The 60,948-nt window shown below is 43.9% G+C and overlaps 1 protein-coding gene across 1 annotated transcript; it reads right to left on the bottom strand.

Moving 5' to 3' along the window:
• Positions 1-2,465: 2,465 nt before the first annotated feature.
• SLC22A15 (solute carrier family 22 member 15) lies at positions 2,466-34,618 on the bottom strand (the record flags this gene model as incomplete). Its single annotated transcript, XM_082334781.1, has 12 exons — positions 2,466-2,989; positions 6,036-6,224; positions 9,609-9,681; positions 10,642-10,762; positions 13,603-13,688; positions 14,502-14,642; positions 15,883-16,098; positions 17,839-17,968; positions 19,654-19,818; positions 20,822-20,954; positions 23,980-24,192; positions 34,532-34,618. The coding sequence occupies 12 exons, from the start codon at positions 34,616-34,618 to the stop codon at positions 2,903-2,905; spliced, it is 1,641 nt and encodes a 546-aa protein (XP_082190907.1). The 3' UTR covers positions 2,466-2,902.
• Between the last annotated feature and the right edge of the window lie 26,330 nt (positions 34,619-60,948).

Genomic DNA, 60,948 nt, shown 5'->3' with positions numbered 1-60,948 from the left:
AGTGCAAGTACCTCAGTATCGTAAAGCATTACACTCTATGGGTAAAACAAAAAAATGATCCAACAGGTTTCTGTACCAGAAAGTCAGTTCTTACAAAACAAACCTCTCTGAAAAGAAACTTAATGCACATAACAGATTTGGACTTCAGAACACAAAGGGGGAGAGCAAGTACCTGTAAGCAGCCTGATACTATATTGCTGGGCTCCTGCTGGAAGGATTCTCTCCTATAAAACTTCTGAATTAACTGGCCAGGGAAGGTAACAATAGGGAGTTCCTATGGTTGACACAAAAAAAGATGCTGCCCTTTAAAATTCTGAAGGTGCAAACATGGAACAGATTTAAGGTTAAAAAAAGAGCAGCAACTTCCATGGAAAAAAATTGCTGATGTTTTCTTCGCTCTTGTTTTTGCAGTTTTACATATTTATACTTATGATATAAAAGTGCATGAGTGGAGAGGCAAGTTTAATAAGTTGAGGACTGTCACAAAATCCAGCTCAGGTCCTGCAAAGAGTGATCTCCTCCACCTGAACCATTACAGCATCCTACTATTCTAATGAAAAATTATGTTGAGGTGTCCCATGGCATGACCAGGGTTGCCAGCAGCAGATAACGACAGTAAAACTAGAGAGGGAGGAAGGCTAACAGTTCCTGTCTGCCTCTCAGGTGACTTACTCCACCTACCGTCCAAAGAGGGACAGAGGCAGCAAACACCTAAAAAAACCCTGTTGGGTCTTGGCAGCATGGTAATACCACCAGGCTTACCACTGTTTGCTTCTAAGTAGGTAGGTTTTATTTATTTAGAAGCCATCAGCAACAAAACAAAGTCGTTTTTCCAGCTGTCCATAATTTAAAATGTGAACACAAAACTAAAAAAGATATTTGAACAAATAGATTCCACACTTCCAAGTATTTCTGAGTACCTTATTTGGAGCAATTTTCTTGCATACAAAAGGGCCAAATAAGGCAGAAAGACTATCCAGCTGGGTTTAAAAGTGCCCTGCCACATCTACAACAACTATTCAACAGCCTGGAAAAAAATAAAGTGAAGACTGCAGGCTGGAATTCTTCTAGCAAAGCTCATAACACAGGCAAAAATCCCAACAATACCGACACATTGTCCATACGGACTGAAGTTCTCCACTTTGTTCACAGTCAAGTTCAGGCCAAGGCGGAGTACCGCCCGCGTGAGTCTCCAGTCTCTGGGCTGCCCTCTGCACCAGCCAGTGTAGTCGCACTTTGCTCAGCAGTACCGTTCCCAGTGAACGAAATACAAGCAGCTAGCCGCAAACTACAGATGCTGGCTACTTTCACTTCCTTTCAGAGTAAAGGAGCTTCCCAATTTAACCTGGAAATATTCAGCAGCTTTGAGTATTTTTTTTTTAATTTTTTTTTTAGTTTAACATCCACAAAAATGCTAGCAAGCCTGACAATATACTTGCTGCCTTTGTGTGGCACTTTGCTAGGAACTCCAAGCACAAAGACTAACTAGCATTTTATGGAAGTCAATCTTAAATAGAAAGCCACAGGTTAGAGGATGAAGACGACAATATAATCAAGAAAACTGAATCTTTGTAAGGCCTCATCTTTGTAGTTGGAACATTTCATATGTTCACGTTTCATATTTCAAGATTCCATATCCCTCTAGTGAAGCACTTACAGAAGTTCAGTGTAAACAGGAGAGTGAAGTTGTCCTCCTCAGCAAGGTCAAGTAACCAAGTGCTCGAGCAAGCACCTAGTTAAGAAACAATGTCAAGTAACCAAATGTTGTCTCAAAGAGGTTTGCTATTTTTTTTAAATGAGAACTTTATCTACACAAGAATTTTAAATAAATACTAGCAGCTTCCTGACAATAATCGCCAAAATGTAACAGCAACCCATAGTTCCTCTTGCCACTTCAGAGTTAAGTTTCTTCCAGAAATAAAGACAGACAGGTCCACAAAAATGAGCTATATATTCTAACACATACCTCACACACATAGTATGTGATAAATACCTCACCTATGTCCCACCCATGAAATTATATCCTTCACAGAATTATTTCACTGCACAGAAGTTGCTGAGCTTCAATATTTATGGCAAAGTGAGGACAAAGTAAAAGTAGGCAAAGCTATAAACAGCAGTGCTGAGATGTGGGGAACATGTGGCAAATGTATGCATAAGACAGCCCAAGAAAGTGCTCGGTGGATGAAAATCAGGGGAAAAAAAAAATCTGTAAAATCTGTAGTGTCCTTTATGTCCGCAAGCTTTATGGTTGCTCTTTTCTGTAGTCCTTCCTCCTGGCCTTCCATCATCACTAAGTTAATGCACAGCTCATGACTAACCAGCTGCACCCTGTAACTCTATACAGGTGTCTGTGTGAAGAGAGAGAAACCTTATGTTCATAGTTGCCTCTCCCCTATTCAATATGCAGAAGCCATTTTAACATACAGTTTCAGGAATTTGTTCCTATTGGAGTAGCACAGAGCACATTCTGTGACTACTTTCATGCTACAGAAAAAAACAGTGGATGTTTTCAAGTTTATCAATTTATACTGAATCAAAATCAACCACCTTGAGAATAAACGACAGACATGTGCATTAATGATCTGTCCAAATTTGTCTAAGCCTAGGTAATTTCCTAGGCTTCAGAAATACATGATCCCATCCTCGCTGTCTCACCTAGCTTCAAATGCGGTCCATGTACTGTTGTTCTGAACCACAACAATTTGAACAGCTGTCTCGTATGGAGAGCATCAGTAGTGTAATTAGTCTGAACAGTACTCAAACCCCTCTCCTAGTCAGGAAAAACACAGGCACTTGCCCAATTACATTGGGCAAAGTCCCCAGGCAAGGTCCCCAATACTCATCTTACAGCTGGACAAGTAAGAAAAGGCATAAAATAGGCCAGTGTTTCTTCTTTTCATTACTTGATCATATGAGTCTCTTCATCAGCATCATAAAACTCCTCATCTTCACTTCCACTCCCTGCAGAACTGTCTTTGTCTCCAGACTAGAAACAAAAATGAAGTCATTGGTTAGCGCACAAGCCATTAAATCAAATCTCAAAATACGTAGGCATGAACCATTATACCTCTGTTGGAATGCTGATAGAGAAAAAGTAAGAAGAAACAGGTCAAATCACTGTATTCAAACTTTGTGAAAGACATTATGTGAATTAAGATTTCTTTGTGTCCTTGGTGGTTCTTCAAAAATCTTTGAGAGATGGGCTTCTAGCGGATGGACTTTCTTTGCTCCATCAGTACACTAGAGCATACACGCAGGAGAGAAACCGGCTAGAATGGTTCTGAAGTGATAATCTACTCAGCTTTCTTAAATTAAGTCTAAGGTCCCTACTCTGCAGTGAGCTACTGGAAACAGAGGCTCAGAACACACAGATTACTTGATTAGGTAAAAGCTTCTCCATCCTGAATTATTACTTCTCCAGGTACAGCATGGGCATTTTCCTATGCAAGTTTAATTAAAAAGATCCCCCTGCAATAGTAACTAAAGGTGTTATGGAAAAGGGAAAAAACATTGCCAATTCCTATGTTCAGAAAGTAAACTCCCTATTACAGGTACACCTACTTCAGCCAGAGTCCTTTTAACAACAAAATTTATATCATATACCCAAACCAGAGTCAGCTCTTACAGCTAATTGATTTTTATTTGGCCAGTGTAGCATTCTTCCATGGAACTGATACAAATTATTCCAGTTAAAAAGATTCGCTTGCTAGCATAAACTCCATCTAGTTTGAGTATTTAGGATTTTTTTTCCTTGCTTGCATCCACCCTAAGACTTCTGCCTGCCTAGTCATATGCGAAGAAGGGCGAGAGAGAGGGTGAAAAATAGATAAATGGAAATTGCATTCCTGACTGACAGTACCATACAAGCAAAATCTGTAGCTTTATATCTGTCTTCAGAGGAGTTTTGCTACAGCAATGTGCGCTAACTGCAAAGGAATTTCAAATAGTTTTAGCACTAAGACCTGTCAGAAGATATAAAGGGAATCATGTTATGCTTTTTTTCTGGATTTCTAAAATGATTTGAGGAAAGTCAGGCTACCACTGGATGCTGTCCAACTTGAATATCACATTCATGTATGTTAACAGGGACAAAACCTCCGTTCTGGCAACCAGAACGCATGTTATCCTGAAAGTGGTACAAAAGGACAATGGATTCCACAGGGGGAATTCCGGGTATGCCAAATAAATTCTACATCTTTCTTACAGCAGCTTCATAAGACCTTTCCATGGCCTTGTCAAATAGGGTTCATGTTTAACAGCTTTCCGTTTTATCAGCACTTTGAGAGCTTTACAATAAACCCCTAATGTGACATTCCAGATATAACTTCACTGAAGTTACAGGATTACTTCAGGCCTGAACCAACGACTTTTTTCATTTGGAGTCAATAATTTTAATCCATCTGGGGAAAAGTGTTCCTGAAGAACATTCTCAATTTTTTTTCCTTTGTGGATCCTGTTCAGATGGGGATTTTTAAGCCTGCAGAAGTGCAAGCAGGGAAGATTTAAACCTGAGAAGACTGCTTGACATAAGTGAACCAAGTTGTGCAAATACTGATAGACAGACAATACTTACCACCCCAAAGGGCAATACTGACATTACTTGGATAGAAAGGAAAATAAAAATGTGACTTCTCCCCCTCTAAGTTGTAATCCCTGCACTGTTTGCTAAAATTGTTTTTTGTTAGTAAGCCATCTGCACAGGTAAGATGTAATAATGATGTAATTACCAAAATAACATGATGGATTTGTGTAGCCAGCAAGGATGTCGTGCCATAACACATTCTCCAGTATGGTTAAAAATATTTATAAAAGGTGCATGTAAAATAGCTAAAGTATTAAATTAGTTGTTACAGGGCTGCCTCTTTCAAGCTTTCTTCAAGGGTGCTTTTGTCACTAAACTGTGCTGTCCTGTCAAGAATTATTACAGCTAAAACTGGTAAACAAGGCAACATGTTGAAGCCTTTGAAAGGAAGCAACTGTTCTTGTTCTAGAAATAAATTACTCTGCGTCCTAATTCCTGTGAAAATAATTTTATGACTACCTGTGAATCTCAGACTGCTTGACCAAAAATTAATCAAAGGAAAGTAAAAGGTGTTATAAGGATCCTCTCTCATCTCAGCCTAATGGGACAGCTAACAGTTTGGTTTTTTTATGAGTTGCCCTTCAAGTCTTCTGAGCACTTATTCAATTTTTATTAGTCCATCGATACTTAAAAGTTTGGGACCAGGATTTAAGCATTAAAACCTTACCCAAATTCAAATACTCACTTCGAGCTCTCTAGCTACTTCTCTACTCCATTCACAGAGCAGCAGCCATGTAAAAAACCCTCCACACGACTGAAAGATGTACACACCTCAAGAGGTGTCCAGGAGTTTGACAAAATGAAGTATAAAGTGATATGAAAAACAACATTGAAGGAAACCTCACTGTAAAACATCCTTCTGCCACATTTATTTATGCTTATGCCTGGGAGTTTTGTAGTTTCAGCGTTTTCAACAAATCTCATTTCCCAGAATCAACAGTGGGACAGATCTCAGAGGTTAGTCTAGCTTTAACCCATTTAAAGACTCTCTAGGGTAGACCTAACAATTGACATTGCAGAACAGGCAGTGCAGGTCAGGGCAGAAGTACAGTGTGCTGCCTTTGAGAACAGCCCTTCACAAACAGGCTTCTGTTTTCTTTAACATCTAAGGCTTCTCAACCTTCAATGCATAAAGCAACTTTGCATGAAGCATACTGCAGCAATCCATCTTAGAGATCAGAGAGGCACAGACACCGAGTCCTTTATCCCAAAGGAAAAGATTGGAAGTTTTTGGCCTTGAAGGGATGAATTAACCCAGCCATGTTTCAGCCTGCATTTCCAGACAACATTTCAGACGTGATGGTAAGGTTACTAAACTATCTTCTGTATCTCTTGGGGCCTATCTTCCACAGGCCAAGAATCACCATCCTAATCTATTTAGAGTGGCATATTCAAGCTGACAGCTGAAATAAACACAACAGAAAAGTACTAGGAGAAAAAATGAATATACCTGTGAGCCATCTAGGGCTTGCAATGACATGGCTTCATCACCCAGCCTCCAGTACGAGCATACCTGCAGGTCTGAAATAGTTTCTAGCAAAGGGCTGTTTAAGGTCTCCGGCAACAATAAACTTAAGAGCCCAGACAAAAGACCAGTCGCTCCAAACACAATGTAAGGCAGAGACCACTGTACAGATTTCTGGAAAAAAGAAGAGAGATAGTTAGGTTGAGATTGGTTTCTTCTAGTTCATACGCATATTAAAGCACTTAACCTTTACAACCATACCATATGGCAAGTGTTAATATTTAGCATAAAAATTACCAATCTTACTGTTTTGGGTTTTGTTTGTTTGTTTGTTTTTTAGCCAATATTGTCAATTGCATCTTAGCAATACTAAGAGATCCACGCAGATCTTGGGATGGACTTTAAGAAAAATGCCTGCTGTATTTATACTCAATTCTTGTCCATAACATATGTAGTTTTTAAACAAATGCAACATCACTTTGAAGTAGGGAAGAGATATCACAGAATCACAGACGTGCTGGTTGGAAGAGATCTCTTGAGGTCATCTAGGCCAACCACCTCCTCTAAGCACGACTACAGCCAACACCACACCAAGTCAATCACAGCTTTGTGTAACCAAGTATTGAAAGAACACCAAGGATGGAGATTCCCCCTCTGAGTAGACTGTTTCAGGGCTGCATTAAGCTTCTCAAAAAGAATATTTTCCGAGTTAACCCCCAAGCCAAAACTTGCGGCCATTGACCCCTGCTGAACTGTTCCACACTGCTGGGAAGATCAAAGGTGCAATATTCTCTCAAGCTTTCATCTGAAGCCTGTGCTCTAGGCCCCTGACCATCTCAGTTACCCTGCACTGGACCCTCCCCAGATTTTTCAACATCCCTCTAGAACTGGGAGAGAGCTTAATCTGTGGGCCACATACTGAATTTGGCCTGATGTAACTCACTGTGAAGTCTGCCTGTTTGTGATGAGAGGACGCTGCTAGCTCTCATTTAACTTGTCGTCCATTGTCATATGCAGGTCTCTTCCAGCAAGGCTGCTACTCAGCCAGTTGGTTCCCAGCCTGTACTGACCATGTAATTGGTCCACACCAGAAACAGATTTTTATTCTTGTTGGCCTTCACAGATTTCTGTTGGTCCAAAAGGTCCCACTGGACTCAAGATCTACCATTTGGTGTGTCAATCACTCCTTATTTTGCATCCGACTCAAGATCTACCATTTGGTGTGTCAATCACTCCTTATTTTGCATCCCGTAAAAATCAGATGAGGATGTATTCTGTCTTATCTTCCACTTGTCACCAGCCACCAAATACTGAGCCTGTCACTATCTCTTTGAGCCTGGTGGTCCATGCAACATTCAAATCTAATATTCCTTTCATCCAGGACACACTTCCTCAGCTTCCAAACAAGAACGCTGTGGGACAGTGTCAAAAGCCTTACAAAAGCCTTTCCTGCTCTCCTCCTTTTCCTCATGCATGTTACCTTCTGTAATGAAATGGCCGACTATCCAATCAAACTGGCTGAGAATGAATTGTCCTTAGTAAATCCATGTTCACTGATCCCGATTGCCTTCTTGGCTTTCACATGCTCAGAAACAGACTCAGAGGTCATGTCCCATGATCTTCCCAGAGACCGAGTTTGAGCTGCTCAGCCTCTAACTCCCTGGATCCACTTTCTGATCTTAAAGATGCAGATAGCATTAGCTTTTTTTTTTTTTTCCATAGTTATCAGTGACCTTTCTCTACAACAATGGTTTGTCACAGATGGACACTTGCCTCACTACCACAGCCAGCTCTTCCACCACCTCTTAGGGAATCCTATCCCATGGAATGGAAAGCTTTCAGCGTTCTTGAACCTATTGCTCCTCCACTGTTTGCTGGACCTCTGCTTCCTCAACTGTGCTGATATGCACAGAGTCTTAGCATCAGCCTTTGCCTATGAAGACTAAAGCAAAAGTGTTAAGTATTTCAACTTATTCCATCTCATCCCCCAACAGGATGTCCATCCCATTCAACAACAGGTTAAACACATTTTCTCTAAATTTCCTTTAGCTGATGGAATCCCTATTTATACTCCTTGCTAGTTTTAGCTTCAACTGAGCTTTTGCCTTCCTGTCATCACCCCTGACAGCCTAAGCAATCTTTATACTCCTCCTTTGAGGCCTGTCCCTGTTTTAACATGGTTTGTTACAAGCAAAAATACACTGGGGAAAGGTGTGTGCAAAAATATGAATCATCTAAAATATAGCTCCCAAATGCGTACATTCACTTTCAGACCAGTAAAGCACGCTCATTTAAAAAAAAAAAAAGGGAAGAGTTTAGCTGTTTCAAAAACTCACTTTGTATAGTAAAGAGCAATTCTAAATTGAGAAAATAACAGGCTGTGATCAAATACAACAGCAACATTTCATCTCTTATCGCAGCAATTAACTTTCCCATTCCCACTCTTTTTATAAGATCCCCAGACAAAAGATACTGAAAAATGCATAAAAACAGTTGACAAAATTCCAAACCACAAAAATACTTAATTCTTTCCTTAAATCAAATGTTCATTTGTTATTTAAACAGAGCTATTTTCACTTTCATGGGACCTTCTTAAACATGATGATCCAAGATTTGCGTCTCCTGCAATGCAAAATCTCTGCTAGATACAACATAATGGATGCCCCAACTGCCACATAGAAGCTGGCTATTAAATCCACCTGGGAGATCTGCACCAGCCTTGGCTTTGCCTGTTGTACCCCGGAGGTGCTTGCACTCTCACCTACCCAATGTTTCATTCTGCAGATTAAAAGGCCTACTGTGTTCATCTGCCCTTTTGCCAGCCCTCTGCTGACATAACAAGATGGCAAATGGCAGAGAGGACAGTTATGCCGGGTGAAATCTGTCACATTAAAGGAATTGTCACTTGACCTCAGTTTGTGTGAAAAATGGCACACACTTTTATCTGCATACACATAAGATTATGAACACAGAGGAAAAAATAACAGTATCATCCCCATGTTTCATTCTTCAGAATTTTTCTTTGCCTTGACGGACTGCTGTGAAGTTTGTGCTCAAAAGCCTTGCCAGTATATCAAGTCTCCACAACATCATCTTCATTCATTGAAAGATAAACCACTTTGCTGATAATTACAATCAATGGATATTCAATGAAGTGTACTGACAGTAAAACTAATTTATTCTCGGAAATATGAGTTATTGAGCCCATATGCTTTATCTTGATGCTGTACATCTTTTAAGTATGTGCGTTTTTTTTCTCTTACTTGCTTAGGGTTTAAAATTGGGTATCACCATCTTGGTATTTTGAAACTACTATATTGCTAAGTCCCAAAATTCTTACAGGGCTAAAACATCTTCTGAAATAAATAATGTTGAGTTTTTCACTAATCACACAGATTGTATCACGATGCCTTTGGCCTACTACAATACTGTAAGACATACAATTTACATATCTTAGTTCTTATGCATAATTTATCCAAAATATTCCCACCTCTAAGCCTCTGATACATCAGAAACACAAAACAAAAATATACATAACAGTGAGAAGTTCAGACAAACCAATGAAGGGACGAAAGGAGCAATGATTCCACCAACACGGGAAAACATGGAGCAGGCACCCATTCCAACATTCCTAAGAAAACAAAAATCATTAATCAGTGACATTTGCATGGAGAAGTTATGACTTTTGAAAAGTGCCATTGAGCAAGGAAAAAAGAAATCTCAGTCATGACCCTGACCACATCAACTGGCAAAGAAAAGTCAAATGCAACTGAAAGCATCCCAAGACAGGAATTAAAACATGCTTTGTGCTTCAGGAGAAGCAAAACCTCCCTGCACATTCAGAATTCTAACATACATGCACATATAGAGAGGCAAAAAAAAGTGCCATTTCAGTTAATGCACCTTGTCTCTGCCTGAAACTTTGGCTAAATTCCTTTACCCAAATCCTATTTATTAGCAGATTTGCCCACCCATGAAAAACACCACAGCATACTTTCACTGGCTGATCGTCGATAATAATACCTGGTTAAAATATCTATTAGAAATTGCACCCATACGATAGATGCTTTTGTCTCCTCTGTCAGCACAAGCACAGGGTACTTTTGCCTCTAGCGAGTGAAACCTTACTGTTGCTTACATAGGGCCTATGAAGCACCAAGTTACTTTTACAAAGCTTGACCCAACATCTTCAGTATTGCTGGTTAAGTAAGTATGAATGTTTAATAGAGTTGTCTGGTTTGTAAAGCACGGAAAAAGTTACAGAAATCACTCATTAAAGAAATATCTGCAATACTATTGTTCCCCTCATTGGTGGGGAGAGAGCTGTGAGCATACCAAGCAGCCAAAGGACTATTTTACTGTTATACAAAGAATAGGGTTAGTCTGAAGAGAACACTGCAAATTTGAGGGAAGAGGAAGTGAGATGAGGATAAAGGAAGAAATTCAGCATATAAAACTACAGATAATCATTATATGTAACTGAAAATCTCAAATGAAAAGGTATAGTTCATAGAAAAAGCCAATATAGAAGTAAAAGGTGATCAGGTAAGAGAACCAGAAAAATGAAGACCTTAAAATTAGCTTGTGTTACCTGATCACTGTGGGATAAAGTTCTGATGTGTAGATGTAGACAATGTTAAATGCAGCACTGATTGTCAGTTTCCCCAGCAAAGACAGAGAGCGACTATTCACCACAGCAAACACTCCAGTATCTGGTAGAGAAAATGTGACCCTTGTAAGGCTTTCAAGCACTCAAATACATCTCCGTAATCATTTCAGTCACACAACAGTATGGAGTGAAAAGGAATCTTATTAAGAGTCTGCTACAACAGCCAAGCATTTTTCTGTTAAAGGACAGTATTTGTCAGAGATGATCTGTACCTTCAGGAGAACTCTCAAAAACTCAAGAGAATCCAAGGAGCCTTCTTTTAGGCAGCAATGGCAGAAGTCATCTAACAATTTATATTCTGTGTCTACAGATTTATTACCTTTATCTGTGCAATCGAATTTGTACAAAGAGGAAAACTCTCCATGTAACACAAAAAATAACTAAAAAAAGGATTTTTAAATTCATGGCAGACTTGTTACTAGCCCAGAATTGTTTCCATTCTCTTTAATATAATCCAACAGAAAAAGACTGAGTTAAATGACTGAACAGTCACAGAGACTACAGAATGGAAGTATTGCTCAATATCAGAAAAAAGAAAACCTGAGTTTTCCTTTCCTTGCCCTCAGTGTTACAATAAGTGACATCCTTAAAGCATTAAAATCCTGCATTAAGGCTTCACTAGAACATCAAATTTTAGAAATGCAAGATAAAAATCCTATAAACATAGTAAAAGCTGAAACTAAAACTCAACATTTTCTGTGTCTACCACTAATAAAATACTAATCTAGTTCTGTCAGTAAGTTATTACTTCTTAAGTAACACATAAGAAAAGAATAATGGGTACATTTTTCAAAAGTGAGCAAGGTTTTTTTAGTAATGAGAATCCATTTCAGTGTCAATTTCCTAGTATAACATGCTTCTAACATTATTGCTTTGGAAGAAAAACAAAAGACAGGAAGGTGCTGTAAAGAACTACACCAAATATCCCATCCAGCTCAGTTCTGTCAGAACGGCCAGTGCTTATTCGTTTATACCAGGCACATCAGAACACGCGCTGAATGCCTACCAAGGAAGGCTACAGCATAAATCATTACTGCTTTGAACAAATGGCACTCAGTAGGGGCAGGTGCTTGCTTCGGGCCAGTTAACCATTTCACTTGCTAAGGTACTTTGCTCCTGGCTGACTTCGGCAGTTCAGCACACAGCTGATTTCCTGGGGTCTCGGTTCTATCCTCGGAAAAAAATCTTTTTCACATGTTATATTTGGACTGATATACAAACACTACTTGTTAGGCTGGTACCAGCCTAACCAGAATATCTGAGTGTCTGGGCTCTAGCATCTAGAATACTTCTGGAAATTTCAGTTGCACCCCGTTAGAAAAGTTTTACCTATTAGATTCATTGCCATCTAGAGCAACTTATGCATACTCTTATCATAAATGTTTAATCTTTTTGAATCATGCTTCAAATGTTTGAAGCATTTTCTCTCCTTATGACAGGTGTTATACATGCACAAATCTTACAAGCAGAGATGAATTTATGTACCTAGTTTTCAAGGCAAAAATTCCTCACTGTGCAATTTTCTTTCTATCATTTTTGAAAAAGATCTGAAAATGAAGAAATGAACATTAGTGTGTCTTTACAAAAAAACACACCTCATTTCCCATTTCTTAAAGACCCCTTACTTCAGAAGACTTTCAGAATGCTCTCTGAGCTCTAAGTTACATGGCCACATTACTATTATCAGTCACACCTGTCTTGAACATTACAGAGCAGTGAGGAAAAGATGGAAACTTGCCACAAGATTCGATTCTGAGGATCTTTTGACAATGGTCTTTAACTTTGAGAGATACACACAAGTTGCATGGGTACTACTTACACTGACCAATCATTTGGCTAATGGAGACACTCCAAGAAACATCATTCTTTGGTATTAACCCCACGCAGCGCTACAGGCTTGGGGAGGAGTGGCTGGAGAGCTGCGTGGCAGAAAAGGACCTGGGGGCATTGGTCAACAGCTGCCTGAACATGAGCCAGCAGTGCATCCAGGTGGCCAAGAAGGCCAACGGCATCCTGGCTTGTATCAGGATTAGTGTGGCCAGCAGGACCAGGGAGGTGATAGTGCCCCTGTACTCGGCACTGGTGAGGCCGCACCTTGAGTACTGTATTCAGTTTTGGGCCCCTCACTCCAAGAAGGACATGGAGGGGCTGGAGCGTGTCCAAAGAAGGGCAATGAAGTTGGTGAAGGGTCTGGAGCACAAGTCCTGTGAGGAGCGGCTGATGGAGCTGGGGTTGTTTAGCCTGGAGAAGAGGAGGCTGAGGGGAGCCCTCATTGCTCTCTACAACGGCCTGAAAGGAGGCTGGAGCCAGGTGGGGGTCGGTCTCTTCTCCCAAGTAACAAGCGATAGGATGAGAGGAAACAGCCTCAAGCTGTACCAGGGCAGGTTTAGGTTGGATATTAGGAAAAACTTCTTCACCAAAAGGGCTGTCAGGCCCTGGCCCAGGCTGCCCAGGGAGGTGGTTGAGTCCCCATTCCTGGAGGTATTTAAAAGCCAGGTAGACGTGGTGCTTGAGGACATGGTTTAGTGGTGGAGTTGGCAGTGCTAGGTTAATGGTTGGACTCAATGATCTGAAGGGTCTTTACCAACCTTATAGAATCATAGAATCGTTAAGTCAGAAACACTGGAAAGGAGTGACTGATGTGATCAGAAGGACAGAATCCAAAGACAACAGTTCAAATCCAAGCCTTTTTAACAAGCTTTCCTTAAGGTCTTAGGAAGGTTGCTGCTTATCCTTTTTGCAAGTTAGCTTCTCTGGCTTCAAAAATTGAGACTCACATGTGCTACAAGCCTCATCTACTGGCAACCATCAAATTCTTAGGCTGTAGGACGATGTGTTTACAACTTCTTATCACATACTCCAGAAATAAAAGGAAATATTTACCTTTCTTTTTAGGAAGAAACATGACAATAAGACAAGCCAATCCTCCCAGGAACAGAAATGCACTCAATGTTCGCTTCCGACCAAACCTGATGTGCAAGGATAACAAAGCTTTATTCTACATTAGATCTGTAGTTTGCAGAGCAACGAGTCCTCTAAATTCACATTGCCTCTTCATTTGCAGTTGGAAATTCTGAATGCCATCTCTCACAAACACTTCCTCTCACGTTGTTTTTAAACAAGCATCTACTGCACTCTTAACAAAATGAGCATCAAGACGTCTTTATGCAGGGGCTGACAATTTCTAGGATTTTGATTTGCTTCCCACTGTGTGTGCACGTTTGTAAAGCTCCTCAGGAGACATGCAGAGAAGAGATTGGGAAGTGAATTCTACAAAAAGTAAAAGACATTGTCCAGAATGTCATGGCTCAGAAAAAGGCTAGATATCTGAATCAACAGCTCTGCTCTCATACTAGTGCACGCAGCAGCTGTTACACAAAACCACATGACAGCTTCGGTTTAGTTCAATAGCTTTGACGTAACAGTGAGAATGGGGATTACAAGGCAGAGGTGGGAAGAATGCCATCTTGTGTTAGCACGGAGTCAGCACAGCTAGGTTCGACTGATGCACATCAGCCTCACCTCTGAGCCAGATTTAGACAGCTCATTAATAAGTGAGCTACTGAGAACAAGTTAAACTATTGTTATTTGAAATAAAGATATACTAACAGCACTTTCAAATAAAAATGCATTTCCCAGGAGAATACAATGAAATAGTAATGCTGACACAGGAAGCCCCACACAACAAATTAAGCAAGTAGATGCAATATACAGGAAACCTCTCTTTGAGAAAAATTATAACAAAACAAAACCCTGAAAAGGTTAATGAATTTCATACTTACCATTTTTGATTAATCAAGTAAATACAGATTGGGTATGCTGGGATTTCTATCAACCCTGAAAGGGCTAAATTGGCATAAATACTTCCACCTAAGTCACCCACATTAAGGGTAAGACCATAGTAAACCAAGCTGCACACAAACCTGCGAAAGACAGAAAAAGAGTAAAATCAGAGCTGCTGCTTTGCCTGCCAAGTCAAAGCACTGGTCTGGCACAATACACTATAAACTATATTTAGTGTTTCAGAAGATAGGCCTAAAATGTTTCTCTGCAACTGGGTGATGCTTTCTAGGTAAAGAAAGCATTTTGTCTCTGCACAAACCCAATTCCTGACTTACTACTCAGTTAAACTTAAGACTACACTTAAGGAGAATGTGCATAACCAGAATAAAGTTAAAATATGATCATAGTATTTGACTTGAGAAATGATGTCTTTGTCCTTTTTGTTTTTATCAGGTGTCACTTTAGTCCATACTTTTCCAATTGTGTGTAAACCCTTTCTCAAACAGTTCAGACGACTCTTCTGCCTTCTTTTAATTTCTATGCCCTAGTCCAGTTTTGTTCAGCCTCCAATTCAGATTTTTTACTTTTCTTTTGTAACCCTGACTGGCTGTCGTCTTTACAGAGAGGAAGGGAACAGGTCACTAATTCATTCTGCAGGAAATCAGCAACTGTCATTTAAGGAACAGAAAAATCAACTATTCTACAGTAAGCATTTGGAAAAGCAACAGGAAAACAGCTTTGTGTTGCCTGCTGACAAAATAATGCCCTTTGGTTTCTCCTTAATCAATACATCTTCCCCAAATATATGCATTATAAAAGCAACTGTATGAACAGTAATGCCAGAGGACTCGCATACCATGCCATACACGAGGTTTATTTCAAAGCGGCAGCAAAAGGCCTCAGGGCTAGCAGAGCTATCTGCAACAAAATAGGCACTTTTGGAGAGTTAAATTTCTGCTGGTGACTAGAGGGAGTTCCTGCTCCGTGTTCCCATCACGGATTCCTGCTCCTTACTACAGCAACTGCTAGCACTGGCAGCACTTTCTCTTAAGAAAATAAACACTCATTAGACAAGGTAGGCCACCCACCTGCTAATGGGCTCCTTACACCCAAAACAAAGAATAATCCATGTGACTGAACCTACTGACACATAGCACTGGGCCAAAGAGGAGGACAGCATGACTAATCTCAGCAGCCCTTGAAGGTCAGAAAGGAAGAGAGAGTTCTCAACTATTTTGAGACTTTTTAGCTACAGTGTCCCTAATAATACAAGCTGAGACTAAGCACAGTCTGCAGGATAAGCCAATTCTCAGCAACGTGTTCTCTCAAAGACAAAGAGGCAACAGTAGCATAGCTGGGCCTACAAAGAATTTCAAGTACCAGGTAAACATCATGATCAAGGTGCGTCCCAAGAGAATCTTGTATCGGAACAGATCCAAGAAGCTGCCAGCCTCTCTGGAGCTCCTCTCTGCTGGGAGTTTTAATGAAAAAGTGCACTTCTGCTTGCGGTTCCTCTTCGCAATGAGGTAGAGGGCATCTTCTGCTTCATTCAGCCGGCCTTGTGAATAGAGCCAGCGAGGGGACTCTGGAATGAATCTGAAACACACATACATACACAGCTTTAGGGCTTTTTGCTTCTACAAGGCTGGACTTGTCTATGGAAATAAGGCTGAAATACATTTCAGTATAACAATTTTTCAAAACACCCTTCAGTTATAGAATTCACTTATTGAAACAGAGACAAAGCACGTTGAAAGGAAAGGGAACATAAGTTATGTAATTTAGATACCAAGCAATTGCTTTGAGTATATGCATATATACACACACACACACAGTACTACAAATTACAGTATCATTAGGACTCTTAAGAGAATTCAGAATTAAGGAGGCACCACATTACTACAAGTAACCACAGGATGTTTTTGTAACACTAACTAGTTGTCTTCTGCTCCACATTTTCCAACTTTTTCCCAAATTCTCTCCTGTAGACAGGAAGGCAGAGGCTGTGCAGAAGTCATGCTCCTGCTTCCCCATGTGCACTGTTCACTTGCTAGGTCTGTAACACCAACAGAGCCTACAAAACAAATCTTCTTCTGTTACTTTCAGACTCCCAAAACTAATTTAAACTTTAGGTCTGTTGCCAGAAGCTTTAAGATTTTTGCCTCTGACCAGAAGTGACATTTTTCCTTTAAAGAAAAGTGATTCTGTGCTTTTATAAAAGAAAAGAGCTTAGAAAGGAACACGCTTTCTTCCCCATAATAAAAAAAAATCTGATAGCATTTTCTGCAGCGTAATTTTTAAGCTATGTGGGAGGGAGGCAGTGTGAAATATGGAATAAAAAATCCTTTCTTACAGTAAGATAGGCCTCTGAGCACAGCTCTGAAGTCCCAAGCATAAAGCACTTCAAAAAATTGCACATAAAGTTAAAATTTTTTTCCAAAGGTCCCAAACAGCACTGTAAGTTTTGAAATATCAGAACTGTCATCTCTGCTTTTCACTTCATGAACAGCCTCTAAGACCTTTCCTTGAGTTCTGATGCTTCCTTTGAAAGGGTGTGTTGACTCTTTAGCAAAGAGCTTTATTCAAAAAGTTAGTTACTGAAGTTAGATAGATGCTGGAAGAAAAAAAAACCTTAAGTTTAAACAGCAGCTAAAGTTATTTTCTTTCAGTTACTGAGATTTTGCTATCAGGAAGTATATAAGAAAAGAACGCACCACATCATATAGCTTTCAGTGCTGAAGTCCACAAACAAAACCCCTATTATGTTAATAAAGAAGCCTTCTTCCTATTCTTTCCTAATCACATTTGAAAAATAAAAGGAAGCTGCCTATTTTTCCTTTCGCATGTCACCTTTAAGACTGTATGTGCAAGCAATTTTGATGCTGTTCCTTCTGTGCAAGTGCGATTGTAAGAGAAACATCATGTTATCACATAACCACAAAAAACATTTCTGTATCTTTTAGCACGTATATATGGTGTCTTGTACCACACTGGACAACAGTCTAGATCATCTATGTACACCTGTTAAAGAACAGAATGTGCTTCTACACCACTCTAGAGACTGCTCCCATCTACAGTAACAATGCATATACAATAAAATGTACACTTACATTTTCAAATACTGCAGCACTGCTATTTAAAGAAAGCACAGAACATGGGGTGGTAGAGGTTGAGAGAAATACCTTAGTTACACCATTTCATACCATCCTAAAAAAGCACCTTGACTTAGCTGTTTGGTTTGTTGGTTGTTTTTTTTTGTTTTGGGTTTTTTTTTTTTTTTTCATTTCTTATTTTTGACATCTTTCTTGATGAAACTCAGTTTGAAAAATAACTTACAGAGAGAGAAGAAAGACAACTGTTCCTTCCAGGTTAACCACAACAGCCAAAGTCCTCCAGGAACGAATGAAGTAGCCTAATAAAGCATACTGGGCAATTCCCACAGCAAAGAACAAGCCACCAATAGACCCTAATATACAATTGAAAACAAAACATTATCACTCCTTTAAGAAACATTATTAACTCTCAACACATAGGATTAGACAGAAACTAACACTTCATTAAGAAAAATCTACTCAATAAAATAGGCAAAACCACAGCTATTTGACCAAAGAACATTCCGTCCTTCACCCATGCAGGGCAGAAGTGTTATAGCTAATTGCAAAGATCAATACAAGTCCGAAAATCACCATTCTACATCCTCCTCACCCAAAGGCCCATGAACAATCAAGTCTTGTAATTCCAAATGCAAGTATGTTTCAGCTTTCTATGTGTAAAAATAAATACTACAAACCATTGGAAAACTGGTATTTTTAGGAATACATAGTATTCATTTGTAGCTCTCATCATTTTTAATATATCCTGTTTTGAAACAGTCTCAGCACAGCACTTTTGGCACTTGTCACAGGCTGGGTAAGTCAGGCCCAAGAGCTGTAACAGTACCATTTATACGCATATCTGAAGGACAGCTTCAACACTAGCAACCAAGACAGTTAAGGGTGTCTGTGTCTTTTGTTCTAAGTTATAAGGTTGATCACCACATGGGACAATTTTTTTTTTTTTACATATAAACAATAGTTGTCTCATCTTCCCATTATATTCCCAGCAGTGTGCCCAGGTGGCCAAGGCGGCCAACAGCATCCTGGCTTGTATCAGGAATAGTGTGGCCAGCAGGACCAGGGAGGTGACCGTCCCCCTGGACTCAGCACTGGCGAGGCCGTGCCTCAAATCCTGTGTTCAGTTTTGGGCTCCTCACTCCAAGAAGGACATGGAGGTGCTGGAACGTGGCCAGAGAAGGGCAACAAAGCTGGTGAAGGGTCTGGAGCACAAGTCTTGTGAGGAGCGGCTGGGGGAGCTGGGATTGTTTAGCCTGGAGAAAAGGAGGCTGAGGGGAGACCTTATCACCCTCTGCAACTGCCTGAAAGGAGGTTGTAGCGAGGTGGGGGTCGGTCTCTTCTCCCAAGTAACAAGCGATGGGATGAGAGGAAACGGCCTCAAGTTGCACCAGGACAGGTTTAGGTTGGATATTAGGAACAATTTCTTCACCAAAAGGGCTGTCAGGCACTGGCACAGGCTGCCCAGGGAAGTGGTTGAGTCTCCATCCCTGGGGGTATTTAAAAAAGACATGTAGATGTGGCACTTAGGGACGTGGTTTAGTGGTGGACTTGGCAGTGCTGGGTTAATGGTTGGACTCAATGATCTTGAAGGTCTTTTCCAACCTAAACCATTCTATGATTCTATGATTATATATAAAAACACTTCTGATCACTTTTTGAGAACTGCCAGGAATAAAAGAATTGCTATTTAGCATACAAACACTAAGCTCGGTTTAACAGAGTCCAAAATTCTGATGGATAGAGCTCAGCTATCACAAACCTTAGATGAGTATTTGGCTGTGTAACATTCACTGGGGATGTTTCAACTGGACTTTTGTCAACTTGAGTGATGCAGAAATCTGAATGGCCTCAAGTCATCTACAGTGCTTGTCTAAGATTCATATTAAACAAAGCAGGGCTCAAAGACCATGGTCACACAGATCCTCAAGCAGAGTTAAATTTGCAGCTGCTACAGTGTTATCTTTGGTGTGTCTCAAGTTGTGTGTGAGACTGAAATCTATAAATTCTGACAATAAAGACACCGACACTTAAACTTTACCTGCTAATGCCCAATAGGCAGTACCCACACACTCGTTCAGTAGAACAAAGGCCACCAGTGACATCCCACCATTCATCATCCCTACCAAGAAGCGAGAGATGGCAAAGAATTCATATGAGGGTGAGAATCCATTTGCAATGGCAAACAAGATGTCCAGGGCAAAACCTGGAAAACAAGGCAAAAGGTTTCATTTCAGAAGAGTACCTAAAGAAAAACAGAAGCATTTATTAGTATCTTTACTTGATGTTCAGTGGCATCTGTCTTAAGTAATCACAGTCAACAACTACAACACACTGCTACATACCACAGTTTGGGCAGAAATTTAAGTACGTAAAGTCACTATCATAGAGGGGGGACACAAAAGGAGTGGTTTCTGATACATAATTTGCAGTATTAAACTTTCAAATTCCTTTCACAGCAGACAATTTTTTCACATATTCATAACTGCTGTCTGGCTCCAGTTAAGATGGCTTGATATTTAACCCCATACAGAAGCCACAGATTAAATATATGACCAAATATCTCCCCTCATTCTTGGAAAGTAGTCCATACAAACTAGAGAAATGTTACTGGGGACAGCACATGGGGAGTTTGCACTGCATAGCAGGCCCACCTTTATCTGCTTTGAGTGAGGTTGTTCCTTTAAAAAAAAAAATTCATTTTTTTAATTCTACACACTCATCCATTGGCACAACTTTATAAATACATACACAAAACATGAAGTTCTAAATGTTGTTTGATCTGGGGACAGTAAAAAACCCTATGAGCTTTAAAACACAATAAGGATCACAAATACATAAAAATGAAATCATGCAGACTGGAGATAAAAGGTGCAACAAATTCCTAGCAGGTTATACATGCAAGAACATTGCTAACAAATTTCTAGAATGTATTAACTGCAACCTGTGGAGATCCCATGAGCATGACATGCATGAGTGTAAGCCCTTACAGTACGATTCCTAAATCCAGAATACCTTGATTGAACAGTCAAATATTAATTTCTTGCCCGTACTTATATTCCTGAAGTATACTGGAAGGACAAACACAAAATCACAGCACATTATTCACTGCTGTGTATCAAGCTGCCAGCAGAAACTGGGCTCTTGTCACTGATCTTCAGAGACACAACAAAATGAATGAAGTAGAGGTGTTAGGTGGCAGAGGTTACCTGTGAGATAGACTTTCTTCCTCCCAAAGCGATCTGACAACTGGCCAAAGGAGATTGCTCCAACAAACACACCACTGAAGTAGAAAGAACTGGCAGCACTGACTTTGTACGATGTGTTGCCAATTAAAAACCACTGGATGGAGGGAAAAAAGAAAAGAGGAGAGTTAACAGAACCCAAGCAGTTCACCAAAAGCCAATAGCTGCAGGGGGATGACACATACTTTAAAGGAAGATTAAATTCTGCATAAATCTCCTAAGCATCACATTCAGTCAGTCAGAGAGTCACCAAAACACAACTGCTGACTCCCAGACTCACCGGCTGGTACTAACAAATGGCACAGCTCCCTCAAATCACACGCAGTCTTTGATTCTAAAATCAAGGACAGATCCCTCAGAACATTGTAATTCTTGCAGCCTTCTCCCATTCTCCCTTTTATTGCCTTTTCTCATATAAATCTATTAGCTTAAATAGAATCAGTTCTACCTCTTGACACTGCAATGTGTAGGCATACTATGCCAAAATAAAAATAAACCACAGGTTTATGTCCAAAGATAATCCTGCATACGCTCCTCCTTATGAACTGTCTTGTCGCTGAGAAACACTTTGGTAGCATTAGACAGGTTTTCTGGTATTTCAAATACTCATTTTTTGCAGTCTACTTTGTGTCATTTCCAGTTCTTCTCAATTCCAAATACAAACCTGATCTTCATATGTTTGATTCTTACAGACTTAATGTCTCAGGTTGAATCTGACAGGAAATTCTTTCTCCCCCAAAACTGTAGAATGAAAATACACCATGCTCTCACTGTTCAAAAGTTATTTTTTTGTATTCTAAAAACTCTACATCTTGTATTCTTTTCTTTTTCTACTCCTCTTGCATCTTGAAATAATTTCCTCTTAGTGACGCCCAACTTTTCTTCCTGTGCTGGTAAGCTGGTGATTATGTCATTATCCCTGCAATAACACTCTAATCTTCTCCTCATAATCTTCTCTTCCTCTACCAAAACCCCATTAAATATCCTTTCTAGCAAAGCTTATATTATTTCAAAGCTCAGTTATAAACTACCTCACCATGAGAACAGAGCCATGCAATTAAACCTCACCAAGATCAGGGAGCTAACGAAACAAAGTCATTCAGAATCTCCAAGAAAATAACTTGCTTACTCTCAGTATATGCTTCATTTTGAATTGTCACTTTAATGGTGAGGTGTTTACTGATACGATAGGTAATGTGCCCATAAAGCATCAAGACTGACAAAATTCAATTTTGTGGTCCATGTGACCACAAATCAGCTTTTGAAGCTTCTCTAGAATTTAAAAACAATTCCCAGAAAAATACATCTGTATAATAGCATATGAGATTAATTTTACCTTGAAATAACATGGTCAGTTTGTTTTATAAGACCTACTGGTCTGCCCTAACTTCTGGTACAAAAATTAAAAGAGCTGCCAACACTGAAACTCAGTGACATTAGATGCCTTCTGTATCATTCAGGGATTAAGGGATAATTTGGTTGAGAAGCAAAATTTGTTCTGCAAATTAATCTCAACAGCTAAGAAGCCCTTTAAAGGGCTCAAGGCTTTTCTCTTTTACATAAAGCACGTTATATATATATATGCCTGATACTCATAAATCAAGTTTTTTACGTCAAAATATTTTTCAGTGTAAATTTGCAATGGTGACGTTATTAGTGATGCCACAAGATTAAGCATGAAAAACATCCTCCTCAAATGCAGAAAAAGCTTCTTTACACATCAGTAATGAAACTAGTGACAGGTATTCCCCAAGTAAGTGTGATATCACTAAAATCATTGTATTTAGCAAATAACTTCCAAATGTATGACACATTCAGCTAACAAATTTTGAAAAAATGTATTTTAACAGTGGGAAAGAGGAGAGGCAACAAGATTTTACACACGGACCTTTACTGAGAAGTACGTTAAAGAACTTCAAAATAGAATCTACACAAGCTGCCTTTTTTAAATTTTGTATTTTTCAAATAAACTTTATTCTTTATCTGCATTTCTTATCTATGCAACTAAAATGCATAAGAATCTTTACAAACTTTATGTCCTAAAACACTGCTAAGATCTACAAACATGTCTGACTTGTCAAGTTTAAGAGAATAAAAGATTCTTGGATAAATTAAAAAGCAAAAATGAAAAAGCCCAGAGAAAGTTTGAAAACCTTACTGAGCTTTTAATAATGCTTAAAAAATCCACCATCCATTAGGATTTCAATTTAAGTAGTGGCGTAGGTACTCATATCCTCTTTATTACCAAAAGCAGCAGCAATGCCTGTTGTACACAACTGCTTGGTACTATTCCAAAGCTGGCAGTTTTTATTCATATGCTCATAACCAATAAAGTGCTTTACAGGACTAATTCAGATGACAATAGCCATGAATCAAGTGGTACGACACTTGACTCAACTGTATAGCTCTAAATTCAGGTCTTTTAACAGATGCACTCGGATAGGGGTTGTGCACAGAACAATTTGACATTAACAGATACTGAAGGCCCCAGGAAGGGCAGGTGTTGCACACATCAGCGCAGAGTCTAGAATAATTTCTGCAGGGGCTGTGGCTAGACCATGATAGAAGACACAAAACAGAGGCCACACCAATAAAGCTAAAGCTTATTTTGCAATAGAATGGGGGGAGTTGCTTTGTCCACCTGTCTCCCCACCACCCATGCCTTCTCTCAACAACTGCAGAAACTACTTTCTCTCCCGTTCCTCCACTGCTTGCTAACTGCATGATGGATGCACTGCACACATTTGACCTTAGCAACAGAACCACAAGAGGTGGCCAGAAAGAGCTCAGGGTCCATAAGGGTTTTGAGCACGTTAGTACAACAAATGACATGATTCCAGCTCAATTGTGGAACCAGGCTACAGGATCCAATACATAACTTCCACATGGAAAAGGTGGGAACAGAACTGTCGTCAAGATCTGCATAGCAAAATAAAGCTATTTCTTGTTGCCAGTAAAGATATGAATAGATTACCTCTTCTCTACCTGGAGGTAGCACCCGTTTCATTTGCTAATCAAAACATGCATTAGTATGGAAAAAAGGAGTACACCCAGCCCCCCACAACTGACCCAATAAGATTTACTACTCACACACGAGGCAGCAAAACACATTTCAGACTTACCTCAGAGACTATCGAGGTGAAGCTGCTGCTGAAGTGTACGTGCTTATGCACCTCGCTGCCATTGGCAGTTAGAAGCCATTCCCCAAAAGCTCTCTGCTCGCTCACCGACTGGTTGGTGTGGCTCTGATTAGCTGAGAGCTCTTGGAGGTCCCACTGGTAGGGAGGAGTTGCACCTACCAACGCGATGAGGATGGCTTCAGTGGCCACATAGAGCTGCCATGAAAGACAAAAAACAAAGATGCTAAACATACATCCAAGCAATGCTTCCTCTGCAGTTGGATCAAATCAGTATTAAAAAATATTCCTATTTTATATTGGCCTTCTACCACTACAAAGATGCCATGTATAGCCTCCATCTACCAAATATCACACACTAAAGAACCACGACTTCAACACGCTGGTTCTTGCACTTTTTATCTGTTGATTATTTGAGAGAAAAGAAGTTCCCCTCCTGACACCCTTCCCTCAGTCAGAGGCCCCCACCTCTCACACACAGCAAGTGCACCTCCTGGATGCATGAGAAGCTGTTAGCAGTACTAAGGAGACAAAATAAAACTATTCTTTAATGCAAATCTATTACTCTATTATATCCTCTCCTTCCACCTGTGTTGTTCATTCCCCTGCTTTGACATTTGGAATACATCTCCTCACTATTTCATACCTAATCTTCCCCAGTTTTACCAAAATTAGTTCTTTCCTGTTTTTTAATCTTCTGCAAAAGTGTTTTACTCTTAAAGAAATAGCAGCACACATGTGAACATACATATGCATTTTTTAATATATCTACGAATTTATACAGACACAAAAGGTCTAAACAGAGTGACTAACAACTGGCTTTGTTCAGGTAAGAATAAATAAGACTGCTGGAAACCCAGACATTTCAAACCTGGTCTAGAGCTGGGTCACTGCTGCTTGCTCAGAACATCCACAGGCCACTGCTTTAACAGTCTGCATTACAACTCCATCTTAAAACCCAGTGTTTTTAGACCTGTTTGAACATAGAAGTGCCACAAGTTCTGCAACAGAAGACAGACGATAAAGTCTTCTGACAGACCAAAGGAGTTGCTGGTAACAAAGATATCCCCACCCTCCAAATAAAACTTCCTCTTGTCTCAAAGCCCTCACTGAGGAACAGTAACTCCTGACAAAAAAAAAAGAGGATCCTGTTGCTTCCCCTGCCTACTACTTCCTCCATAAAAAACAGCTCAGCCATGCCACTCCATCCCTCAAACCCCGCTTCATTCACCTCCCGACTACAGCTCTTGCTCTGCTCCCAGCATCTCCTCCATCTGTTCTTGGGCAGAACGTACCTGCAAGGAAGCGTGTTCTCAGAAGGCTGCTACACAAATAATTCTCAGAACTGGGAAGACCATAGATAGGCACAAAAAGGAGTCCGAGGACCTCTGAATTTTGATGCAAGCAACACCAGGTAATCCTATTCTGCTCTGTACAACAGCTGAGCAGTTGGAGTTACACCCAGATCTAAATGAGAATTACTACCAATTAACACACAGACCCCTGAGATATTACCTGAAGGCATTTTCTTTCCATCAGCTCCTTTTTGCATTCTACATGATAAACTGCTACTGTAGTGGCATGAGGTAAATAAATATTTTTAAAAATCATCCTCTTTCCATTTTTTAATATAAAATTATTGAATATCAAAAGGAATTTGGAAGAAAAACCACAATCTGTTCACTATGTCATTAGTTAAGCTAAAGAACAACTTCTAGTTAGACAACAATGAAAAGTAAAAGACCTCATCTGGCAAAGGTGGCAATGACCAAGATTACATGGGGAAAGAGGTGTTAAAAAGCTGAGTGGCCATGTTATAGGGATGTGTGGATACAGTACTCAAGAACAGTTTGAAATTACTGAGAAATGAGAATTGTAGGTCATGATCTGTGGTGCATCCCTGTACTCTGACTCACTCAGACAATTTCGTGTCAGGACTAAGTGATAACATCCTTGCTTTTGTCTTGTGAAATAAACATTTTTGAAGCAGTTCAGGAAATGAAATCCTCAAGGCACTTGGTTTAGAGAAAGAAAGCATAACGCTTTTCATTTTTGCTCTAGGTGAAACCCACCCCAGCTACAGGAAACTAAATCAAAAAATAAGTGATTGCAGGCACACAAAGAAATACTACAGATATTTTTTCAATAAAAAAAATTCAGCCTTAAGCATCCTAGTGGCTGCAGCAAGCAAGGACATAACAAAGATAGAAACACTTTCAATTGATCTGTTGAATCAGAAAAATGTATGAAGATGGAGATATGTTTTGATGTTATCAAATAGTATTGTCCTATATTCAAGTTCACTGGAGTCACTGCTGACACAAGACTGTTTCTCCTAGTGATCATCTGCCTTGTACTTTGGGTAACAGGATGGTAAACCTCTTCATTTCATTGCAAAAATAAAACAAACCCAAAACTCACAAAACACTCCCCCAAATTCATTTACAATTCTGAAGACCAGAAGCATTTTCTAGACGTTGTCTTAAAAACATGACAAAGCAAACTCTAAACTTAAAGAAATTCAAAATACAGGTTTTATCATTCAAGTAAGAGGCAGGAGTTTGTTAATGAATCTGGAGATTCCCCCCCTTAAGAACTCTAAATGCTTGCACTTAGCAGTAACATAGTTGTGTAGACCAGTGATCAATATAAAATGCTATCAAATCAAATAGAAATACTATGTAACAACTTTATAAGGTATAAAATGGCTACATTATATGCACTGTGGCAAACAAAGCTCTTAAATTATCATTTGTTCTATAGCCCAAGTCAAATTTATGTCGTTTAATGTATACCTTCTATTCATAAAACATTCTAATTGTCTCTATGTGGATGTTAATGGTTTCCTACCGAATCCCCTGCACTGATCTGTATTAATCAAGACGAATACCAAGCACAGGAGAAGGAGGCAGCAGCTCATAGTCACTGATGATGAAATGCTGAGAGTTTTGTTAGTTTGCTTTAAGTTTCTCCTGTTTGTTTATATTCTCTGTAGGTTAAAATTTTACAGTCCGTCTAGATTAGAAGTCTATGGTATAAGATTTATTAAAGGCAACACCTTAGTAACCTGTAAGCTTTCACTTTCTCTGCTAAGTATAAGGAACTTTAGTCAGCCATTTATAGTTATTTCATTAACAGGGTTTGAAATTAACTTAAAATTAACATTTTGAAATTAATATTAACAGAAATGCCTGGAATGTCTTGACCAGCTTTCTTGGTTTTTATTCTTGGTGTTTATTTTCATAATAAATTACTTCAAGAAAAATGTAGAATCTCTAATAATACTAGCAAGGGAAGGGGAAGAAGAAATTAAATAGTTTAATTTGTATATAATGAAAACACACACCAAAATAATTTAAGACACTTTTAGACCTCATAATTTATCCATTATGAAGCACAAATGAAAAATAAAAGCAAGACTTAAATTGTACTAAGAAGTGCTTTCAACCTTTTTAATCAGCTCATCAGCAATTCACAACCAGCCTGGTCATTCTAGAAAAGTATCAGCTGAAGCATCCACTGCTGAACAAAATAATGAACAAGCCACTAACTTCTGGCCTTTCAAATACAGAAATATTAAAACTGCAGCTCGAAGACAGACAGAAATTAAGGAAGAACAACGAACGACCTTGCTCTGGTAGAAGCCTATGATGAAAAGATGGTTACAGTTTAGGATTAGTTATTTCTCCTGAACCCATGACAAGCAGCTGAAAAGCTGGAGGGCCACCTCATTTTTGAAAATCTGATGATCTCATCTGCTCTGAGTTATTTCAAAAGGGTGATTTGCCTTTAAACTCACTTGATTTTTTCCCCTCAATAACTCTTAGAAAAGCCCCAAAAATGTCTTCCTGCTGCAGAATTATTATTTGCTGCTGACAACACACTCTTCTACCAAAGGATCTTTCCCCTCTTGGTAGCAGAGTAAGAGAGAACACCATAAGACAGAAAGGCAGGCTGTTGTAGTTACAAAGCAAAGAATCACCATGTGCAGAACACTATGCAATCTCTCAGACATGTAACCACCCCAGCCCCACTCTGACAGGAAATATTCCCCGTGAAGAATGCAACCACTGTTGATTATTACTTGTGCCAATGACAGTCATAGAACCATAGAATCATTTAGGTTGGAAAAGACCTTTAAGACCATCAAGTCCAACCGTTAACCCAGCACTGCCAAGTCCACCACTAAACCACATCCCTAAGCACCACATCCACCTGGCTTTTAAATGCCTCCAGGGATGGGGACTCAACCACTGCCCTGGGCAGCCTGTTCCAATGCTTGACAGCCCTTTCAGTGAAGCAGTTTTTCCTAGTATCCAACCTAAACCTGCCCTGGAGCAACCTGAGGCCATTTTCTCTTGTTCTATCACTTGTTACTTGGGAGAAGAGATCGACCCCCACCTGGCTCCAGCCTCCTTTCAGGCTGTTGCAGAGAGCGATGAGGGCTCCCCTCAGCCTCTTCTTCTCCAGGCTGAGCCCCCCCAGCTCCCTGAGCCGCTCCTCCCCAGCCTTGTGCTCCAGACCCTTCCCCAGGCTCATTGCCCTTCTTTGGACACACTTGGTAGATGAAGTTGTATCTATCTAGACATACTGCTTAGGTACAACAAATAGGTTTGTAGACTACTAGTTACTTTAAAAATACTTTTTGCCTTCTACTTTTGTTCTATACTTAAAACTGTTTAAGAAAACATTATATAAACTACTGATTCTTTCCTTCAGAAATATGTGATCAAAGTACGAGAACTCAGCTCAACCCAGTGGTTAAGAAGGAATAATACCAGAGGCACTACAGCCTTTGGCAGAACTTAGCGTTTCTGTAGAGAAACTGAGAAAACCAACCCAATTTAGAGTTTTTCAACCTTAAAATGTAGGCCTCCAGAATCCACAGAAGAAAGTCCAAAGTCTGTCCAAACCCATACATAACTTTATTCTAGACATTCTTTAACACCTACATTGAAATCTAACATTGTACAACAAACCACAACTCACAGAGCCTTGTTTCTTACAGGTTTGTGGAAAATGTCCTCTTACCTTCCCCTTCTTCTCATAGAGGGTATGTCAGAGTCTGCTTATAACTGGAGAGCAAAACAGAGGGTGGAATGCAGACGGTGACAAAGGAAAGTCAAAACAAAGTTCCACAAAGGGTTCTCCAAGAACAAAATATTCTTCACACAAGATCACATGGGTAAATTTAACTCTGAATATGCATACTTTGTGAAATTGTGCCAATAGCATTAGATTCCTCTACCTCTTCCACCACCCCATTCTCCCAAACACCAGAACAAACAAATAAAACTTACCATCAAGAGACAGGTTGCTACTACTTCCTGCAAGCTGGATTTCTCCACAGTGCTATAAATACAGATAATGAGTCTGCTGTTAAGAAGTCAGCTGTCAGTCTTGTGCTGAAGCAAAACCTTGCAAGACAATTATCTATATGGTTTCCTCTGGGACAGATGAAACAACTTACAGGACTGAAAAAAGCTCAATAGGATTCCTCTAATGTGGTGTATCAGTCTCTTGAATAAGTTAGCACCTAGTGTACTATCTACCACAGAAACATTAAAAATGACCATAAATACATTTTTTTTCCTTCAAAATAACATAGGAGGTACAGGCAATGCACATGATGCTAAGGGGACCTGGAATTTGCTAATGACATAGAATGGAGAAGCAGGTTCTATAATGTTTCTGGCACATTACAAAGTACACCACCCTGAAAAAAACCCTCACAGCCTTGCCCTACAAAGTATCAAGTTCAGTGACAGAAATTAGCAGAAGTTTTACTATATGTTTAAACCATTAGCACAGCAGCCAACTGCATGCTGGTAGACTGAAAACATGAGTCCAGAACTACTTCAGGCAGTATAGCCTAAAGCATTTGCATTTTTGTAGTATGCTGGACTACGTGCAACAACACTTAAGAAAGGTAAATATACTTATTTAGCATGGACTCATATACTGCATCTTAAAGGGCTGGGACAGGACTTGCCACTGCTGCAACTGGATCATCCTGAGCAAGGGAAATAAGTCACCCTCACATCATAGGTTGACAGGCCTCTGAACATGAATAAGGAAGTCGGAAGTATTATTTTTCTGCCTTTAAAAACAAAAGAAAGCAAGAAAGCTTAGGTGTCTTATTAAAATATCTACATGTAAACTTCCAGTTCCTCTGCCAAAAATGCTCACACACTGGTAAGTTAGAGAATCCAGACAATAAACAAAAACCAAAATTATGAAAAGCACTGTAAGTGCTACCTCTGCTTGAACAGCAATATTCAAGAAAATTAAATTACTTTAATGTGCAACCAAGTGCCAAGACTCCTCAGCTGACCATCAGCCATACAGTTCCATCATACCATGTCCAAAGTGCCACTCCACTCTTCTTACATAAAGAAGGACTTAGAGAGAATAAAGCAAAAAAAGTGCCAGAAGCTCCTATGCCAGTTTATGAACATACTACAAACCAGCCGAGGAGTGAACCATCTCAATGGCACTGTAGGATAACATGAAGAAAAAGTCAGCAACTGCTGGTAAAAAAAAAAAAAAATCAGGAATTGTGGGCTGACAAGTATCAGGCAGAGTTTAGTCCTGCTTCCACAAGCAGGATTATTCTTTTGCCTGCATTTCTTTGTCCCTCTTTCTCTCCATGTCTTCCAGCCTGCTTTGGCTATCAACATATCTGAGTCACAGCCAGTATCATAAGAGATCAAAGTTCACACCTTAGCATGCTGGTTTGGGATGCTGCCAAAGAAGATGGGCGAGCATCTTGGTCTCACAGAGGGAGTTCTGCTAAGACTCTGAGAAGAGCACATTCTTGGCTGTACCTGGACTTGCTAGCTACTAAGTGACTAAAGCATTTAACTTGGTAAAAAGATGCAATAAAAGCACACACTGATTACTTCAGAAGCTTCTGCTATTTAAGTATCCAGACTAAAAGACATTGCTGGCATTTGTGTAAGTGGCTTTCAGTCATTTATTAATTTTAAGCACTTGCCTGAGAATAAGCAATTGAGTCTACTTGTCTTTTGTTGTTTGGGTTTGTTTTTTTTAAATCAAAAGTCTCAGGTTTACTGCTATTTCAGGGCAACGTGATGCTCCAGAACTGAAAGAACATTTTTTTTCCAATTTTGTGGTGGAACTTGCTAAACCAGTGATTTTCAACTTAGCGCCTACAGGCCTCAAGTCCCTGAATTACTTCTTAAAGTCCTGGGAAAAATAATTAAGAAACACAAAGCTGTCAGCAGTCTTAAATTTATTGTACAAGGATTTAACATCTTTGGTGGGAAGTCTGTAGGGGGTCTGCAAATTGAAAGAGATTGAAGAGCTCTAGTCTTTCTCTCTATATTTTAAGACACCAATAACTGATCCGCATACCACAAAGAGAAAGCTGGAATAAGTTATACATACAACTCTCCTCAGCTTTCCTTACCTGAGGATCTCAAACACTTCATTGTGCCTTGCAAGGCAAATTCTTAACACCCTTTCCCCCCAAGCCCACCAGGATTAGGAAAATGACCAGGTGAACACAAATACAATGTTTAACCAGGTTAAGTCCCAAACTTTGTCAGAGATCATGTTGTAAACAGACAAGACCTCAAAAACAGATGCTATTGCTCCAGAGGGACTCCAGTCCCACTGGGCTGGTACTTGCAAAAAGTAAGCAGAGGTTTTACTTAATGCAAACAATGCACACGGAACACTACATTACCTATAAACAGAATATTAACCACTCCGGTTAAAACAAAGCATTTGAGAGCACAAAACTTTATTTGGGTCAGAAATAAAGAGCAACAATCATGTGCAAGTTGGAAACAATTGTTCTGAGTTATTCAATTACACACCTACCAGTTCTATCACCCAAGAGAAAATTAGTCTCTAAAATGGAGGAGGTGTCAGTCAGGAGAACCCTGATGATGTGGCTTGCTAGTGGAAAAATACAGGTAATTTATTGCCTACAAAACAGGGGAAGTTAGAGACTGTGTGCACACATGGGCAGGGAAGAAGGAAAGGGAGATAAAGATTAAAAGTATTTGTATTATGACACATTATGTCTTTGCTATCCAGTAGAATTATGCCTGTTAACTCCCAGGCTCATCTTCTGAGGGTGCTCAGAGGACAGACTGGCTAGATGGATTGTTTCAGAGTCTGCCAGGCTGAAAGCCATCTGGATTAATAGCAGAAGATGGGATTGCTTCAGATCCCACTGAATCCAAATACCATCCCATGGCACAAAGTATTCTATGTAACAATAACTTTACTGTTAATAATCTGAAAACATCTCTCCATATGTTTTACCCGCACTCCATATAAAGATGCCAGTCACCACTGACACAGTGCCTCCCAAGCACCTTCCGTTCCCAGTTGTAAAAAAGACATTGCAAAAGCAAGGCATGGAGCCACAGCTAGAGCAAAGAGCGCCAGAGCGAGCTCCTTCTGACAACTTCACTCTTTACACAGCACATCACCTTCACTTTTCAAAAAGTTTCATTTGGGTTTTTTTTTTTAATAGGCAGAACAATCTGCTTCCTTCCCTCTGTTGCTAGGCCTTCAGAATGTTTACTTCTCTGTGCTTCTCCCAAAACTCATGCTTCTTGCTACGCCCATCAGCAATAATTCTGTTAAGGTCTTTACAACAGGACATTGAAGAGGCATCTTCTAGGACTGAACTGCACAGAACCCGAAGTCAGCTTTGTAAGTTAAATTGCAAAAGCTGACTAGATGTGTTGACATACACAGAGAACATGTGGTTTCAGTGTCAGAGTGAATGTAGTCATCATTAGAAGAGCGAGATGACCCAGAAATTGTGAACGACACTTAGAACTACCTAAATACGAGCTCAATTTCATGTGCTTTGCAGTTCAGATGCAGCTAAAGGGAAGGTCTCGGGGCTACAGCTCATGTTTCTTCTATACCTCAAGCTTGCTCTGACCATACTTTTCCTCTGCATACAAGCATAAATTTAAAGCTTAGCTGTATGGATGATGCACTGGTTTGGATTAAGACACAACATAATTTTGAGGGAAGATGGAGACGTAGGCAGCTGATAAGGTATTCATGACTCCCCTCTACTCAGGATTATTTTTTGAAAAAGTGATAGCAAGTTATCTAGTTAATCTGCAAGGAAACAGTTATTAGAATTTAGACTTCTGCATTATATCCGAGAGTTAAGGACCCCACTGCTAATGAAGCACGTCACAACTCAGCGTTGTTATTTCAGGTGTTCTGCAGAACATAGCACAATGTCTGCATCAGCTGCATTCATGTTTTTAAGGTTATAACTATAATATCAGAAGAGATAAGTGATTGTCCTTTAAGGAACAGTTAAGGATCTGAAAGAAGTAATTACAGAAAGGCAGACCACACTGCATCTTGACTACATTTCTGATTCTTCTGGAAGCTATGTTTCATTTACAGAAGGCCACTAAAGGACCAAGGAGTTCTGCTTAGCAGCTAAATAATTGAAATGAAATGTAACATGGACCAAAGAATTACCTTTTTTCCTTAAAGATTCCCTCTACCCAACTGGAGCAAACAGCAGGATTGGTCTTCACTTAGAAGTTTCACCAACTTTCAGGTTGAAATATTCTTAGCTAAATGAGTAGCAGCATATCTTTCTGTGTGATTAGTTTACATCCTTACAACCACCTAGTTTATTCTTCTTCCCAAGCAGGAACAAGCTATTCCAGAACAAGGAATTATATTCAGTGATGCAACTACTCTAAAAGCCTTCATCACTTCTACAGGGAAAGGAGAGTTCCAGTTTTGTATCTTACAGAATACAAACCTGACTAGCCAAAAGCGCAGAGCCTCGTCCAACTCCCTAATGCCAAGACACTCCCTCTACATTCTAAGAGTTAAGTCAAGACAAATCAAAGTACAATAAGCAGTCACAGCCGATTAGATGAGAGCTTCTGCACACAGAGGTATCGGTGACCACCTGCAGCTTTCCAAACATTTCCACCACAAACAAGCCACATGCCACCTAGGAATCAGTAGCCTAGGCCACTAACTCTAGGTTATGTAGGATCCCCAAAGCCTGACTGAACTCGCTGTCTTCGAGGCTAGCTCATGGAAACCTCAGCTCAATTTCACTTCAACCAGCCCTTCGCCTGACAAACTGCGTACTCCCAATTTGCTCACCGGGTGACACAAGGCATAACTCCTCAGGCAAGGCGGCACAGATAGCATCAGCCATGTGTCCCAAATTCACTCTACAGAAGTTCACCCTGCCTTTGGGCAGAGGTCACCTTTGCCTCAGGAGCACAGCAAACTGCTGCAGGCTAAATCCAGAGGAAAAGAGCAGTTACTGCCACCAGCAGCCCTCAGCAGAAGACCTCCAACACCCACCTTCGCCCCAGGCAGCGCTCACCACAGGCGCATCCACCCAACCCACTCGAGAGGGACACCGCCCGCAGCACCCTCACTGGGCGGGTGGGGGCATCCCCCTCCCGGCGCTGCCTCCCCAGGGGTGCTCCCACGCCAGTCAGGGCGCTTCACCCTTGGGAAAGGGGCGGGAGGGGAGGCGACCGCTCACCTGGAGGAGCACGGCCAGCAGGACGCACAGGTACACCTGGTAGGGCCCCATCTGCCCCACCAGCGGGAACGCCTCCTCCACCTCCATCCCGCTCCCCGCCCGCCGCGCAGCACCTACGAGCGGCCGCCGAGCAGCGCATCCCCGGCCCGGGGCGGGGCGCGGAGCAACGGCCGGGCCTTCGCGGAGGAGGAGGAGGAGGAGGAGGAGGAGGAAAGGGCGGGAGGCGCGAGGCGGCGCTCAGGCGCAGGCGCCGGGGAGAGCGGCTGGGAAGCGGCCCGCCCCGGGACGCGCGCGCAGCCGCCGTCCTGCCCCGGCGCCCGCCAGGGAAGCGGAAACGCAACGGCCGCCGCGCTGCCGTTACGGGCGTTAACGCCCAGGCGCGCGCACGCTCCTGATTTAAAGGGGGTTGGGTGGGGGAGACGGGAGGCTCGCGCGCTCCTCCAGCTGCTATTGGCCGCCAGCGGGGAGAGGGGGCGGGGCGGGAGGGGGCAGCGAGGGGGGCGGGAGGTGAGGTGAGGTGGGGTGGGGTGGGAGCCTGAGGGGGTGTGGGAGGCCTGGGGGGGTGCGAGGGGCTCTGTCAGAGGACTGAGGGGGTTTGTGAGGGATGGGAGGGGGTTTGGGAGAGGATTGCGAGGGGTCTGAGGGGGTGTGAGGTCTGGGAGGGGTCTGAGGGGGTTTGTGAGAGGACTGAGAGGGGTCTGAGGGGAGTTGTGAGAGGTCTGGGAGGGGCCTGAGGGGGTTTGTGAGAGGACTGAGGGGGGTCTGAGAGGGTGTGAGAGAACTGTGAGGGGTGCGAGTGGGTTTGTGAGAGGACTGAGGGGGTCTGGGAGGGCTGCAAGGGGGTTTGTGAGAGGACTGAGGGGGTTTGCGAGGGGCTTGCGAGGGGTGCGAGCAGGTTTGTGAGAGGACTGCGAGGGGTCTGAGGGGGTTTGTGAGAGGACTGTGAGGGATCTGAGGGGGCATGAGAGGTCTGGGAGGGGCCTGAGGGGGTTTGTGAGAGGACTGAGGGGGGTCTGAGGGGGTGTGAGAGAACTGAGGGGTGCGAGTGGGTTTGTGAGAGGACTGAGGGGGTGTGAGAGGTCTGGGAGGGCTGCAAGGGGGTTTGTGAGAGGACTGAGGGGGTTTGCGAGGGGCTTGTGAGGGGTGCGAGCAGGTTTGTGAGAGGACTGCGAGGGGTCTGAGGGGGTGTGAGAGGTCTGAGGGGGTTTGTGAGAGGACTGTGAGGGATCTGAGGGGGCATGAGAGGTCTGGGAGGGGCCTGAGGGGGTTTGTGAGAGGACTGAGAGGGGTCTGAGGGGGCGTGAGGGGTCTGGGAGGGGCCTGAGGGGGTTTGTGAGAGGACTGAGGAGGGCCTGAGGGGTGTGAGAGAACTGTGAGGGATGTGAGAGTGTTTGTGAGAGGACTGAGGGGGTGTGAGAGGTCTGGGAGGGCTGCAAGGGGGTTTGTGAGAGGACTGAGGGGGTTTGCGAGGGGCTTGCGAGGGGTGCGAGCAGGTTTGTGAGAGGACTGCGAGGGGTCTGAGGGGGTATGAGAGGTCTGAGGGGGTTTGTGAGAGGAGTGAGGGGGGTGTGAGAGGTCTGGGATGGGTGCGAGGGGTCTGAGGGGGTTTGTGAGAGATCTGTGAGGGGTGTGAGGGGGTGTATGAGAGGACCGAGGGGGTTTGCGAGGGGTTTGTGAGGGCATTTGTGAGAGGACTGTGAGGCGTTTGTGAGGGGTGTCAGGGCAGCAGCATGGTGGTGCCTTGAGCAGCTGGGTTGCTTACAGCAAGCGGGTGCCAGACTGGGGAGATGGGTGCTAGGCAGAGGCGGGTGGTGTCCTCATGAGGTGGAGCAGCTCTGGTCATAGGTGTTTAGCAGGGTAGGCGTAGAGAGGCATTACCCCTGGAACGTTGGTTAGACCAAGGCAGTGCACTGGCACTGCGGGCTTGGCAAGGCGGCTGCTCTGGGTCCATGCTAGTGAGGTGGTTCTGGGTTTTATGGCCATTCTCCATGCAGCAGCTTAGCTCTGATCATCGTGAGATCACATCGTCATCATAAGAGCACAGCTAAGTTACAGCCTGTGCTTGGTGAGTTTGCCCCTTCATTGAACAGTGTCAGCCCTGTGTCTGTACCCACCTAGTGCGCACTGCTTAAGTTCTGTAAATTCATGCAGGACCCCTAAATCCTGACATACCTCAGCTGTGGAATATTCTGTGATTATACTTCATAGCATAGCTGCTGGCAGTGAAAAAAACAGATTTGGCATAAGACTATTATGTAGGTGCCACTAGAGTTCAGTTCTGGACCTACACAAATCTTGCTGTTCTTGATTTAATCCCTAGTGAGGACATACTTCTCTTACAGCTGTCTTCATAAAGCTTGTCGTGTGTTTTATGCTCGTCGTGTGTTTTATGAAAAGTATTTGCCATTTATTTAGAGAGCCCTCATTGTGAACGTGCGGTAGAAGTTCTCACTTAGAAGTAAGGAGGCTGGCTTGTGAAGGAACTTGAACTCTACTGAGTGGGAAGGGAAGGGAGATAAATACATCTGTGAAATAATAATATTCATGCAAAGTGGCCATGAACTTCTCAGTCCATTTTCATTCCACCTTTACAATAAAGCTCCAAGAACATGAAACAGCTTAGATTGTTGAGACACTCTTACCTGGTGGTACCAAAAAGCAGCAGCAACATCTTTATGCTTGTGGCTTTTATTGTATGAACAACAGCTGGAGAAAAAGGAAGAGAGTTGTGTCGTGAGATGTGACCTTTAGGACCATGCCAGGAGCCTGGGAAATAATACCATTTCCTTGCTGTAAAAATCTTGGCAAATTGACAAGCATGGAAGCAATTTACTCTTAATATGAAAGTCACCTTTGCCCTAAGCACTTCTTTTCATATTTGAGGCTTAGTACAGATTGATTAAAGGCAAAACAGCAAAGGATTTCTGAAATGTCAGGACCTTTCTGGTGTTCATCCAACCGCACTTGTCTTGTTTTATTACTCGGCTAAGATGCAGAGGAAGCATCCCGCTGCTCAGGACGCTCTACGTTCCTCTCCCCTGCACCCTTCCCGCCCTCCCAGTCAGTTCAGACGCACTCCAGGGCAACCGCAGCTTTACTCCAGCTTGCCCAGCACCAGGGAGGGCTGTTGCCTTTGCCATCGGCTCTCGGCCCCTCCTCGACTCTGGGGTCAAGGTGAGCAGAGTCAGGGCGACGGTACTCGCCCCCATCAGGAGGGTACTGCCTCCCAAATCGCTGTGCTCCCTTCAGCCGCCCGGCACTTCTCCTCTTCTCTCTCTCTCGCTTGGGACCTCAAGCACCCCTACTGCACTTGTGTGGGTGGTTCCCAAACGGAGTCCAGCAGAGGACCATGAAGATGATGAAGGGCCTGGAGCATCTGTCATGAGGGGAGAGGCTGACAGAGCTGGAGGCTCTCAGGCTGGAGCAGAGAAGGCTCAGCGAGGAATTCCCCAATGTGTATAAATACCTGATGGGGGGGAACGAAGAGGAGGAGGGCAGGCTCTTCTTAGTGGCGTCTACTGACAGGACAAGACGCAATGGGCACAAGTTAAAAAAAACATTAAACTCAGTCTGAATACAATCATTTTTAAATTTTTCATTTGTTTGGTTTTGGTTGGTTTTTTACTGTGAGGGTGATCAAACACTGGGGCAGGTTGCCCAGAGAGGTTATGGAGATATTCAACACCCACCTGGACACGGTCCTGGACAACCGGCTCCAGCTGACCCTGCTTGAGCAGGGGGGTTGGACTAGATGATCTCCAGAGGTCGCTTCCAACCTCGAGCACATGGTGATTCTGTAGCTAGCACATCCCAGCTATGACTGAGCCTCTCATATTTCCACTTCATTCTAAACCTTACAGATTTTGGTCACCCCACCAAAGCCGCCTGATTTTAGTAGGGATTTGACTTTTCATTTTTACTTGCAGTAATACCTGAGTGTTGGCAGAAAGGTGGTGTTTCCGGGTCAGCCTGAAGGATGGGACTTGGCAGGAATGGCTGCAAAGTGGTTACCCGTGGGACGCTGACCAGAGGTATGAAGCAAGGAGCCCAGGTGGAGTGCAGGGGGAGGAGAGGAAGAACTGGCTGGGTGAAGTAAAATACCCATTAACCATCACCCTAACCCCAAACGTGCAGGTCACCTCATGTCACGTTCTGCAATGACCATAGGGTGAATTTAGAGGAAAACAGGCTTTTTCATCTTCCTGATTTTCACTGACAATGAAAGGTGTCTGCCCCATGAGGCTGGTGGTTTTGGAAAGGATTGGATGCAACGTTCAGAGGTTTCAGCATTTTCTCGACATAATGATAGCGCTGCACTCCACTTGGCCAATGACATCTCCCCACTGGAGCCCTCAGACCTTCCCAGAGTATTATTGTCTGTGAAGTTCATTAATGTGCAATTTGCTCCCTCCTCCTCCTCATTAATAACCATGTCAGATAAGAATGGTCTTAACAATCCTGTCTGTGGGGAATTTTTCTTTTAATGAGAGTGATTCAGGCTTCTTACTCAGAGATAAAAATGGTATCGCCTAGGTTTTCCCACGTCGCTCCCAACCCCCCCTCTGTTACTACTTCTTCCTGGTTTTGTTGCTCTTTAGAGGCTTACGTGTCAAATTCACATGGGCACCCCAAAACTGAGACAGCTGCATGACTTCTTTTTCAGCCTTTCTGAAATAATAGTTCCATTCATGTTCAGCCCCTGTCTGTCTGTACGTAATGATGACCCAGAGCATTCAAAGCACTAGATATCTGTAAAGGCAAAGGGATAACCCTAAGCTAAGTTTCTCTCTTAAAAAAAAACCAGTTAAATCAAGATATCTTAGAGCTAAAAACTCAGTCTGGTTCATTGGCATTGTGTTTCCAGATTTGTTGTATTCATTTGTAGTAGATTCTGACACCGCTGTTCATTTTGCCTTGAAAACACAACCAATAATAGCTTGAAAAAAGATCTTAACGATTGAAGTTCCCACCTTCTAGGCGGGGATTTCTCACCCATTCAAAGGGTGGCCGCACGAGTCATTGATTCAGCACCTAGCACAGATGAGATCTGAAGACCTGTTCCCCATGGAGGAAGTTTCCGCTCGTCCATCCGTGGACGTTGTGACTAAGCTGTGAAACTCCTTCGCCCAGGCTGCTGTGGATGCCGGAAGATCAAGTGGGTTCAAGTGAAGGCTGGACAAGTACGCAGAAGGAAGGTCCACTGAGGTTTATTAAATGCAAAGAGGAAACACCTCGGGCTCCAAAACATCCCTGAGACACAAACTGTTCAAAGCCGATATCTGGAGGAAATACTTACCCTCTCTTATACTCTTGCCTAGGCATTGGCTTTTGGCCCCAGCAGGAGATGGGATTTGGGGCAAAAAGGACCTTTGCTCCCATGCTGCGCAACCACTGCTGTGATCTCGCACTTCATCAGGTTCCCATCCCCTCCTGACCTCCATCCCCTTACCTCACAGGAGGCTTCCACCGCATCAGCTGAGCTGAACGCTGAATGGCTGAGCTCGACTGAAGCAATGAGAATGGCAGCTGTGGGAAGAGGTAGTAGAAACCTCTTCCGTAAGAAAATAAAAGGGTTATGGTTCATAAAAACAGTTACTATTAAACAAGCCTAGGGCTAAAGGAGGGTCCCTCCTTTAGGCTGAAAATAAAGCAGAGGTTCTCTTGCTCTCCTAGCTTCACCTGATCCACATCAAGATGACGGGAGCGGTCAGAGGGGTTGATGGTACCTGCCAGAATGCTTGCCTTTGCTGGCCTCCTGTTACGGAAAATGAAGATTTTTCCATCCAGACTAATCAGCTGCACGTTGCAGCTGGCTTACCCCGTAATACTCTGAAAAGCTAGCATATGGCTCATTACAATATACCCTGACTAAGTGTTCAGCCAAACAATCCACCAAAGCGTTTTTGCTTCTCTGATGTGCCATTTGCACTTTTTGCAAACAAAGCAACAAACGATTCCTTTGGAGGCACTTTTCAATTTTAGATGAGGCTTGGGGATGCTGAATTTCTGGCTGTGCTGTGAATGATGTTACAAGCTGATTCCCAGTCCCTTGCTAGATGGACGGTTGTCTGTTGCAAACCAGCTCCCGTTCAGGTTCCAGAGAGACCTGAGCTTCCTCACACATCGCATATCCCTGGCAGCGGACAGCTGCTCTCAAGACGTCTCCCCTGGTCACGTCCCAAGGTGCACATCTGCGTCCAACACCCTTCTTGGCCAATGGCATCTGTAACTGCTGTCCCGAGCCTGCTCAGTTTCCCATCACTTAGACATTACCTGCAGTGTCCACCCTGGGGTGGGAGCTCTGGTTTCACCACAAACACCTTCAGGCGTTTCAGGCTGAGCAAAGGAGTTTACGAACCACACTTTTGTGCTAACAAAAACATACTAAAAAAAAAAAGAACAACAATGTAGTCCTAAGAGGCGGGATTGGCCACTGTGGTCTCCCAGCAGTGACTGAGACAGAGATAACAATGTTGAACATAAAGGTAAGTGCTTGTATCTCAAAACAGTTCTCTGGAACAGTTGTGCTGCTCTGTCTTTGAGAGAACCCGTTGTGTTCTTCGTAAGCTCTGTGCTTTCCAAGCAGCCCTCATTTTGCTGGAGTACTGCTCATGATCTCGACACACCCTTCATTCTCTGCCTTATCACCAGCGTACAGAAGGCTTGTTTGGACCCTGCCTCTCGCTCTGGAGACTGCCGAAGATCCCACAGAAGTACACAGAAGTGCTTACAGGTGGTTTGTCTGGCAGAAGCAATGGCACTCTGGATTTGGAGGCAGAGAGGGCACTTGGCAGATGGTAGCTTCCTCAAAATGCCCTCAAAATGCAAAAAGCCCTTAGCAAGGACAAGCGCATGGAGTTCAGCAGCTCTTCCTGCCCCAGCTGTGCCATGTAGTGCAGTACTGGTACTCTGCTCAGTATGTTTGGCCCCCATTACGTTTCTTAATCACCGCTGCTGCAGGTTATCACAGGAGTAACTTGTCCTTCAACAGCAACTCCAAACTGCAAAAATAAGGCTTTTGGTCCTGTCCTGCCCTTGCAAAAGAAGTGAGATAACTTAGGAAAACCCCTCAGAAATGAAGGTGTAAAGACAGCCAGACATCAGACTGGTGCTGCTGAGCGTCAGGTAGAAGCTCACAGCCAAAATTAGCAGAAGTTTGGGGACCTAAGAGCGCTGTGACAGCGACATGCAAAGCCTCATGAGGCCCTACGTGCCTGACCTGGTGGGTTTGCACCAGCTGCGCTACGTGGACTGCCAGGCACTGGCTGGCACTAGCTCAGGGCTATCCGAAGTACGATCGGCTGAACTGTGTAGACATAACTTAGGCTTCTGCACAAAAAGAGAAAGCATCCATGGGTGATGGGATTCTGCATTTTTAGCTCTAGACATGAGAGGTAGGGGATACTCATTATGCCGGTAATTAGGATGCTACAGAGAGGTTTTCTATAGGCATTTCTCCAGCAAACAGGTTTGCACCTTGGGGGAGTTCCCAAGACGCAAAGGTCTTGTGGACTTTGTTTCTCCAAAGAGCTGTAGTTCTCAAAGTCATCTTGGGATCATGTAGGAGCATCCACAACAGACGTCTGCAAGGGAAGACCCTCACTCAGTAATACCAGGAAGGGACAGTGCACACAATCAGGGTTTTGCAGCAAAGAACACTTTTGAGGTTTGTGCAGCTAGGCAGTGGAAAAGGAGAATTTCAGGTGCTTCCCGTCACCCAAGGAAACGGGAGGTTTCAAGTCATCCTTGTGTTCAGACGTTCCAGTTGATACGTGGCAAAAAGACAGACACCAACCCGCTTAACCAGCACAGCATCCCAGAGAAGCAGCTGGCTTTGCCCTGCAGCTCCTGGACACCTACAGTCAGAAGGATCTCTCAGCCACCCACGATAGTAGTTTTTATTTTCCCGAGTTCATTGTGGCCTCAGAAATTTACAGTCTGGCGCAAGACATGAGTCAACGAGAGCAATGAGGGACAGTGGAACGGGGAGGCAATAATGTGAATCCAAATGAATACACAAGTTAGCCGGATGCAGAAAACACGGAGACAATGGGTTTTAGCCCTAAATGGTACAATACAAATGAGATCAATACGCTGGCACCGAGCTGCCTGTTACAGCTAATACGCGCTGGCAGATTTCCACAGGCGCTCAGGTGGAAAGAGGTCCGGAGGAAAGCTTTCAGGTGGAGTGGATTTGGACTGTACGGGGTTTCTCCATCAGAGGCAATGGCAGGGGCGGTTACGTATCCTGCATGTGAGAGCGCAGGCGTGATGGCTGGTATTACGGTGCTCTGACAGCGGGAAAGATGCTTGCCTGCCTGTACGCTAAGGACCTCAGCAAGCCTGGAGGTCTCAGCTGGGACCTTCCTGTACATTTGGTTCAGGACAACGCGCAAACCACTGCAACAGGATGGACATCCAGCCGGGGTCAAAACGTTCAGCTGGCTGTACAAAGGAACGACATGGCTGCGTCTCAGTTTTGGAGAAGGTCAGATCTGGCTGTCCCACTGCTCACAGTCTGCACGTTAGCAGCTGTTTGGTGAGTCTGGGAGGGAACTTCTGGATTCAAAGCACTTCAGTCTCACCTCTTGTTTACTATGCAGTTACAACCAGCTTTAACACAAGCTTAAATTATAGAGTCATAGAATGCTTTGGGATGGAAGGGACCTTTAAAGGCCACCTAGTCCAACCCCCCTGCAGTGGGCAGGGACACCTACAACCAGATCAGGTTGCTCAGAGCCCCATCCAGCCTGGCCTTGAATGTTTCCAAGGATAGGGCATCTCCCACCTCTCTGGGCAACCCGTGCCAGTGTTTCACCACCCTCATTGTAAAAAATTTCTTCCTTATACCTAGTCTGAATCTACCCTCTTTTAGTTTAAAACCATCACCCCTTGTCCTATCGCTGTTGGCCCTACTGAAAAGTCCCTCCCCATCTTTCTTATAAGCACCCTTTGAGTATTGAAAGGCTGCAATAAGGTCTCCCCGCGGCCTTTTCTTCTCCAGGCTGAACAAATTACAGATATTAAACTGATAAGAACAGATACTACACTTGATCTTAGCCAAAAGGCCGAGAAGCGGCCAAAGTTGAGCATAAGCGTTGAAGTAATCCCTAAGATAGGCCCAAGATCAGGGCTTTGTGACTCAGTTGGGCTGGATTAGCGTAAATTTTTGTACAGGGCACGGTTTGTCATGTTCCTGCTCGGCACCCTCAGCAATTTGCACTTCTGGAAAAAGAACTGGGTGGGCGGAAAGCAAAGGGTGCCCCGCTCAGGTGGGGGCAAGGCTCCCTCCGAGCCCCAACGCTTGCCCGAGGCAGATGAAACAAACGCGGGAGGGTGGAGTCCTCCCACCAGCAAAAGGGCCGCCCCGAGGAGCCGAGGAAGATGCCTAAATCACTTTTCAGCGAAAAAGAAAAGAAGATAAATTAAAAAAGCGCTGGGATCGCTTCCCTCCGCGCCGGGAACAAAGGGCGCCTGCAGCGCCCGCCGCGGCCGGCAGGGGGCGGCCGAGCGCTGCCGCCGCCGCGCCGTGGGCGGGGCCGTGGGCGGGGCCGTGGGCGGGGCCTCGGGGCGGTGGGCGTCCATCTCCCCGTGGCGCTGGGGCAGGTTTTCTGCTGGGGCTTGAGTTCAGCCCTCAACTTCGGAAAAGGCAAGGAGGAGCTCCAATCCACTGGGCATTTTATTTAATCGCTGCAAATTTGTTCCGCGGCCGCACGAGCGTCGGTTGCAAGCTGCTGACGCGCAGCGGTATTCAAGCACCGGTCCTCTTGGCGTGTCTCCTGAAGCAGGAGTCGCATAGGGCATTGCAACAACTTTCACATCTTGCTGCTTAAATACGCTATTTAAATATGACCGCGCTGGCGTGTCTGCAATCTGGGTTTGAATGCTGTAGCCTGGATTAATCTTTGTCCGAATATGATGGCAGTCTCATCAGATGTTTCTAGCAAAAGATAGGCAAATTTGCCATTCAGACTTGTAAAGACCTAGTTCTTAATCTGCATTACTCTCAATCACTGTGCCCATCCCCGTACCACGCTATATAGGCATAGAGATATATACAACAAAAGCCAAAGAACACTTTTCTACCAGAGGTGAGAGAAGCAGCTGCTCTGTAGAGGATTGACTTACTTGATACAGGAATGCCAAGTACCAAGCTTACCAGCATATTGGTCACTTGGCCGCGATGGTCACATTTTCCAGACTGCTGAGGAGTATTAAATTACCATAACAGCTACAGAATAGCTGCAAAATTTGTTTAGGGTGGCAAAACCTAGGAAAGGGGCAGAGAGAGATGCATGTGCAATGTGGCCGTTCCAAGTCTAAATCACATAGTGGAATTCCTAGAGGTAAATGCATGCCGTGGTTTTAAACCTATTTAAGCCTCTGGGCTATCACACGGAAGCAAATTTGTCTTCTTTGAGTTAGATTTGGCTGAATGGGAGAAATCCTTCCAGAAAACTGAAATGGAGGAATCCAAGTCTTGTGCAACAAATTCAAAGACTTAAATAGCAAAAAGCAAATCTGGATGATACTGAAATCTGAGAGAGTCACCTTTGCCCTCCAAAGGAAGAAGAATATCTCCACATTAAAAATATATGCTTCTGTAGAAGAACTTAAAATACATTCAGCAAGAGGCAACCAAATTTCTGGTCTTTCTGGATTTCTATGATAAAGGAAAGGAAGAGCTTAATTCCACTAATATTTTTATCCTGGAAAATTGTGGGTGATTCCCTGCATGCATTCCAGACCAGATTCTGTTCCCTGTAGGTCTGTTGAAAATGTGGATGGTCTCTCTGAAACTTAGCACTGCTCTTCTGGGTGAATTTCAGTAAAAGTTCTTACGCGGCTCCATGGGAGTGAGTTTGGATGTCCCCCTCAATCCAGAGTCAAAAGCCATGAATGCCTGCGCTTCTGTTCCTATGAATGCCTTATGGCCGCAGGGAAGGCATACCCTGCCCATGTCAGCCAGGGTAGCCTATCTGACTTTGAAATGAGCTCCTTCTAGGACCTACCTAGTCCCATTCACCCTACCCAGTATCACTGGTATGTACTTCCTATAAAAGTAGCTGTACTGGATCTGACCAAAGATCAGAACTGTCTCCACCACTGACCAGTCGCAGATATCGAGGGGAGAGTATAGGGAAGAGGGAAAGCATACCCCAATGCTTCCCAGCCCCCTTTCCCTGTCTTCTTGCAATGTGTGGCTGGTTCAACTACAGCTGATGCCTTTATGCTTAGTAGGTCTGGACGGCTTTTCTTCCATTGCCCAATCCCCTTTGGAAGTCCTGCCAACTCTTGTTCACTGTGTCCTGGGGCAAGGATTTCCACTGTGTAATTGCATATTCTGTGAAAGAGGACCTCCTTTTGTTATCCTGGGACCTGCCACCTGCCAATGCCATGTTCTTCATTTGGTGAAATGGAGGAGACTTCACATCCTTCATGCCACTTGTAGTTCTATAAACTTTGATGGGCACCATTAGATCTCCCGCTGTTCTTCTGGGACAGTGCACAGAGGAAGAACTTCCTGGGGAAAGGTCCTTAGCTAGAAATGCAGGGAGAAAGTAAGGTTCTCAGATGCATGATTTTCTGTGACCAGCTCCCAAACCACTTTGCTCAGTCCAGAGCTGGCCATTTAGAGCAATCTGATTTATAAATAAAATGAAAGCTGGAGAGCACTTTTGCTGCCAGAGGTGGTGGTGGTGCTGAATTCAAGCTATGCATAGCCTTCATGTCTACAAACTTCTCAGCAAAGGTTGCAGGCAGTGCTCCTGCTCCATTTCCTCCTTCTGGGAGTTCTGGATTGTGAGAATAATCCATCCAACCGAGACTGGTTTCCCAGTCTAATTCTATCTGATAGTAGCAAGCAGGTAGAGAAGGTAGGATACACATTCCTCCCCCCAAAAATCTGGACATCCACAAGCTGGAGTTGTCAGCTGGCCCCAGACCCTGCAGCTGTCCCTGGGATCGCTCTGCCCATCCACCCTGAGACCTGTCTCCAGGAGACCTGTGTGGAGCCAAGGGAAGAAGTTTCCCGAGCAGGAGAGAGTTCACACAAGCAGCTCTGTTGGATTCTGGTGACAAGCAACATTAGTAGGAGCTGACATCAACTCCAAGCCCCAGTAGGCAGCAGCAGCAATAGAGAACTCCCCTTCTGCTGTTTCCACCACTGACACTCGGGGCCTGAGGCCTCCTCTTGGAGACCGGGTTCATTCTTCATCACTTAGCTCCTCATTGACTCGAACTGCCAAAGAGGACATCTGGCAGCAAAGAGAGCTGGTGCTTTTTCTGAGGTGGAAAGACAGTATCTTTATTAGCAGCTGCATTTAGACTTCTAACTAATTTCATCTAGGCCACTGAACAGTTGGAGGATGACAGCAACTCCACTGAGTTTTGAGGGTACAAGTGCACCTAAAGGCTTCAGCTGTATTAACATGTTTGGCTACTGTGTGACAGATCTGCCATCGGGTATGAATTCAGGGATGGCACTCTAAGAGGAGCTGGCGTTTTTGACCGGTTCATTGGTCATGACACCCGAGGCAGGAGTTTGCATAAGTCTCAGACCCTATTTCCAACGCCTTTAATGATTGCAGTCACTGAAGTGAGTTGTGTCGAGGGGGCAGAGGCTCCATTAGGAAGGATAAAGGAAGCACAAGTGTGAACAGCTGCGTTACTCTTCACTGGGGCTGAGATATCCATCCTAACCCCAGGGTGGGCAACAGAAAGGGCTCCAAGCTTCTCAGCAGAGATTAACTTCTTCACTGCCTCACAGTTTATTTTTAAGATCCTTGTGTGTGGGTATTGGGAACTGAATCCCACCCTAAATTACCAGATCTCCCAAGGGGTAGAGTGGAGCAAGAATTCAGAAATCAGTGTAGGAGGCTTAGGGAAATGAAGGCCATGAGCTAAATTGATTTTGTAAGCTTTGTGAGATGCACAGGGAGTCAACAACAGTGCTGGAAGATGCGAAGAGGTCTTTTTCCACAGGTAGCTGTGAAGTGGACTGCCAGTATCCCTGGTCTTGTTGCAAAGTGAGAAAGCATAGTGAACAGAAACAGATATTACGTTTGATGAGGAAGAACCAGAGCATAGCATGGTCTGGGCCAGCAACCTTCCTGCAGGAGGGGGGGCAACAGTAGAAAACTCCCAATAAGGGTAGACGCAGTAGGACATCTAGGAGGATAAAATAAGGTTGCTACAGTGATCTGGATTTTAAATAATTTGTGAGGTGCACAGGAAGCCAGAAGGGTTTTAAACAGGGATTGTAGGGACAAGCTTGTTGCTCAGGCAGAGAGAATCCTTCTCCGGTTCATGCCTCAGATGCATGCCATGTTTTTTATACTGAGTGAAAAAAGAAACCCAACTTCTTGGACTTGACTTACTTTGCTTCCTATGTTCCTATGTTTAGGACGAGAGGAAATGGCGTCAAGTTGCACCAGGGGAAGTTTAGGTTGGATATTAGAAAAAACTTCTTCACCGAAAGGGTAGTCAGGCACTGGCACAGGCTGCCCAGGGCAGTGGTTGAGTCCCCATCCCTGGAGGTATTTAAAAGAAGGGTAGACGTGGTGCTTGAGGACATGGTTTAGTGGTGGACTTGGCAGTGATAGGTTAACAGTTGGACTTGATGATCTTATGGGTCTTTTCCAACCTTAACGATTCTATGATTCTAACGTGTTTTAAGGAGCAGTTTGTGGAGCTGAAAGAGATGCATGGGACATGAACAGAGCATGGTGCAGTGATGCTAACACATTATAGCATTTCCAGTATCCTGATTCGAGTATTTCTGCATGGCACAGTATGGACCTACCAGCTCATTCAAAACCAGCTTACAACTCTTAACCTTGACATCCACTTGTCTAACAGACTCAGCCATTCTGGACTTGCTGAGAGGGACTTTGCTTGTTCTTTCTTCACTAGGCATTTTTTCCTAGTCAAAAACTCCATGTCAGCTCAGCCCTGTTCAGTTAAAGTTACAGTGGTGGGAGAGGGAAAGCTACCAATGTTTGCTTTCTGTACCAAGAACAATAACGTTGGAAGTACCAATGAAGAGTAGGAAGGGTGTTTTCATAGAAAACATGTTGCCTACGTTTCATCTGAGAATGCGAAGAAAAACCGTGGTTGCCAGCTCTAAACTTGACAGGTTGCTGCCAAAACAGAAGCATTGCCAATAAAAGCAAGGAAAGATTTGCGAAGAATACAGGCAAAACTGCCTTTGCTCCTCATGAGTGAAGAATAGTCAGGAAGTGATTAGTGCCACTTTATCTTCATCATTTGTGTCATATGGACTGCAACCCAAACATCTCTATAGCTTAATATTTGCTAATAAAGAAGTGAAAAAATTGCATATATGTCTATGTAGACTGAAAGGGAAAAAGTCGAAATGGAGAGTATTTCTGGCAGGCATGCGCTGCTAGACTTACAAGCAAACAGTCAAGAGGTGGGACCCTCAGATTTGACCATGGGGAGGAGAGAAGAAGTAGCCATCAGCCAGCAGGGATGATACAGCTCCTGGGAAAGCGAATGCAACACTGGAGGTAGAACTGAATAGTCCCTTCTTCAAAACCTGCTGTGATTTTAGTAGTCCTGTGTTCCCCTCTGGCATGTTCTGGCCCATCTTGACCACTAGTTAAGTTATATTCCTAATACAAAAAGAGGAACCCCACTCTATAATTCAGATGGGGATCTAGTTTTTCAGCTCTTTGAAAGTCAGTAGAGACTTGTCAATTGAGTCAGCTGAGAGCTGTGAGCATAGCCAGGTCAGTCCCATGCAGAAACCACAGCACCTGAGAAAGTCAGTTCCTAGGTTTTATGTTGGGGGAATCAAGGCTTTCCCTAAGCCAGGAAAAGCTGGGGCTGGATTTGGATAGTCTAAGGTATTTTCACCTCATGTGCCAGAATGTACCTGCTGCCGCCCCATCCGTCCATCATTATTGCCTCTAAGCAAGACCGTTTTAAATATACGCTCATTAATTGCTGATTTCTTTGGAGTTCCAGTTGGGCTCATTGAATGAGTTTATATTGCGTTTCCAATTATCTGTAAATAAAACATAACAGCTACACAGACACCAAAGGAGGGGAAAGGCAGAAACTGAAAACAGAATAGTCAAGGGAGCTTTTTGGATTCAGTTAGAAGTTGTTTGTCCTTAATTCATGCTATACCAAATCCATATGAGGCTTCGGGATTTTTTTAAATTGAAAAGTTTCTTGAAGCGATTTGAATTTGCACTTTGAAGTTTAGCCCATTTCACATCAACTGAACATCCTCACCCCATGGTCAATACTTCCCAAAACATGTACTTTCCTAGTGTCAGTCTCAGATTGTCCAAGCAGCACCGGACATTCACCTCAGTGCCTCCATTTTCCCCCATCCTCCCCCAAGAGGAGATAGATTATTCTTCTTGTCTACATGCCAGGATTTTCCAGAACCTGGATATTTCCTTATTTTGGCACTGATCCAAAAGCTGCTTAAGGTCAATGCAAAGATTTCAACTGATTTCCCTGGGCTTTACCTTAGTTAATAAATATACTCTGAAGTCTTTGGACAAATAGCACTGTAGAAATGCACTGTGTTAGTACTAGCGTGTCTTATGCTGTCTTCAGTTGGTTCTTTGGCTGGCAATATTCCCACAGAAGACAGACTGAGCGAAAGCCAAGTGTCGAGCTCCAGATTTCACCCATTGTCTTCTAAAACAACTGACTTGTAATGCAAATTGTTCTGCTTTGTTAGGAATGAAGTGCAGAAACTCACCAAAAGCGTTTATTCCCAGGGACATTTCTTGATAGACAAGATGCATTGCACCCAGGCAGTGGGCTAACACCCTAGGAAATTTAATAGCCACAGGAGACCTAGCTTTTTGTTACATCGTAGGCAGTGCAAGCCTGGAGAGAGCTTTCCTGGTGAGCAGAACTATCCTTATTTCTTAAGTAAGGAAGAGAAGGCATAAAGCCAAGCTCCTAGGAGACAACAGGAAACCTCCCATTAGCCTCAGAAGTGCCCAGATTTATCTAATGAACTGGTAGCGCAGGCAGGGAACTGACCCAAACCTCTCATGACTGACAGTAGCTCTGCAGATTGGCCCCATGACTCCGCTCCTTCTTTTAGCATTGTCTAAACTCCTTGCATTCGTTTAGTCATGTTGATGAATGGTTGTCGGCTTTGGCCATTCGTCAGTGCTGATGCTGGGAAACAGTGTGGAGGCACTTCTGGCCTTTTAGGTCCCATTTGGTTTAACACTGATCTGCTGAGGTCTCTGGTTAGTGTTCAAGACCCTGACAGGAGCCTTTCTGTAGTGAAGAACCAGCACTAGTTAAAACCGGAAAAGAATCCTGCCAGATGGAAAAATCCTGCCACGTTTCCTCAGTGTCTCCCAGGCTATAAGGGTTTACCTCTTAACAAGATCGCCGAGATGAACAGATGTGCCCTGACCTGAAAATTCTCAGCATTTTGATCAGTGTATTAACACACAGCACTTGAATTGTCAAAATCATTTACACTTCCAAACACATTCCTTTTGCCAGGCGGTTGGAAGAAGTGTGTTGAATGTCTAAACAAAGGCACTGACCTATATGTGAGACTCAGCTAGCTCTTTGGATCGTACACCCTGTAATGTTGCCTGTCAAAGCAGGACAGAGGTATAGTCCCCGAGTCTGAATTGCCACTCTGGAGTCACACCAGCCATGACAGATGTTTCCTTCTGGCCTAGAAGAGGTGCCACATGCAGAGAATCCCGTTAGCTTTCAGCAGTGCCACTTGTGCAAGTACACCATGTCCCATGGGTAGGCGGGGAAAGTCAATCACACTGCTTCTCACACGCTGCTTCCTAGGGATGGGCAAGAGCAACAGCATGTATGGCCAGGTAAAAGTAAGGAATCAGTAGGTTTCAGGGCACATTTCTATGATCCGTTAATCAACAAGTTCATCTTCAGATCCTGTTACAAAAGTGCGCTGCAGCATTCATCTTCAGGGGTTGTCTTTGAGGGACAGATATTAAAGACTTCAGTTTCTGCAGCCTAGGACATGTTCAAGAAGCTGCCAACATCTTATTTCTGTCTGTCAAGTAATATACCAAAGCCATCACTTCATCTCAGAGAGGACCCAGGAAGTGAGGAAGGAGTGGGTACCAATAATTTATTAGACCTGGGCTGTTGACTCCTTCCAGATGAATAGTTCAGCTACCAGGGATCGAACACATTGCCTCCAACAGGAGGCATTTGCACACACATCTGCTTGGCACTAACAAAGTAACGAGCAAACAAAGTGGAGACTCCAGCCTTTGAAACCTACCCATCTGTTGTTTGGGGCTTGGGGCTCACCGTTCCTTGGACCTCATTTGCAGTGATTTTGAGGATCCAGCAAAAGGCATATTTTCTGATTGTAGCAGTCTGTGTTGGAGCAGGAAGGAAATATTGGGGGAACTGGTAAGTTGGTCTATGCATGTGTATTTTAATGTTGGCTGCCATATCACTCTAAAAAGACATCTTCATCCCTAAGGAGACTTCTCTTTTATAAATGGAGCCCTTTCTGATTCTTACCCAGTGAGCATGTGGCAACATGAAGAGGATGACTGCCTGCAGTCCTGCGAGATCCACAGCAAGAATGAGACTACATGGAAAGAAAGTAGCTTGCAGAAATAGTGCAGGGATAGTCTGCTTCCAGTCTCAAAACCACGTGCCCAAGCCTGCAAGGCAATGTTCCTGCTTTGCTGCTAATGCCGTTGGTCAAGGGGCGCATGGACACAAAAGTTAAAGCTACCCCTTTCACATCTCACTGGAGGAAAACGTTAAGTAGTGAGTGAGATACACTTGTTGTGGGTAAACACCCCCACATGATATAGGGAAGCCTGCAATGTATTTGGTGAGTACAGTGACCCCAGGGAAATGAGAGCTCAGAGAGCTGCTTTTGGGGAAGTTACAATGTGTTGATGCTTATACAAACATATAATGCAGAAGAAACATACACAGAAGAAGAAACATATGCTTAGAGCAACAACAAAACTGGCATTGAGACTGACTAAAGATCCCCGCAAGTGAGCCCACCTCTGAACTGAGGGAACCTCAGTTTGTCCAGAGACACAGACCCAGGCCTAGGGAAAGAGTAGCAAGGGCTGCCAAACTGAACCAAAGACAGCATCAAAACAATGGCTGCTGCAGTAGAACAAGTATATTTGCCAGAGCTAACAGTTTTCATGAAGCAGGAAAGCCAACTAATAAACCATAGCCCAGTGCATACCTCACAGAAACAATTCAAGAGACAAGGAAGATAACATACAGGTCACGAACAGCTGTGGAAAATGTTGGAGAAACTGCACCATTTCACCTCCCAGTGGTTATCTTCTGCAGAAGGAAGGCACAGCTGTTTAATGGATAGTAAGGTACATGACACAGACTTCCAGTAAAAATGGTATCTGTAGCATAACAACAGAGCCAGGGAGATTCACACATGCTAGGCACATCTCTGAAGACTGCTAGCCATTCAGCTACCATTGTAGTAACTCTGCTCTAAGATCAATGACCAATTTGATTTCTGCTGGACTGCAGACCAGCTGCCATGTAATACTAACAAAAATAATAAGCAGGAAAATGAGCTGGGAGAAATATATCCATGCTGATGATATGCATTGGCCAGTGCAGGGCAAATGCAACTTGTAGTAGGAAATGCATTATTCTGTACAAGAAACGGCAACCTATTATGTGCTTGAAACAGTTAAACACATCCTGCTCTCAGGAAGGATTCAAAGGAAGCCAAAACCATGCCTCCGAAAAGTCAGGAGCAAAACCACAAGAGTGGGAAGAATTTCAGTATTGATGTGTGCAGTGTACTAAAGCAAGCTTATCTGCATGCCAACATCTCCCTGAAGGTTATAGGCATGATTACTTCCTTGCCTCTCTGGATCTATCACAGCAATGTTCAGTCATTTCTCCCAAAAAGAACCAGAAAGTTGACTGCCTTTTATTGCCATGGAGTTGACCAGGCAGGACATATCTGACAGCACCAACGTGACACCTGTCCAGGAGCAGCACGATAAAGGCTACTCTTCCAGAGAGGGCAGGCATGAAGCTGAGGGTCACCTCAGCACAGGCAGGGCAGTGCCTTCACCAAGACAGCACAGTCCCACAGTACCTGAGCAGGGCAGAGCGGTGACAGTCCCAGAGAAGGTGAAGTGATGGGTCAGGCCAGGGAGCCCAACCAGGAGCAGCAGGACACGAGGTCAGAGCCAGGACTTATGACAAAGCTGCTTGCAATGCAAGTCTGGTGCTCAACCTTGAAAACCAGCCAGTAAAGGAGGACAAGAGAGAGGTACCCCTAGGACACAGCTCAAGGTAGATCTGGGCACCTGTGCCCTGAGTTTATATAGAGTCCTTGGGCCTATGGGCAGAGGGTGTGTTGGTGGAGAGCAAAATGAGGGTTGGGCAGGGCAATTAAAGTTAATTGGTGCTCTCAGGGTCCTAATAGCACACAAACACCCTTTTCAAGCAGTGAGTATTTCAAACTTCCAGTTTGAAAACCTCAGGGAAACAAGAGACGCTATTGCTTAGTTTATGATATAGGACCATGGTGGAATGCCAGAACATCCTCACCACGTGTAAGGATGAACAGGTTACTGTAAATCTTGTCCAGCACTGTAGCAAAATATTTCAAGAAGGTGAAAGCCCTGCAAGGCTAAGATGAAGTTAGATATGGACCTCTTTGTGCCACCTGTGAGACTACTGAAGTGTAGAGTTCTGCTGGCCTTGACTGTCAAGCCAGCAAACAACGAAGAACGGATCCACAACTATAGCCGTCTCTAGACTTTTTATGCCAACATGAAGAGGAAAAGCCAGTGGCAAGACAAGTCCTGGTCGTATAGTGAAAATGGAGTGTGCGGTCTGCCACAGACATGCCTAGAGTTCATGACCATACACGGCATTAAAAATGATAATTTCCATGAATGACTGGACCTTTAGAAACTGAGATACATTAAGGATGTGATGGGAATCCAGGAACTTATGAGAAGAGATGAACAGATTCTGCCTACACCACTGAGAAGTCTACAAGCCCCTGAATCGGGCCACACACTGTGGGTACGTCTACTGTATTTCAAGTGCAAATCTGGATATACACTTAAAATGAAGCTTACCTCATGTCATCAGCACACACCTAAGCAGCATCTGCCTTCAGTGTGGGCAATGGGAGACACGCTGTTTCCAGCCTGAGGCTGCCACCATGATTCATATGTACCATCACAGTGATACCACATGGACAGCGTTGGGCAGACAAGACCTCTGTTTGGTCCTTACAGTCCCACACGCCACAAGGGTCCCTGGGATTCGGAGGCAGCCCAAGGCTGGAATGTCCTTACAGCAGCACGATCAGAGGAGTCACAGGCTAGTGATGTATATGCATGGGGCATGGTGAGGGGAACGCACCACAGTTTTTGCTCATTTCCTGAAAGTACATAGGCATAACCAGTGAAGCAGCAAGTCAGGGAGCTGCAAAAAGACTTCTGAAAGGAAATCATGTGAAAGGAATCAAACTTGAAATGCTATGATTTCTGGGACTTTTATTTAAGAGATCCCTAGAACAGTGTCGCTGGAAGCAGTCCCTCTCTGTTTGTCTTGGTTTTTACACTCTTCCCTAGCCAGCTGCTGCTGGCCACTGCTGGAGGCAGGACGCTGGGCTTGGAGTACATTTCATCTGATCCAGGATGGCCATGCTTGTGAGATGTGTGAACCGAGTGAAGAGCGTAACAACTAGTAACAGAAAGACATTCTGCATGGGCTTGAAAAACCCAACCCACCTCTAGAAAGGGCCAGAGGGGCTGTTCACTGTTCAGTGGCAGGATCATGAAAAGTTATTCAAGCAAGGAAGGTGATCAGGAAGTTGACAGTGAATTTTGCAATGGCTGGCATACCGGACCCACCTTGCTCACACAATGGATCAGAAGGCACTGCAAGACACGACTAATTAGCACTAATTGGGAACCTCTTCTCCAGATTCTGTCACTTTTGAACACAGCAATCTTTGGGAAGGTAGAGTCAGTAGTGAAAGCAGGCAAGCAACAGATGACAAAAGCAAATGGAGTAGAAAGGGACGCACGCCAAGCCAGACCATCACAGGACAACCTCCCTGCATAACAGAATCACCCAGTGTAAAGACTTAGTGGCCAGAAGGGCAACACTTCTTCACCTGTAAAGTGGTCTCCTGCAACCCATGTCAGGAATGACGTGTGGGATGCAGAACTGTTGAAAGGGCTGTCAAGATAGGCAGGCCAGCATTACAGCAAGAGTCTGAGACTGTGCTCGGGAGTAGGTCTGCTCCAGCTACCAAGTAGTCACACACCGGGTGTGCGGCAGGCAGCAATTTGAGGTATAGTGAGGTGTAAGTGCTGAGGTACCTGTAGTCTCAGGACAGAGGGGTAAACACCAACCAAAGGCAATGGAAGAGAAGCAGCAGACAGCACACCCAAAGAAACAAGAGCCATGTCCAGAAATGGGAGCACTTATAAGTAGCCTCTGCCGTCAGCTTGCTTGGCATAAGAGAGTTGGGAAGAAAAAGCTGTGGGAGCAGCAAGAAGGATCAGCAAAGTGGATGCAGCAAGAGGAAGGAAATTGTGTCCCTGAGAACAGCAGCAGTGCAAACAATGGGTAAGAGAGGGATTCAAAGTCTGGCAAACTTGAAAGGCAGTAGTAAATGTTCTTTCTAGACTGCACTGATAACCACAGGGTATGGCAAGTCAGCAAACATTCAAATAAAAGAGAGCAACAAAAGCAGTTAAAAGGGAGGTAATAACAAGCTGCATGGGCCATGGAGCAGTGAGCACAGGCTTGGAGGAGGCTAGAGTTTGGAGGATGCCCTGGGAAGTCTGTCTGGCCACATGCAGCACAACGCCTGCTGTAGCTGCAGTGCCTCTGAAACGGCTGTTGCCAGTGAAGCAGAGGTTGAGTCTCAGAAACATTGCACTGTTTGTTGCTGTGTGTCCTACTAAGCAGTGCATGAAATCATCTCAAAAGCCATACTCCAGGTTGAATTCACTGCCAGTGGCCCCAGAGAGATTTAAGGATCTCCTCCTGCCTCAAACCACATCAGCCCCAGGACAGGGCAGGTTTCTAAAAGAACCTCATGTCCAAACCATTCCAGGACCCCTGATTTTCCAAATAAATTGGCTTTTGGGCTGCTGAGGGTGAGCAAAGCCGTGCGATAAGACACACTGGAACGCCTGACCCGAAGCCCCTGCCTCCAATTCTTTCAAAACAAATAGCATGCAAAAAAGGAGCAGGTTTTAACCAGCCTTGGTTTGCAGCCAACATGGGCACATGGTTAGCTTTAGCAGGACTGGACAGCATATGGCACAGCGACCTGGCTTGTTGTGAATAATGGAGTATAATAAAACCTGTCAAACTGCTATTGGCAGCTAGGGTGAGGAAAAACTCTCTGTGCACAGACAGTTTGAGAAAACCTACTTGTCACTGCCATGCAAAATATTTTCCAGCAGTAAATATATATTCATAAAGTGCCTCTCAGCCTAAGGTGTTTTATCCTCAGTGCCTGAATTTCTACGGGAATCCTGCACTGCTGTGGGGATGGCGAAGTGGGGAATGCTAACAGCTGGGAGGAACAAAAGACAGGTGCATGGGGAGGGGAAGGAGAAGGAAAAAGAGCCAGGTCCAGAAGCAAGAACAGCAGGAGGAGGCAAGGAGGGCTGGTAGGTGGACAGAGGAGAGTCATGGCCACCAACAGGTCTGTTGGCTGAGAAGTACATGAGGGGGCTGCCTCATGGCCGGGATGGAAGAGGGGGCAATGGTGCGTCCTCAGCCAGGCACAGGGAGGTGGAGGCAGGATGCTGTCGGGGATGCTAGCGCTGGCTGGCTCTGTCATTGAGGAGGTCTTTGTGGGTGATGGGAGGGCTGCATTTTGAGTGCTAAAGCTTAAAGGCAAGGAATCAACAGAGGAGTTTCTTTTGTAATCCATCTACCCAGCCAGCACTGGCAGGGAAACGAGGGCTAGGGGAAGTGCAGCTCCTTACCTGTGAAAGTTCAGCCAGTGCCTGGCCTCCGTGACGTCCCTGCAGAGCACGTGGGGCCATCAGGTGGGCTTGCAAGTGCAACTCCGGCTGACGTGCAGGGAACTCCGTGTCCCAGTGCCACCCCCAGCCTGGGAAGGCTGAATAGAGCTCTGCCAGAGCAACACAGGTCAGAATTAACCTTGAATTTTCATGTCTTGAGTCATCAGGCTGAGCTTTGATTTTAGGCTGCATCTCTGGACAAAAGCAAGTACCACAAGGCTTAAGGGCAGCTCAGCCTGGGCTTGTTTGTGCCCTGCAATGCTCTTCTCCCTCTGGCCTTGGATTTGACTGCTTTCTGCGGTTGTGCTGCTCCCCGAGAGCATCACAGGGAAGCAGGAGCACTGCTTAGTCATTACATCCTGCCATTTCAAGCATCAGTCTTGTTTTTTCAAAGAAAATGCTTGGAAGTACCTCCCTTATAGCCTCAAATGCCTTAAAATGTTGCTACCGCTGCTTGGGGTGGCTGGTTTGTAATATCAACGGCCTGTCTTAGCTGTGCTAAATGCACTTACATGGGAGCAATAGCAACAATCTGGAATTCAGAAAGTCTACAAACAGGCAGCCCTGTTTTAATTAGTTGAGTACAGAGACTAATTAATATGCAAATGAGGAGCTTACCAATATTAATCATCTGTTTTACTAGGCTGCTTTACTAAAGAGTTTCTAACGAATTTGCAGATGAAGTTTCCTTGACATTAAAAATCAGCTAAGCACCTATCTGAGAAATAGTCTCCACTTAATATAAGGGAAAGAGAGAAAGGGAGAGTAGGGCTTTGTTTTTTTGGAAGGAAAACAGCAGCGACTAAAACTAATTTTGTCTTTGGCAAGTGTCACATAGGCTGACTGAGTCAACCTTTTCCAAACCCTAATTGAAAGCATTTCAGCAAGCTAGACACCAGAAAGCACTTGGACCAGCAGCCGCGCACGCGCGTCTGCGTGTGCATGTGTGCATAGGTGCTTGTGAAGCACATACTGACTAAAAAATTGCACGACTGACTAAAAGCATGATTGACTAAAAAATAACTATCATCTACCTTTGACATCTATCAGTAGCTCTCAACACTGTGGAACATAAGCCCCAAGTAAAATCACACTGGGATGTATCTTCTGTGATTTTCCTAGCTCTATTCCTGTTACTAATGCCTTAAAACATGGTAACTGAAATCCTGCCCCCAGTTATGCCATTCTTTACTCTCCTAGGTTTACATTTTGCACTTTGCTGAGCTTCTAGGTGAGTTTGGAGAAGCTGCTTGTCAAATTCACTCTCTGATTCTCATACATTACTTCAATGCAGTCGCATATGGGTTCCCTTCCCTGCCCCAGTGAACGCAGAAATCAAATAAAGAATGTTTTCGTTTCTAACAAATCAGCCAAAGCATTTCTGTACCTCCTGGTTTTCTTTTCATATCCCTTTACCCCCATGTTCCCTCTATTAAAAGCGGAGTCTAAATTCTTGGTGTGATGTGTCCCTTTAAAGGACTGAAAAAGTGAGAATGAGATTTGCAAATCTCTTCTTGAGTCACAGGTGGGACCAAAAATCTGCCAGCAAGATACTTCAAAAAATTAAAGACAGCCTTAAAAATGAATCCAAAAACACTGGCTGATCTTCAGTGCCAGTGAATGGAGCTTGGCGGGTGGTTTGGATTAAAGAGGTTCCTGAGGTTGCAGAGCTGGAAAATGGAAATAGCTCAGCAGCACCTGCCATCACTCCTGAGATAGGCTTCTCCCTCCCAGCTGACCACATGGAAGATACACATTTCATTTATTCAGACCTGGGCTGAGGCTGCCCTTGCTCTTCGTTCACCTGCGCTTAAGTGACAGCCGGGGAGTGTTTCCTTCCTGAGCTGGGGATACTGAGACGAGAAGGATAGCTGAGCCCCATGCTCGCTCCCAAGATCCCCTGAAAAGTCCTACTGCTGCTAACTGGTAACCAGTTTTCCCGTAGCTGTCTGTAACATGGAAAACTGCTTTAATTTTAATTTTTGCATCTAATGCAGGAGCGTTGCTCATTCTTCCTCCCAGCACTGTCTCTTTTCATCACTCCTTCCATGATGTTTTTAGCTCCCAGCCTCAGGAGCTCTTGGGGTGGTGCAGTAGTGCCAGGGGAGCGCCAGGGACGGGGCTCACGCCGGGGTGCTTGCGGGACGCTGTGGGGGACAGAGCAGGGGCAAAGGGAAAGGACGGGCTGTAGGTGGATGTCTGGAAGACCTTGGTGTGCTTGGGAGTAAAGAAGGGAAGCAAAGGCAGGGAAGTGAGGACTGGGAGATGTCACGTTAGTGTGGGAGGGTCTACAGGCTCTGAATCCACCTTGGGAATAGGGTTTAATACCAACTGCCCCGCTATTGTGAGCACACAAGCTCTGATATTCCTCATCGTCCTAGTGAACCCAAATCTGGCTTTCCTGGAAAGAGCTGATGAGTGCTCTCGAACCAAGGTCGCTTCCCTGGGTGTTTCAGCTCTTTCAGAGGGGCTGGGGTATTAAGCAGGTGTGTAGTCCCTCCCTCCGTACTCCATGCAGAACAAAGGACTTTTTGCTTTCTTCTCTTCCTTCTTTCAAAATGTTTCCAGGTAAGGCTTCCCTTGTTTGCTCCTGTCCCAACATCACTTGGAGAAGACCCTCCTCCTGATGGCAGGAGCGTGCTGGAGGGATTGTGCCTCTCTCCCCTCTCAGCCTACCCTGTCCCACCTTACACAACCCTTCCCCCTTGGCCTTCCCCACCCTCCTGTCACAACCCCATCCTGAACCCCATCCCCATGCTACCACACACCTCCCACATGCGTGAAGATCTGAGCCTCATCCCTTCGGGTACTTGTGGCACATCCCATCTCCCTGTCTTCTGCCTGCAGAGCTAGAGACACCGATCCTGGCACCCACTGAGTCCTGAGCTGCAGCGTGGGGATGGAGCAAGCCGGGGGCCAGGAGGCTGGCAACCTCCCCATGTCGGTTAAGGGTCCTCTTCTCCCTGAGGGATGCCTTCCTGCCACCTCTCAGCCTCGTCCCCCGAGGCGATGGAAATATCTCCTTGGACAGAACTGCTGAATGGCTTGGGCTCATCTTTCCCAGATAAATCCGCCTTTGAGTGGTCACGAGGAACTGGCAGGTTGCAGTCCCCAGAATGAACAATTTCTAAAAGTTATGAGTGACTGAAAATTGGCGAATGGAACAAAAATGTTTAGCTGGCTTTAGCTGTAGCTGTCGCTAGCACGACACCCACATCAGCAGGCAGAAAGAAGGCGAGCGCAAGAGACGGGGAGGTGTAATAAATACACCCAAGTAGTCTAAAAAGCAAAGAGCTACCATTTTGCTGATACGAGCAAGTTAAAGTAGCCTCAAATTTAGGGTCTGTGAAACAAGCTCTTTCTAAGCTTAAGACTAAT

This window comes from Platalea leucorodia (genome assembly GCF_965183815.1).
Source record: "Platalea leucorodia genome assembly, chromosome: 2".
NCBI lineage: Eukaryota > Metazoa > Chordata > Aves > Pelecaniformes > Threskiornithidae > Platalea > Platalea leucorodia.
This window is presented reverse-complemented; position numbering and strand designations above follow the sequence as displayed.